At 43.9% G+C, this 70344-nt stretch overlaps 5 protein-coding genes across 7 annotated transcripts in view; 4 read left to right on the top strand and 1 right to left on the bottom strand.

The window, feature by feature from the left end:
• Window positions 1-8988: 8988 nt before the first annotated feature.
• coq7 (coenzyme Q7 homolog, ubiquinone (yeast)) lies at window positions 8989-11248 on the top strand. The gene is made up of 6 exons (XM_061224462.1): window positions 8989-9188; window positions 9435-9616; window positions 9730-9844; window positions 10176-10315; window positions 10415-10483; window positions 10888-11248. Exons 1-6 carry the CDS (start codon window positions 9098-9100, stop codon window positions 10963-10965), a joined length of 675 nt encoding a protein of 224 aa, XP_061080446.1. The 5' UTR covers window positions 8989-9097; the 3' UTR covers window positions 10966-11248.
• A 7202-nt stretch (window positions 11249-18450) lies between these two features.
• LOC133114456 (C-type lectin domain family 19 member A-like) lies at window positions 18451-31169 on the bottom strand. 2 transcript variants are annotated; one of them, XM_061223867.1, is made up of 5 exons: window positions 30916-31169; window positions 20992-21169; window positions 20293-20386; window positions 19037-19169; window positions 18451-18823 (listed from the first exon to the last, which is right to left on the bottom strand). In XM_061223867.1, exons 1-5 carry the CDS (start codon window positions 30929-30931, stop codon window positions 18747-18749), a joined length of 498 nt encoding a protein of 165 aa, XP_061079851.1. In that variant the 5' UTR covers window positions 30932-31169; the 3' UTR covers window positions 18451-18746. The 2 variants fall into 2 exon arrangements, with proteins under 2 accessions (XP_061079851.1, XP_061079850.1); XM_061223866.1 differs by lacking the exon at window positions 30916-31169 and adding an exon at window positions 23131-23361.
• Window positions 29892-40376, top strand: LOC133114455 (ADP-ribosylation factor-like protein 6-interacting protein 1). Its single transcript, XM_061223863.1, has 6 exons — window positions 29892-30060; window positions 32123-32256; window positions 33866-33985; window positions 35564-35681; window positions 36254-36338; window positions 39435-40376. The coding sequence occupies exons 1-6, from the start codon at window positions 30025-30027 to the stop codon at window positions 39551-39553; spliced, it is 612 nt and encodes a 203-aa protein (XP_061079847.1). The 5' UTR covers window positions 29892-30024; the 3' UTR covers window positions 39554-40376.
• Window positions 40377-41713: 1337 nt separating this feature from the next.
• LOC133115459 (small ribosomal subunit protein uS8) lies at window positions 41714-46961 on the top strand. The gene is made up of 5 exons (XM_061225367.1): window positions 41714-41868; window positions 42724-42861; window positions 43822-43901; window positions 43980-44065; window positions 46830-46961. Exons 2-5 carry the CDS (start codon window positions 42729-42731, stop codon window positions 46921-46923), a joined length of 393 nt encoding a protein of 130 aa, XP_061081351.1. The 5' UTR covers window positions 41714-41868; window positions 42724-42728; the 3' UTR covers window positions 46924-46961.
• Window positions 46962-58971: 12010 nt separating this feature from the next.
• Window positions 58972-70344, top strand: part of mrtfbb (myocardin related transcription factor Bb) — a 14143-nt gene continuing 2770 nt past the window's right edge. Inside the window, exons 1-11 of one of the 2 annotated variants that reach the window (XM_061224321.1) lie at window positions 58972-59740; window positions 62897-62962; window positions 64836-64891; window positions 65077-65155; window positions 66750-66869; window positions 67267-67412; window positions 67757-67897; window positions 68008-68258; window positions 69088-69241; window positions 69439-69924; window positions 70309-70344. The exon at window positions 70309-70344 is cut by the window's right edge and continues 108 nt beyond it. In XM_061224321.1, coding sequence (XP_061080305.1) covers window positions 59686-59740; window positions 62897-62962; window positions 64836-64891; window positions 65077-65155; window positions 66750-66869; window positions 67267-67412; window positions 67757-67897; window positions 68008-68258; window positions 69088-69241; window positions 69439-69924; window positions 70309-70344 — 1590 coding nt within the window. In that variant the 5' untranslated portion in view covers window positions 58972-59685. The remainder of the gene's footprint in view (window positions 59741-62896; window positions 62963-64835; window positions 64892-65076; window positions 65156-66749; window positions 66870-67266; window positions 67413-67756; window positions 67898-68007; window positions 68259-69087; window positions 69242-69438; window positions 69925-70308) is intronic. The other variant, XM_061224322.1, reaches the window with a different exon arrangement.

The following is a 70344-nucleotide window of genomic DNA, read 5'->3' as shown; positions in this document are numbered from 1 at the left end:
AAATAATCATCTTCACATACGTAATAACGATTTATGTGAAATTGGCCGTCGCCAATCCAAAGTCACCGCTACTTCTTATAATGCCTTAGTCCAAGATGAGCTGAAGGAAGTTCAAGTGCAGTTCAACAGATTTGGCATCCAATCAAACACCGGGGGTTCCTGATGCATGACATCGCCTCCCACCTCTCAGTGACATCAGAGCCAAGTCTGGATCGACCTATGGGGCTGCGGGCCACAGTGTATTGATTCCATACCCAAGTGTGGGGCCCATCTATGCTCTAGAACCTGGGTTTCCAACAGGGGTCTGTGGACCTTTGAAGGCACTGTAGCCAGACTTCATACGCAATGACTATATTAAGATTTGGGAGAAATAAATATAATATATAAAACTTTAAAAATATATATAATGTCTTTTAACTTAAGATGGGGACCCATGGATGCCTTTGAGCCTGAGTGGGGGTCCTTATATGGGAAAAGGCTGAAAATGTCTGCTCTAGAAAAGTACCTTATGGAATGATCTACCCAGCAGGCCCAAAAATGCAATCCCTAATAACAGAGCCTGTAACCTAATAACAGAAGTGTTTTCCTTCCCCCTTCCTGTACACTGTGTTTTGGGTGGGCAAGTGGTAATTAGTGCAACTCCCAAATAAGATATTACAGACTGTTACAACATTCACCAAAGGGATAGATTCATAGATATTTTTTCCCAACTGCAAATCCAGGGAATTTACCAAAACACATCACAGTAACGCCCCCTTTTTCCCCTCTGTGTCCTTTGGGGAAACTAGCCCAATCCCACAATTCCCTACTCCCACGGGAATGGTCAGAATGTGAACAAAGACCGTGGTCACTGGTCTTGGTGCCATAGCAACACTTATTACTTCACAACACAGATGCTGTCGTGTGGTCTAAATGGCGCACCTGGAACTAACCTGCTCCCCCCAATACTGACAGAGAAATTATCCTGACTGTACCCACACACTGTGCACATTGCATTTCATACATTTAATAAACATACGCAGATTTATCATGATATATATCTACTACTGCAATATAACTGTACTATCAAGACAAAATTATATACACACGTATTTAGGTTTAGGAGCTAGGCTGTAATTTACAGTGCCACAGTATATAATAGTTCTGTTTTCACAAACAGAGAAGCTAGTTCTTTTGCAGGAAATAGGACCCTGTTTAAAGTGAAGGAATGGAGCAAGACATAGGGATACGTCAGGCCCGCCCACACTCATGGGCACGTGGGCGTCATGCGGGCGGATTCTGGAGGAGTCTGTGTTAATTACCAGATCTGTGTATCATTCATGCACAAATGGCAGGTGATATTTTTCCCCTTCCCTACACTCTGAATTTCATTACACTTGCTCAGTAATGATAAAATAAGTAAACACTAAACACAATGTTTACTGTATTGCGGCATACATTTACATAAATAAAGCTGGGGACAATGAGCCATCCTCTGTCTACAGATACAGATCCTTCCCAAGAGCAGCCTGGTGACCCCGCTCTGAGCTAGCATGCCAGGGATGAGTCAAAGCATAATATGGCCTTGGAGTTGCAGCCTAACTGTGGCATGCTGGCCATACAGGTCACCTCCACTTCCTGTGGGTACCCACCACCCGGAAACACAGTCTAGTCAAAATACTAAAATACTGTCTTCAGTATGCCAGATAAACATACACAACCCTGTGTGTGTGTGTGTGTGTGTGTGTGTGAGGGAGACAGAGAGAAACAGAGTGTGTTTATGTGTGCCTACTTGTGTATATGTTTGTGAATGTGTGTCTGTGTGCACTGCGGTAGGTTTTGGGGGCAAGCCTCTCATTCTATGTGTTTCTCAGTTAAAGGCTGTGAGCCTGTTTGTGTAGGCAGTGTGATGGTACAGTACGGTAGCTCTGTGTAAACTGTGGAGGTGTGGACCCTGGGTGGTGTCGCGGCACGGCGGTGATGTCGTTAGCGTTAGCAGTGTGATGGTGATGTAGCTGAGCTGTCGAAGCTCTCTTAGAGCACAAAGTCTCTGCTGCTCGACCCAGATCCTCATTTCCTTCTCCACTCACAACTGCTTGGAACATTGAAAGTATGCTCTGTCTATACAATATATCATGCTAGAATATGGAAATCATTATACAGAGAACATGGGTTCAATGTGGTTTCAAAGCATATAGTTTATGTTGCAATGTAGCCACATTTATACAGTTTAATGCATGCACTTTGTCACATGTATTATAGTCCAGTCTAGTGTTAATGTGCGTGATTACCGTCTTCGTGTTGTATTGTGTGTTCACTTAGCCATCCCAAGCACGACGTTCACATTTCTCAAAATGGCGTCTTGACGTGAGGGCTGCCAAGTCGCCGCTTGCTGTTGAAACCAGCTTTTGCACGAATGAATGTTATCATGGTCGGCCCATGGCAGCAGCAGGCCTGCAGGGCGGCGCTGTGGTCGGTGAGGGAGGGGGTGCCTCTCATCTAGAGACGCTCCGATGCAAAGGCCGCAGGTCCGATTTGAAGCGCGCTCATCTGCGGCTGCCCAGCTCCGGGGTTCCACCGCAGGGTGAGAGAAGCTGCGGCTGGCAGGACGCGCTTCTGGATGGGCCAGGGTACATGAACACCACGTGGCAGTCTCAGGAGAAATGGCCGGGTGTTAAAAACAAAGTGTCTCGGCCCCCGTGTTTCTGCTCCTCTTTCTGAGAACGCTCACAGACATAAACATAAATATTCCTTGATCTTTCCGAGCCTGTGGTTTGTGTGCAAGCTTGAGCCCTCTGAAACCCACCGTGCTGAACGGCCGGCAGGTTCTGCCCGAGATGCTACCGTACCATCGCCGTGCGCATGCAGTGCCATTGTGAAAGCTGTGCATGTTTCACCCAATGTATGCTGGGATAGGCTCCAGACCCCCTGCGACCCTGTTCAGGATAAGCGGGTTAAGATAATGGATGGATGGATGGATATAATATATCTTCATATATATTAGTGTGAAACATCACTAGAGATGTAAGGTTTACAAATGAAGCTAGGTTATTCTTTTATTTTAGTTTTGTAATTTGTCTGATATCTTTACATTTGCTGATCAGCAATCCCCAGGTAAATCTAACTGCTGTATTATTATAGGAAGGTAAACGGTATACAAATGCATAAATAAATAGGGTATACAATTATTAATAGTTATGTGTATACACATATTTCAGAACCATAAAATGATTATTGTATAGTTTTAATTGCTTGGAAATGTCCACTCAATCAATTATTTTCACACAATTCTTGTATGTTTTTGCGACTGTCTTTGTCTCAAATCAAGAAAAGGCTGCTTTAATCTGAGGTTTAAACTATTACACAAGAACAACAGCGCAGATGTAGCGGTGTAAACAGAACAATTATCACTGAAGAAGCACGCCACCTGGCAATGTGTGTTTTAAAGAAACACTAGCTTCCCAAACTTCTACAAATCTCATTCATTTGAGAACTTTCTTCAATAAAAACTGGTTACATGAAGAAAGGGAGAAAACTGGATGCTTATGACATGGTTTTTAATAAAAATCAGACCAGAAGGATCTCTTTGGAATGAGGCATGCATTCTATTACTGTAGATTACTGTGCTAAGAGCCAGTGTCTCATCTGTAAATTCTACCATGGAGTCTGTACATTTGTAAATTCACGCTGTGGCTAAATGCACCAACCAAAATATTTCCGGGTGTGTCCTCTGTAGCCACGCCGCTCTGATGTAACCCAGAGTTAGGCCTGGATCAGGGACACAAAGAGACAGGGTGTTGTCAGGAAATATGAGGTATTTTGACAACTCATTTTGACAGGCCTTTACGCTGCAGTCCCCTCTCGCCTTCCTCTGGGCTGTGAGCTGACCGCAAGATACTTACTGTACTCTCCTAGCCTGTCCCTGTTCCACACAGACTTTTGCTTTCCTGCTTCTCACTGCGCGGATGATTATCTGCCTCGGCCCGAACCTCGCCCACTGGCTACAGTGCTCCTGGAAAGAGTCCTGCCATCTGTACGGGCCTATTCATCCCTTCCAATGACCCCTTTAACTGGAGCTTAGAGCGGCAAAGTGGCCTCTGCTGTGGGTTCCTCATGCCTGTGTTGCCTACTATGACTGCACTATAAGAGAGACATAGACTGTGGTGTGGAAAAAACCCTTCAAGTTCTGTCAACGGATCAGTGCCCTCAGGGTTGATGTTGGACAAATTTAAGATCTTGAAAGGAAGAAAAGCGTAGCGTATTGGACAGGCCTGGGGACCAGGGTTGGGAAATGCACCGTGGTAATGGGGATAATGGCAGGAGGAGCTGGCTTAGAGAGATAGAGGGAGCTGTGTCAAAGCCACAAAAGCCTTCCACACCTGCAGGTGACCTCAACCCAGGTGGAGCTGAACGCTTGAAAGGCGGGTCTGCGTGAGTCTCTTTGTCCTGTGGAATTAGCCGGAACCGTTTCAGACAGACGGCGTGTTTTCCCCACACAGACTGAGGTGAGAGCACGGGCGTTTCTGCAAAGTCTGCTGTTTTGAGTTACTTTATAAACTCTGCAAAGGCCAAGTGAGCCTTTCAACATGAGGCCAAACACATGACGAGCTGGACCTTACAACAACAGTAAAAACATTTTGAATATAAAATATAAAAAATATATTCTGCAGCCATGCTCCATTGAATACAATGCACTTATTCTGGTTCTGCTGTGTATGTAATCATGTTATTAAATTAAATTGTATATTATATCATAAAGAAAAGTTGCATTTTAAGAATATATGTATCTCATATATTTAGATATATACACAGTGGGCCCCAGAATTATTGGTACTGTTGATAGAAATGAAGAAAAATTGAATATACATTTATAACATACTGCATATGATAAACAACATGATAATATATATATATATATATATATATATATATATATATATATATGATATATGTATGTCATGTTCAAACATATGGGAAAACTACGTACAATATATACTTTTATTTCGATACATTTACTCTCATGTTTTGATGGTTTTTTTTATTAAGTAATCTATTTTTTTCTGAAAACTTAGAGTAAAGGAACTATATTATGTCATTCCATCACTTCCTGTTTCACTAGAGTATTAAAATAAAGTAAAAAGCATACAAAATCCCTTTGTCATCTATCAGCATGGGAAAAGCCAAAGAACTGTCAATTCAGAAGAGACAGGTGGTAATTGACTGTCTGGCAGTGGGTACAAAAACACAATAACGGTTAAACATATCACTTTAAAAAATGTAAAACATATGGAATGGTTGCAAACTTTCCAAGAAGAGGACACAAGTGCATGTTGTCCCCATGGAAGGTGAGGAAGATGGTGAGGGAAACCATAAAGAACCAAAGGATCACAATTCAAGAAGTGCATAGATTGGTTCCATCTAGGGGTCACCAAGTCACCATGTCTCTAGGTTAAGAATGGCCACAGAACAGCTCTGCCTCAAACCAGTAAGCTGTACAGTACAAACCTGTGCAGTCCCAAATTTAAAACATATTTCTATGTAAGATCTTGGGAGATACACTAGAATTAAATGCAGAAACATTGCAGACTCATTAGAAACTTTTATTATTCCTACACATATACAATCACCAAGCACTTTATTAGGTAGACCTGTATAGCAGCTTGTTAATGCAACTGTTTAATCAGCCAATCATATGGCAGCAACTAAAGGCATAAAAGCATGCAGACAGGGACAAGAGGTTCAGCTGTTTTCCAGAGCAAATAGGGACGAAATGTGATCTAAGTAACTTTGACTATGGAATGATTGTTGGTACCAGGATGGTTGGAGTATCTCAGAAACTGCTGATCTCCTGGTATTTTCACATCTAACCATCTCAAGAGTTTGCAGAGGCTGATGCAAAAAATGAAAAACATCCAGAGAGCAGCAGAGGAGAAGGGCCAGATTAGTCGCACTGGTTGAAGGTGACAGTAGTTCAAATAACCACACATTACAAGGTATGCAGAAGAGCACTTGAAACCTTGGAAGTGGATGGGCTACAGCAGCAGAAGATGAATAAGTCTAAAAAACAAGTCTAATAAATACCTAGTAAAGTGCTCACTGAGTGTACATTTCAAGTTAATAATACAATATACATTCATTCAACTTTCCAATATATAAAAATATTACCATATATGTAAAATAGCAATTGTGTTCTGATGAGGTTATTGTTTAAATGGCTGATTCAGGTGTTATCCTCGAGAAAAAGTAACAAACTATATTTAGAAAAAAATCCCTTCAGGGCAGGGCAGTCATTCTGGGCAGGTAGGCTGCTCTTATTTTCCTTGGACAGACTGTCATTGTTCAAAATACACAAACCCATAAATCCTGACAGCTGTCTGTGCTGCTGGAGTGGTTCCTTGAGCCGTAACAGTGTTTCACGACTGGAGGCCAACAAGCTAGCACATATTTATCTGTTTTCACAATCAGCAAAAACAAAATATTGCTGCACATTCAAGGTGAGTATCTTTTATTAGTTCCACAAATTTCAATTTTCATTTGAAACACCATTCTAATTTGATGAAACTACACAAAAATCTACCAAAGTCATCTTCGAAAGACAAAAAAATGAACATACCAACACAATCCCATCACCAAGTTTATGCTGCCTAATATTTATATACAAATAAGCTTTTCACTTCAAATATAAACCATCAAATCCAACAGAACATACAGTAGTGTGCAGTGATGATTATACACTTAACACAATGAAGATAAGTCAGAAACCAAGTACTATTCAAGTATTTATTTCATGTAATATTGGTTCATGTCGATGAAAATAAGTCAGCAGATAACAATATATTGTGAAAACAGAAATAATAGTCTCTTTTGGAGAAAAGTCAATATCTAGTGTGGCCACCCATTGCTTTGATTACAGCATTTAATCGTTAACATATTTTTTTATTTCTTCATTCGTTAAAACATTCCATATGGTTTGAAGTTCATTCCAAGGAGAATCTGTTACAACAGATTTATTTATCTTGGTATCCAGCAAATCCCAGATTTGCTCAATCGGATTAAAGTCTTGAGCGGGCCAAGTCATAACTTTTATGTCACCAGATGATTATTTTCATCAAGTGACCAACCGGCATAATGCAAGGCTACAATGCGGCTATGAACAATCTCAGAGAGCTCCTTCCGTCATGCGCTGAAGGTTCACACTGTGACACTGCTCAAAGTTTGTGTTACCTTAAATACTGGAACAATTGACCATCAGAAGTAATTTTGCAGAATAATGTTGCTTCAAAACAGTTTAAACTAATTGTTTAGCGTCAACAATCATGGAATGAGCCTTCAAACATTCATTCATGCTTTGCAAAATTAGAAATTTTCGAAAACAAATAATGTTTTCAGTGTTTCTGTTTATTAGCCATACTTTTACCCAAATGTAATTGTGGGAATGTTTTTTTTTGTTATCATTGCCTACAATAGTATTGTTCAATACATTTTCACCAAAAGATTTTAAAGAAGTAATATATTAGGACCCCTTTTAGACAAATGTGGTGGTGTATAATCATAACTGCACACTACTGTATGCTAAAACAAGAAATATAATGAATTTCAACACCAAAATCAGGAAAGAAGGATAAAGAACTGTTAAAAACATGTTTACAAGAAAGGAAATGAAGCCTGTTTACTGGGCTTCTGGTTGCTGCGTGAATTGCGGGTGTCAAAACTAGTGCTCTCTAAATTATCTTAACCAAGGTGTTGTCTGTGTCTGTGCCAAGAAAATAAATAAACACTCTCTGCATCTCTACTGACTGAGGCTACTGAGAAATGTTGGATGGCCTTCTTTTCTCCCATGAGTCTCCGCTGGGTGATACCCAATCATCTGTGAGTGCCAGCCGTGCGACATCAAATCAAAATCAGTGTCTCTGCAGGGTGACATCCAATAATCATGCTTGTTCTGCCCCTCCCTGGCTTCACCCAGACCCCCTAGTCCCACTGCCTCATATTTTAAATCATCTGCTGTCACACGTTGATGTCTGCCAGTGCCTCTGACTCTCGACATACCAGAGGTGATTCACACTTTGTCAAACAACTGGACTTGTTACGTCTAACATGTTTTACATAGCATTACTTACCTGGGGTCCAGGTAAAACAAACCATAATTATTTTAAAGCACATAGATCTGAGTGGTCTTGAATTCCTGATATCTGAATGCTCTCAGTTCTTTGAAAGCAATCTGAAGTTCCTGAGGTTATTGGACGGTAGTCATGCCCATCAGTAATGCTGGGGTCAGCAGGGGTGAAATTTTCAGAAGCCAAATACAGCTTACGGCCATGTGGATTCAAGCCAGTCTGCGGTGTGGACAGACAAGGTCCATGCCTCACCTCTCTATCTCTCTCTCTCTCTCTCTCTCTCTCTCTCTCTCATATAAAACTATCTCAGCTCATGAAACGCTGGCATAGCGCAGCACTGCCTTGTGTAATTCTGTGTAAGTCTGCCATCTGTTGGCTATGAACTTTAATGCAGACCATTTTATTTTAATTTTCTATAGCTAGAATGACAATATACTGTGAGTTACTGTAGTAGCTCAGAAAAAAAGTGTCTATTATATTTAGCTTATGCAAGCTATCAATGAAGGAACCAGCTAGACCATTATACTGGTATACAATTTGAAAATAGAGAGAGAGCATAGAGAGATACAAACTTCAGATCACTTTATAGTTATGAAAATAGTTTACAATTATGTTGTCTCATAATAATAATGAATATAATTAAATATAATTAAATATAATATAAAAGAATAATAAAAACCCCCAAAAAAACCCTGGACTACAGAAATGCATTACTACTTCAACAGCTAAGCGTATCTGTGACATAAGGACTAGTTATTCAATTTGTAATGCAGCTCTGTGGTCTAGGTTTAAACTTCAGCAAAGCACACGGCAAACGACCCCGCATTTCCATGTGACGTTTTGAACAGTATTTTGAAAAATTGTTTCATCGGGCCACCCGTGACATCATATCTAGGCGCCAGGACCACAGGACAGGCACATTTGTTTTTCAATGACTTTCTGCCACAGTGCATTGAGCCAGTGGAATTAATTGCAACAGTTCGTGTGTCATCTGATTTAATATGATACCGAAGGCTGTTTCTCACGCGTTACGGAACGAATTGGTGCCAGTTTTCATTTCGTTTAATGCATGGAAGTGTTCAAACTGCAGAGGTAGGCTTCAGTAGATGATTGTCTAGCTAGTAAGAGCTACTCGGCTATCTGTCATTGGCATGTTATGGAAGCTACCATGCTATTTTCATGGCTACCAAGATATTCCAATTCCAGAGTTGGTTTGCAAACTACATAACGATAGCTGCGTGTTAGTTATGTTAGCCCGCTGCAATTTGCTTTGCTTATTGGTAACATGGTTATACTTAAGGTTATGAAATGATTGTAATACGCGTGTGCTGTGTATAGCGCCATTGGTGCCGAACGGGGCCCGCAGATACAGTGTGCTACCCCCGACCACTGACAGCGAGGAGAAAGCCATGTTGGACCGGATGCTGCGGGTGGACCATGCAGGCGAGTACGGGGCTAATCGAATTTACGCCGGCCAGATGGCGGTTCTAGGGAGGTCCCAGTCCGGCCCGCTCATCCAGGTATAAACATTGTTCTGTGCGGTAAATTCACATATCAAACAGCCACAGTGTTGTAGCTCCGACTGTTATGTAACCATTAACATAATTTCTGAGAATTTATTCTGCAATTGTAGAGAATGTGGGACCAAGAGAAGTATCACCTACAGAAATTTGACGAGATTCTGGCAGAAAACCGAGTTCGACCAACAGTGTTGCTGCCCTTATGGAACATAGCCGGGTTTGCACTAGGTGAGTAAAATTCCTCAAAGTGAGTTGCTTTTTTTTGTGGGCACTAGTTCAGTGCAGATTCTGCACAGATGTGCATATCATCTGGGTATATGATTGCCTGAGACCGATACAGTACAGTACAATACAGTAACAAGGGCAATATGTGAGTCATTGCAGCACTATAGATCCAATGGTGACACTCTACAGCAAGGTTACATAAATTGACATGAACTAATGTAGTGGTTAACATGAACTAATGATGTATAAATACATTAACAAAGCTGTACACATCGACTTCTCACTAGTTACAACTACATTAGTAGTGTTTCTCCCCCTTCCCCGCCCGGGTCAGGCGCGTCCTCCGCCCTGCTGGGGAAGGCGGGAGCGATGGCCTGCACGGTGGCGGTGGAGGAGAGCATCTCCGAGCACTACAACAGCCAGATCCGGGCCCTGATGGAGGCCGACCCGGACCGTTACGAGGAGCTGCTGCAGGCAAGTCCACACCGGCCCCCTCATAGAGTCATTTCAGCTGTGTGTGTTCACTGCTGCTGAAAGTAATCCAGTTAATGTTTTTGTTTGAATGTTGTTCAGTTGATTAAACAATTCCGTGATGATGAGATTGAGCATCACGACACTGGGCTGGAGCATGACGCTGAATCGGTGAGTCCTCCTGAGTCCCAGGATATCGTGCTCGGATACCGGCGTCTTGTGTGAATCTGAACGGCGTGGTGAAAAAGGTGCATGTGTGCCTTTTGTTGCGCCCTGATGCTGTAGTAGGCAAAACTAGTTTGCGCACAGAGGGGGAGTTCTTGTCAGCAGGAAACTCCTTGCCACATTAGAGTATGCCTGTACCATGTATGAAATTCTCCCACACAATAGGTCAATGGTTTATTCCAGTGAAAATAATCTTCCCTTCAGGAAAATGAAAATGATAACTGAGGAAAACAAAATTATACATATTATACATAATTATACTCTTTCCCCCTAACTTTCAATGCCCAGTGGTGCTAGTGTAGCAGGGTTTGCTTGGCTAGTTGGCAGTCTGTGCTCTCTCTGTGTTCCAGGCCCCGGCGTACGGACTGCTGAAGACCGTGATTCAGATGGGCTGCAGAGCAGCTATATACGCCTCAAAGCGCATTTAGAGGAACAGCGAAAGTTTCTTTTTTTAAAAACTACAGGTGGAGTTCGCTTTTTTTGTCTTTCTGACATATTCTGGTCGTGTTTGAACTGTAAATACCCCTTGGTCGGTGCGGGTGAAGGGGTAATCAGACTGCTGTTCTGGGATCTGAATGATCCTCCCCTAAAAAAACACTTGGGGTCACTGGAAGTACTGCCTTTGCTCGTACTGTCTGGATATTCTATTTTTTATGTGAAAAAATAAAAATATATTATTGTCATGCATCAATAAATATTTTTGACAAAACACTTATTTATAGTGTTCATTTTAGTAGCCATTTTCTTCCTTGCTGCAGAATATTCTCCTTGGCCAAAATAAATGTTTATATTCAGAACTAGTATATTAGCAGCACTGTTTGTGTCTTTTAATAAATTGAGCTTTTCCTGCTAGGAAAACATTGCTTTGAGACAGGCGGATCCATCACTAGTAGTGAGAGCTAGTTCTTGTTATGATTCAGAACTGGTTCCTCTGCTTGTTGGCCTACCCGACTAACCATTGGTAACTAAAATCTGTTTTAAAACTGAGATCAAATCTCTGCCTTGCAGTCAAAACTGTATTATGAAAGCCATTTGACAATATTTGCAGTCTTATATCTTACAACCATTGAGTAATCAAACGGATGGTAATTAGTTCTTGGCCCTCTTGCTTTTTTCATGTTTTTCTTTATTGATTAGGATCTCATTTTTAAGCCTGACATAGATTCTCAATGATAATTTGGCAACAGTCTTAAACGGTTGATATAATATTGTTTAATGATGAATTATATGTGAATGCCTGACTGAATGATATTCCATGTTGCGAAACCATTGCTTGAGTTTGGTGTATCGTAATATTGATTGCCTACATTGGCTAGAGGGAAATAGTACATATTTATTTTAAGTTTGTTCTCCAGTTAAGAAATACATCTTTGTCAAAAGCACTCAGGGAATTGTGATTGTGCCCCCTGGGTTTCCTTGCACTTTTGTGATGTATGTCTTCAAACTGTGACATTTCTGTGTGTTCTTTCAAAACAAATCTGGTATTCATTTATTGCTTCAAATCCACCCATGAACATATATAATTAATTAGCATATTTTTTTTATTAAGAATGTAATAATTAGTTTGGCTTCTCAACAAAGAATCCGAAATGGCTATGTCAACCAATGGCAAACGCAGGTCTGTAATTAACTTGGAGAGCTTTTTCACATAATTGATTTGGAGCCTGTCAACGCACCTCAGCTAAGTGGGATCTATGATGCATCCCCGCAGACCCACAGATCATGTAATAATGTGGAGTAGAGGAGTGCACATTCTGCCCGCTGAGCATGTTGTATGCACTGATCCATATAATATTGCAATCAGCTGATGTGAAGAAAAAAGTGATTGGGAGACTAAAGTTAGTCACTCTCCCTGTGCCCATTTTCTGCTACATAAAGGAGTGTACTTTTGTAAGCTAAACATCTTTAAATGTTGCATGTTACATTTGTAAGGTTCTTTACATAAAGTACTGCAAACATTTTTTGAGTGACGACAGCCATTGGTCTTTATTTCACCATTTTCTGCTATTGTGCGTTATATTAGTTACTGTTGTTAATGACACTGTCTCTCTGGTAGTGGTGTCACCAAACCAAGCAAAATGTTTTTTTTCTTTATAATATGGGCAGTCTGCATTCAGTTTTTTTGTGAAGTGTTACAATTAACCCTATCAGAGTCATAATAATAGATTTCTGATAATGCCCAAAATGAATTCCATTTAGCCAAATGCTGTATGGACTTTTAGCCACCAGGTGTCATTGTGAGACGCTATTTGCTTTTGGGTTCTTCTCCAGCCTCAGAGATTGCCAACAGGGAGAGGACCTGTTGACTGGAAGCAATTTAATTTAAATGTGTTTTGACATTTTCTGCACCAGTTCACAAATTTAGTTATTTTAAACTTGAAGTTGGCAACGGCTCTTGGATTACCGCCACCTGTTTATCATTTCATAGTGAGTGTGCTACCGTGGCCCACGTGCGGTTTTATGGGGAATAACTGACTATGGTCAGCCTCGCAAAGGTGCAGTTCACATAGAAATGATGAACTTCATCAAATTAACTGCAACTCCAAGGTATGTATGTGTGTATGTTTGAGTCCCAGGTGTGGCATTCCTGCAGTCCCTTTGGGCGAGGTATGTAAAGAATGCCAAATGTCGCTCTGGATAAGAGCTTCTTCTCAATGCCCAAAAATATCAAATGTAAACAAGGACATTCACACAAGGTGGCAATGCAGAGGGTGAGAACCTGCCACCAGCTGGTATGATTACAATTCAGTACTATTTGAAAAGATTGCCATGGTTACACGCTTGGTACAGAACACCTCAGTGTGAAAGAGTAGTTCAGCCTAGTACAGCTGTGTGTGGAAGCCTAAGTCAACCCAAATAAACACCACGTGAAAGCTTAGTTTGAAGTGTTAGCAGCACAAAATGGTGGCAATGGGGCTGTTGTTGGTCCAAACTCATGCGTCTCCATCTCCAGCTGCCGATCTTCTCGTTATCAAACTGGCTGTTTTCTCCTTCTGGAATTTTTTTAACGTTACTTTGAAGCTCACTTGGCATGGCCTGCTGAAATGTCACCAAAACAAAAGATCTTTTCTTCAGGCATGCTGTCACATCATTGTCTGTCTGTCCAGGATTTCCGTTTGCATCTGTGACTCATCTCCATATGTCTGTCCCACCCTGTCTGCATCACTGTACCATTTCATAATTGAATGATTTCATTTTATATAGAGCCTCTGGAATATCCTTTGGCCTTACCTTAAAATGTGTAAACATAACAGGAAATGAAAAATCACAAAATGGTGGATAAAATTAAGCAGCTTGAGGAAGGGCCACGATAGTGGAAAGCACACAGAAAGGGAGTGAAATATGGTCTCGTCGGTGCTAGATATGTACGAGTGCAGTGGCTACCGTGCTTACACTTACAATGTATGAGATAAGGAGACCAGTTTGGATGAGGACAGCCCTTTAATTAGATGGTCTTTGGTGAGAGGTCATGGGGAGCAGTGTGCTGTGGTGATGCTCTGTGCCCCTTCTGGGGGAGGGAACAGCAGGACTGAAATTCCAGCCAGCTACACACCTCTGCCCCATACACGGGTTGTATGGTCCAGTTAAAGACCTCTAAATTTGTTTATATACACCAGATTCTCAGCTGGTGATTTCCTCCTATAGAACTCCTATAGCTGAAGCTGAAAAATTCCTGTAACCCTGTCCTGTAAAAGACCAATGACCAAGAAATGAGATTCATGAATCTGAGCAAACACTATTGCGTGAGTGGTAGATTAGTGGGAAATGTTTGCCTTATGCTTTTAAAACCTGGGGGTATGATTTGTTGTTTAATGAGCCTATGTTTACTTTGCTATTGCACACACACACACACACACACACACACACACACACACACACACATCCTCTATAAATGGTGTGGTTCATTGAGGCATTGAGGAATCTTCCTCCCTGCACAGCACCCAAACAGGTTGTGTGTGCGCGTGTGTGTGTGTGTGCATCTCTGCTCTCTGGGCTTGTGTTTACGACTGGCTGGGTGGGGCGTTTTTAATGCTGCCAAACCAGAGAGAGCAGACTGAACCAGAGTGTGTGACTGATATATCCCAGAGCAGTTGCTTTGTGATTTCAGTGACATTACTGGAGTGTAGCAGGCCATTAATAAAGCTCGCCAATGGAGTCATCTGGAAAGAAACACGTTGGTGATGTAATGTCATGGATCAAGTAAAGCCTATGACTGGCTCACTTTTGCTTTCCACCAAATCGTCCTCATTGTCTAAATTTCGGGGCTGTGCGTTGGGGTTCAGGGTTTCCAGGCTCACGTCAGCACCCTGAATTGTGAATGAGCTCACTCTTCCAGGAGGGTACTGGTCCTTCTGGCTGGACTGATGAGTTTTCGTAAGAGTGGGACTCCCTGCTGAGTGTGTTGCCATTTCATTTGCTTTTCTCATTTTGTCAATTGTATTCATTTCTGCCCAGTAATCTCTAGATATCCAGACACATTCAGTTTATAGAGCTTATAAATCAAATTTAATTTTGGAAAAAGTAATGCGACAATATAATATTGTATGATATAATACCAGTGGATGAAAACCGTCTCAAAATGTAATATGTTTACATAATGAAATACCAATTTCATAACCTACCTTTCAATAAAGTGTTCTTGAAGAAGAAAGAAACTAAAAGGAGTGAAATAAAGAAAGGGTAAAACATTCCCCCAACAGGATTCTGTTCTATGTGTTTTTGAATATCTTGAAATTCATGTTCATGTGAATGAAACGAAACATAAAGAAAGTGATTTTACATTAAAGTTATCATTGAATTATCACGCAATTGAAAAAGTTGTTACCCACCAAAAACATAGTGACTACCGGATAATAGTGTGCCTTATTACATTGTCCAGCAACAAGTTAGAAGTTACTGCGTTATACATCAACAACGTGCATTGTCTGATTTTATTACATTATAAGTGCAAAAGGTGTTCCATTATAATGTGATTGCATTAGTTGAGGTTACTACATTATCTTTGTTGACAGATAAAAATAATCGCACAGGGTTATTAGACCACTGTCATTGTATAAAAAACAGCTTAGGTACTGTCTTAGAGAACAAAACGCAGGGACCGCGATCTTCGTAAACTTGGCACCTTTTGCTCTGGCTTCACTTATAAATGCTTCGTGACCTTGATAGTATTGGTGGTGAGATCAGCTCTTGCTGATTCATCAGAGACCCCACTAACGTGGCCTACTGGAGAAGGGGAGAGAACATTCCGTCCCTCTCACTGTTTCTTTCGCACTGGGTCTCACACTGCCGAGGCTGACGCTCCTACTCCCCTCCATGTGCTTTTCATTGGGCTGTCCCCTGACGGCCGTCTCCCTGGAAGCCGCTAATCTTCACGCAAGGGGTCCGTGATTTTCCGAGAATCGCGTCCTCCTTAGATAATTCCTCCGATAGTTGATAAAAGCGGCCGGAGCCGGTCTATGCTGAGACGCTTCATATTCACGTTTTATCGATAGTTTATCGGAAAAGGCGGTCATAGGGTGTTGTTAAAAGAGCAGATCTGATTGAAGAGTGTTTTGTTTCGGAGTGTGTGCGAGCCCACCGGCAGAGCTCAAAGCAGGCCTGCTCCGTGCTCAAATGCTTATTGAGTGAAAAATGATTCAACATTTGCTGAGATTGATGAAATCACACTGAGATGTGGGTGTGAAGTCATGGGGTGCTTCCTTTTTCTGAGTGATTAGTATTGCATGCATTGCAGTAAACGTGATTTAAGGCGTCGGCGCGTTAAAATAAACGTTATCTATTTTAACCGCAAGGAACCAATATTTCTATAGTAAGCGCTCTGACATCCTGTGCACGTTATTCATTTGGCTTTGCTCTCACCCATGTCCAGGGCGACCTACATAAGCTTGCGTCTTGCATGTGAGATATTTTTACAGCTGGGTACTGTAGCTTTGATACCGTGGAGTTTCATGTGAAGCGTTCATGTGAACTTTTAGAGAACAGTTATGTTCTGCATTCCTATCCGTGTACCCCTTCATCCACCAGAGTGTGAATGCCCAAACATTTATTCATAGACCTCTTTCTCAAGGGCTTCAGCTTCTGGGTTGAACTGAAGATAGCCTGGGTTCTCGCTCTTCAGCGGGAAAAGGGCCCAGTCTTAGAGTTAGAATCAAACCTGATTTGCCGAGCTTGCTGCCACAGCCTCCACCTTTAGCTGCTTGGTCCCCTGCTGCAGGCCCCCATGTTGAATAGTTTTGTATTTCCACAACAACTTAAGCCCTATCAGGAGTGAGCTTGGCTAAGCGGTGTGCTGTCACCGTGGCGATGGTGTTAATCTCCCCCAGGCCCTCATTATGCTGGGTTAGCGTCAGAGGGGGTTTGACTGTAGCTAAAACACTCCAGGGGCACTTTCCACCATTTTACAATGTCCTGGCACAAGCGGGTGCCGCACATTTTCCATTGGGAAGACACTAGAGTTACATGGTTTGGCATCATTATGCTGGAACCAGCAAAGGGTGGAGATTGATTAAGGCAATGTGGCTTTGCAATGAATTCCCAAATGAAAAGGTTTCCAAGGGTTCTACAGAGAGACCCGACAGTTGGCCGTTGATTCTCTGCTTGTGTCCAAATAAGCACTTTGCCAGGGGTTGCATTTATCGCGTTGCCCCTGGATTTCGGCTCGGTCCTGCTTGTCCAAATAAAGATTTTCCATTGAGTACAGGAAAAGAAAGCACTATTTTTACATTAACAGCAGTTTATCGCACTCCTGTGAGACCTACATCTTTCACGGTCGTTAACGTTATGGTTGAGAAAGCTCAGGTTGATCAGCACATACATAACCATACACAGATTTATCTTGTTATGTACGTATATTTATCACCCCACTGACCTGTGGGATATACTCCCTCCCTGGGTAACCTCCAATCACAAACTGTTCCTACATTTGGGTCTGAGATAAGTCATGTGATTTTTTTAGGGAGGCACAGGCCATTCCTAAGTACACTGCCTATACGCTACACATTATTTCTGACTGTTTCAGTGGGAATGGTTTGCCCTGAACACAGTTGCCGTATCAAATCTGGACTTGGACAGTGCCTACACCAACAGGGTAACGCACAGTCAGTGCTAAAGTTGCCCGGTGATGGGTGGGTTTCTGTCAGCTGGGATGACCGTATCTCATCGCGCACACGCAACCTTTGCTGGAGGATCAGGAGCCTGTGGTGCAGCTGTCCGTGGATTGTCCTTCTTTGACTCCCGTCTGTGCAATCGCAACTTAATCGCAAGTAGAAAGTGATGTGATAAGAAGTGGCAGCTGACATCATGCGCTTTGGAGAAGATGGTGCACTTATGCTCTTAAAAATCAATAGCGCATGTCATGGCAATGAGCACTGGTGGATACAATTAGGCATTCCAGAGAAAAAAGGGAAAAGGCGTGGAAAAAAATAAATAAATGTACACCCCCATACCATCACACCCTGGGTCTTTAAACTGTTGCTGGACATCCCAAGCCAAATTAATTTCTCCCCCAAAGACCTTTAAATTGACTTCGGCTCCAGCCACCAGAAGTGACAAATGATAGTCATGAGGTAAAGCTCAGAACGGTGCTGTGTGACTTCTAACCCCTTGGTATCTGCGGGTCGACGTCTACGAGGGATCAAGACAAGGCTACATAATTAGTCTCGACACTGCTCACTTCAGGAAATGAGCTCAGAGCCCTTCTGTCTGGCTGTGGTTAAACCCATGGGCTTTTGAAAACTAATTGTAAAATCCTGCCAAATCCTCTTTGGTCCAGGTACCTCCTCCTACTTGCCGGCCACTGATGAGCAGAGATGGTGCTACACCTGGGCTCCTTTCCCAAAAAGCATGTGAGAAAAAGCACAAAAATAAACCATGACATGTATTACACTATATATTATGCATAGATATAAAATGTCATCATTACATCATTAAATTTAATTTTGGCATACAGACGCCATTTCTGCAAATGATCAGAAGGAATTAATAGCTAGATGAACATTTCCAAGATATTACAAAATGTCATCAGCAGTCACACACACACACACACACACACACACACGAGAATAGGCCTGGTGATACATAGTGTCACAGTGTGATACACAAGTCAGAGTCCAGGGATGGTGGGGACAAATGGCAGTGAATGAGGTCCAGATGGAGGAGAGAAGTTTAATGTCCTTGTGTCCGGGGCGTGTGGGATGGGGGACCCAGGGGGCTAATGCTCCAAAGTGGGGATTTTGCAGACGAAGGGAAAGGCTTTTCCACAGCTGTTATCATTCCAGGACCGCAGAGCTGCAACAGAAACCATGCAACCTGTCACTCTGAGTGTATGTGTGTATGTGAAAGGGTGTCTGTGTTTGGTGTGCACTCGTCAGGGTGTGTGGTAGTGTGTGTGTGTGTGTGTGTATGTGTGTGTGAGTGCGCGTGTCGGGGTATCTGTGTTTGGTGTGCACTTGTCAGGGTGTGTGGTAGTGTGTGTGCATGTGTGTGTGTGTGTATACTCACCACTGTTTTGTCTGTACCACATCTCCACGCAGTCCTCTTCCTCAGGGATACGGTGTATTCCATCATCTGGCTGGTTCCCGTCCCAGTAGTTGTACTCATAGGGAGACCCATCTGTCCACTCCATAGTGCCCTCCTGAGGACGCAGGGGGGAATAGCATCACGACTGACCTCATAATGTGTAGGTAAGGGGGTAGGGTAGGGGTCGGAAACCCTGGTCCGGGAGAGCCGCAGTGTATACTGGCTTTCGTTGTTACTCAGCACTTAATTTATCAATGAAAGCAGTTGATTACACAGTTAACTCACCTCACCTTGTTTCTTGGGTCTGAATCAGTTGCTAGTTAAAGTGCAAATGAAAACAAGCACACCCTTCAGAACCAGGGTTTCCAACCCCTGGGGTAGGGTGTTGGGGAAATGGGGAAGGGGAGTTTTGGGAATAGGGACTCAGGGCGGTTTTGGGGGTTAGGGCCTGTGTGCTCCTTTGTAAGTCTGACTGGTGAAGGCTAAGAACCTGGTGCATTCATAACAGTAGTCTGGCCCTCTGGGGTGCGCTTGGATGGGACAGGTCAGTGATCTGTTGGTGCCCCTGACCTCATAAATCCTCTACAAAGGCTGGTACCCTACAGCGCCAACAGTGTGACCTGGGTCCAGTTCATTTCACTGATATGTCCCAGTTTACCAAGGTTTCCAGCTACTAACCCTAATTCAAGCCCCAACTCTATATACCTGCCCCATTCAATTACTTACTCTAGCACTAACCCCAAATACCTGCCCTTTTCAGTGCTAACACCACCCCTAGCCCTGGATAGCTGGAGGCAGAGGTCGATGGCTGGTTGTTTTGTGTCTGTGCACTCAGAGCATGTGTTTCACATATTTCCATCTGCAGCCATCTCCACACGCACAGCACCGCACACTCGCTAAGCTAGCATGAAGACCAAAGTCCCCGGCCAAATGAACTCATCACAGATTCAGCCTTTATTTCAGACTGCAGGGTGCGGCCGTGCCTCCTGTACTGAATAATCTCGCGCTCACTCGCCCCCCTCAGCCCTTTGGACAGCTGTAGCACCAACTCCTAAACTGAGCCACACCAAAACTGGCCTCCGATACTTAACCTGAGGCACCACCTCTGCTGTCGTGGTGATAAGAAACATGGTAGCGTGGAAACGTTGTAGCACGGAAACGTGGTAGCGTGGAAACGTGGTAGCGTGGAAACGTGGTAGCGTGGAAACGCTTGCGAAGCGCAGGTGAGATGAACCTACCTGCCGCCGGTCATGGAGGCCGATCCATATGTCAGTGGGGATGCCGGGGATGCGGCTGTTCACCAGGTCATACACAAACACATTCTCCTCCCAGCTGTAGGGCAGACACATGCATGTGTATACGCATAGGACCGTATCCACACACGTACGCTATTTGGTTAATATCGCATTCAGCTGGAACTCAAACCCCTTTAGCAAATAGTTACATGTTGTTGTCATAAAATCTATTAAAATATCAAAGGAATATTACATAATTGGGCTTTATGTTGCTTTGACATGAGTAGATGTGTGATCTTTGCCCAGCCCTGCTGTAAAATCAAGCTATACCAGCTTGACCAGCTTGAAAGTTGAGCTGGTCAAGCTGGTTGTAAGCTGGCCTAGCTTGGTCTGAGCTGGTCAACCAGCATGACCATGCTGGTCATAAAGCTGGTGGAGCTGGGTATGAGCTGGTCAACCAGCATGACCATGCTGGTCATAAGGCTGGTCGACCTGGGTATGAGTTTGTCAACCAGCTAGTGCTAGTAGTTTCTTGTGCTTGTCTGTTTCAAAACATAGCTTGAACTTGTCAAACCATATCAAGCTGGGAGCTGGACTGAACTGGTCAACCAGGTAAACCATGTCGAGCTGGGAGCTGGTCTGTACTGGTCAGCAGCTACCAGCTGTTTCAAAAGCTAGTTTTCAGCAGGGAGGTGCTCTAACCTGTGTATGGAGGTGAGCTTGGCAGACCGCAGCCCGTTGGAGAACTCTGCACAGTAGAGGTCCGCCTCGGCCCAGGTGCGGTTCAGGGGGAAGAAACGGTAACAGTGCCCCTCAAACTCCGTCCAGAAGAGCGGGCAGTTGGCAGGTGGGACAGCGTCTGACAGCTGCAGGGGCAAGGCTGAGGGGCAGGGCGGGGCATGGAGATAACATTTAGTGACACTGGCTGTGTTGCCGCTAGTGACAGAGCTAGTGAGACTACATGAAGCCAACAAGACTAGGCAAGCCTAGATGAGCTGGTCCCAGGATGCTACTATAGGGGAAAGTCTCTCCCAGAAAATGAAGTGTATGACTTTCTGGCCATAAATGGTACTGCACTCCTGTTTTCATGCCGGTTCCAGAATACACTTCCTCCCCATAGAGATTCAATGTGACCTAGACCTACTTCATATTGGGAGATTGATTCTGACAAATATAATTTACGAAAGTCATGTAACTGTTATTTTGCCAAATGCCTGTTCTTGGCGTTTTTTTAACCGAGCCCATCACATTTTCAATGACAAGACAGCTAGTCTAGTTTTCAACGAGCCTATAATCACATGACTGAAAGAGAGTATCTACTTGTTGACCTCTGGGAAGAAAAACCCAAATATGTCCATGATTTTCCAGTAGGAACAGTCAAATGAATACCATACAAGAGATAGTGGAAAAACTTGAGGACTACTAGTGTGTCAAGCCAGTTCTGCCACTTGTAACCATCTTTTGGTTTGTTATTGCAGTATTATTTCCAATAATACAACAAAACAATACTTTAAAAGCTGTGAAGAAGGATCTTAGCTTCACAGCTAAAAGATTTTGTAGCAAATTTACTTTTTTCCTCTTTTTACTGCAATCAAATCGCTGCCTATTTAACTTCAGTCTTAGCATGATATCGCAGAAGTAGAAGTATATTGCCTATGGCTGAATTATAGTTTTTCTCTTTGTTTTCCTGTGCCTTTGAACATACTGACATGCTCGCAATAACAGTAGGCTTCATATGTTTAATGCCAGTTTGAAAAGAAGTGGACTGTGCTAGCCGTGCATGCCGAAGTATGTCAGTCGGACAGTCACTCAATGACTGTTCTAGGCTGGCCCCAGGGTCTGTCTAAAATAGCTGTAGCTGCCAAATTTTAATCAGTGGCTCACTGGCTTGATCCAGTCATGGTGTCCGGCTGTCATGACAAATTATTTTAATTTGTCCAACAAGTCCAACTGACAGCAATAATAATGGACATGAGCCTTATTTTCATCCTCAAATGTTAAACCTTTGATACTACTGCTCACTTGGGAAGAAATCACTCAGTGAAGTACTGTGTGAATATCATTCGTATGACAAATAAAACTCTAAGCCAAACAGCAATACAAACCAATGCTTGTGCAATGCATTTACAGGTAAAACACAAAGCCAGCACAACATTTTAAGTCAAACAAAGTGGAATACATCTTTTGTGAAATAAATATTACAATATATAACAATATTTAACACGTATAAAAGCTAGGTTTTGAATTGCATAAATTATTGGCATGTTCATGTTTTGTACAGTATTGCCCATAACATATCATTATGTACAACAATATGGCAATATGTCCAAACATGTTTCCAGTAACACGCAGTGTAAATTGATGCAGCAGTTAAAGATGTTATCGGGTTACTCCCTGTCCCACCTTCCCAGTGCCTCTAGCGTGGTCAACGCTTGATTTTAATGTGTAAATATGCAGCATGTTTCTATGTGAGCTCACACATGATCTAGCCGGGCACACCAACACCCCTCACAAGTGACCCCCGTTTCCCTAACTCAAGACTTCCACCGCTCCAGGCTCTGAAACCCCATCCGGCAGCTTTCAACTTCAGCCCACACAACTTTGAGCCCAAAAATCTTTCAAAGAAACGGCAAACTGATACGCAGTACATCAAAAACACACTTGAAAAAAAAAACCCATCAAGCTCCTTTCCAAATTACATACTACCAATACTTTCCTGATAAACGATATGTACACAGTACACACGATCAAAGATAACCGCTGCTCTGAAAGTAGAGATGATCCGCCGCAGTGTCTGTGAGTAAAGGCTCCTGATACAGTGAAACAGATAGGTGTACTCACCCTGGGTGATCCTGATGTTAGTGGACGGTATAGACCTCACTGGGAGGGCCGTGAGGAGCAGGGCCAAGCACAGGTCCCAACAGAGCATCGTGGAGTCAAAGTAAGACTGACCGAACATGTGTGTGCGCTGTGTGTGTGTGTGTGTGTGTGTGTGTGCACGCGTGCGTGATTTGTGTGTATGAGTAGGAGAGAGAGAGACAGAAAATGAGGAGAGCTTGGCTGCGCAGAGGTCCAGAGGGTGTGCTTCTCTCTCTCTGTGCGTATGTGTGTGTGTGTGTGTGTGTGTGTGTATGTTAGTCTTTTCCTCTTAGTTCTTCCCACAGCTGAGAGATGGGGAGAAGGAATTGTTCTCTTGCAGACAGCAGGGTCAATTGTAGTACAGGTTCAGTGATCACAGCCTAACCAGGGGGAAGTAAACCTCACCAGAAGAAAATAAAATGGCTACTAAGAGATGACTGGTCACTATCAGATGTTCTGAACATTGATATAGTTCCATATTTTTTATATGAAATCTTTTTTCTCTACTACTCTCTGTATAGTGTCCATTTTTGATAACTGATAGGCTCACATGATTATGCTGATGAAACCACATCGTGCAAATCTGGGATGTATCAGCCCTGGGTCAAATACATAATTGTTTTGGATTTAAATACTTTTATGTGCTCAATTGATCTTCCCTGGTACAATTGAGCCAACCAAGAGGACCAGAAGGTGGGGTTTGTACTTTTTGAGATTTCAATTCACCAGACAAGCTCAGTAAAGCATAGAAAAGCATTTGAATCTAAAACAATTAGGTATTTGACCCAGGTCAGGGTTGTTTATAGAACATCCGTGACGGAGCATTATGGGCAGCCTGCCTTTCGTATGTGAATGAATTTAGGAAAATGGCCCAACAGAGTACAATATCCTGGAACTGTCTGAAACCCACTGAGTATGTCAGGTACTCCTTGCCAGTGGAAGTGATGAGGGGAACTGTGAGTCTGCCATGTTATGGATCTGATTCAGACCAGCTTTAGATAAATGCAGGGGCACAGAATCTCACCGCCAACCGTTCCCCCAGATCCAGCACTCTCTCGCCCTCTGTGTTTGATAGTGGTACTGCAGCACACAGGCACTGCTCTGGTCTTTGGACATAGGATGTTTTTCACCAGTAAGCCAAACCCACATTCACCAGCTGGAGACACAGCTGTCTGTCTGTCTGTATATATCTCTCTCCACCCTTTCACACTTTCTACCTCCACTGACACACCCATCAGCTCTGGGACATCATCACTGGCTGACCTCTCACCGACCATTGACATTTTTCTCTTTGCATCACTATCTCTCCACCTGCCCCCCCAAATCCCCTAACACCCCCCCACACACACACACTCCTCAAGGCCAGAGAGAGACATTCCATTACATTCCCATCTCAACAGGGGTCACAAACTGAGATAATATTCCGTTAATCCATCTGGACCCAAAAGGGAATTTCTACTATGATATCCACAGATCAAAATTTTCTCTATCCACATGCCTATTTATAAGAATTGAAGGGGATAGTTCTCAGTGAGGAAAGATTGTTCGCTAAAATTAGTAACTTTACCCAACCTTATCTTTCAGCAGTGTTGTTGATGTACAGGACAGGATTTCTGAATAAAAGCATGTGCCAAACAAATGTAATGTAATATAATGTAATGACTGGCAAATTACATTTTAAAGCTTGCACTTTCAGTGTCTAATATCTCCTGGAGTCATACTATGTGTGTGCGTGTATGCGTGTATGTGCATGAGTGGATGTACACGTGCTGGAATGCCTGAGCATATGTGTGTAATTGCATGTGCATGTGTGACATCACATGTACTGGACTTGATTAAATCTCTAGTTTCCTTAGCTAGTTCCTGGGTCACGCGACTGGGCTCTGGCTCAAGTGGGGCTGACAGAGCTGAAATGGACTTCCTCTGACCTAGCTGCATCAACAACAATAAGCAAGTGTGTGGTTGGCTGAACGTGTGCTGTGTGAGTGTGCTGCAGATTGAGCATGTGTTGTATGAGTGTGTTGCTGGTTGACTGTGTGCTGCATGAGTGTTTTGCTCTGTGATTGTGTTGAGGGTCAAGCATGTACTGTATTAGCGTGTTGCTGGTTGAGTGTGTGCTGTGTGAGTGTGTTGCTGGTTGTGTGTGTGCTGTATGAGTGTGTTGCTGGTTAGGTGTGTGCTGTGTGAGTGGTTGAGGGTCTGTATGAGTGTGCTGTATGAGTGTGTTGCTATGAGTGTGTTGCAGGTTGGGTGTGTGCTGTATGTGTGTGTTGCTGGTTGGGTGTGTGCTGTATGAGTGCATTGCTGGTTGGGTGTGTGCTGTATGAGTGTGTTGCTGGTTGTGTGTGTGTTATGAGAGTGTGTTGCAGGCTTTCACAGGAGCAGTATAGCACAAGTCGCTCAATGCTAACACCCCACCCCTTCTCTCATACACACACCTCCACCAGCAGTCCCAGTCCTGTCCACGGGAGCATGGAAACCCCAAAACTTGATTACACCCCTGTGATTTAGAGCTGCCCCAGTTTTCCATGATCCCACAAGCTCCCCTCAACCCCAGTCCCATACTGTATAGAGTACAGCCCACAGCCAGTCTACATCTCGTCATACAACCTACACCCAGTCATTTATTATGTCATTCCAATGTATCACTGGGTGTGTATAGCATTGAAACAGTGCCACAGCCTGGATGTGTGTGGCACTATAACACTGCATGGGCATGTGTACTGTGTGTGGTATTATAACACTTCCAGATTCTGTGTGTGAGTAGCATTATAACATTGCCAGGTCATGTGTACTGTGCGTAGCATTATAACACTGCCAGGTCATGTGTATGGTGTGTAGCATTACAACACTGCAAGGTCATGTGTACTGTGTGTTAACATTATAACACTGCAAAGTCATGTATACTGTGTGTTAGCATTATAACACTGCAAGGTCATGTGTACTGTGCATAGCATTATAACACTGCAAGGTCATGTGTACTGTGTGTTAGCATTATAATACTGCCAGGTCAATACTGTGTGTAGCATTATAACACAGCCAGGTCATGTGTATTGTGTGCGTAGCATTATAACACTGCAAGGTCATGTATATTGTGTATAGCATTATAGCACTGCCAGAGCCTGAGTGTGTGTAGCATTATGACACTGCAAGGTCATGTGTACTGTGAGTAGCATTATAACACTGCCAGGTCATGTGTACTGTGAGTAGCATTATAACACTGCCAGGTCATGTGTACTGTGAGTAGCATTATAGCACTGCCAGGGCATGTGTGTTTCACACTGTAGCAATGGAAGATGTGAGTGTGTTAAGTAAATGTGTGTGTGACGCAGTGACTGTGCCAGTATGACACACTCCTGGGGTGGGACACCCTCTGCAGCCCCTGTCTGTGGGAAAGCTGTGTTTATGTTCAGCTCTGAATGTATACCCCACCCCCCTGAGGGCGGCTGCACTCACTCCCAATTTAGCAGTAATTTACCCTGCTCACAGCTGTCTCCACACACACTGTTTTATTTCACATTTTACAAACTTGCTGGCCCAACACAGCTGCTATTTCTATTTGCTCTCTGACCCCTGAAATTTTCTAAATTCCTCTGGTGAGCACTGTTCAGGTTCACATTCATTATTCTATTATTATTATATGAATTATTAGGAATAATATCTTGGCGCACCAACAAAGCTGATATTTTTCAATTATGAATTTATGAAGTTTGATATTTACTGCACAGAGTTCATTTTAAAGACAGAACTGAAAAGTACACAGTTAATGGGCATTTAGGGAATTGAACATTCAAGCCTTTAGGCTGTTCACTATCATGTGGCACTGCCACTCTGTTTTCATCCGTCCATTCTTTCATGAATGACCCACAAAGCGTCTGATGTTGCATCATTACGCTGACAATTCTGCTTGGACATGTTCTCCCCCTGGTGGTGAATTGTGAAAGTGCATTTGGTGTAGGGTTGTAAAGGGGAATAGCAGAAATGTAGTGTCCCCTTGAAAAGCAAATGTCTCTCTTATTCATTCATACGTTTATTTATTTTTTGAAGATTTGCCCAGGGGTGTCAAACCTCAGTCATGTAGGGCCGCAGTGTCTGCAGGGATATCTTACTTTCCACCAGCAAGCAATTAAAGCATTGAGAGCAAGGCTTGTGGACTCTTCAGCCATTGAATGACTGATGCTGAAACCATGCTGAAACTTACCAAATCACTCAGGCTTAAACATACCAAAAACCAGCAGACACTGCGGCTCTTCAGGACTGGAGTTTGACACCCCTGGTTGAATGACTTAATTGCCCAAGCTAGGGAGGTAACTATATTACTCATCCACAAATCATGAGGAGTCAGAAGATTCAGGGATATTTATTGTCTGCATCCATTGCATTTGTCCTTGTAGCAGCATGGAATATATTGTCAAATATTTAGAGTAACTGTTGCCTGAAAAATAAGCTTACACCAACACACCTTTAGCTCAGCAAGAATATGGTGCACCAGTTAAATAAACCTAGTAAGGGACTCCAGAACACTGATGGTATCCCTTAATAAACACCTAGGTGCAAACTCATTAGACTGCTCAAAACCAGGACTTTCTAATGGTCCAGGGTAATGCTTTAATCAATATGACCCACTAGTTTATTCAGTTATTATGAGGTACAGTATGCACAATGCTAAAAAAAACTGATAAGAAAGTAATAAAATGCCTTATACCAGAATTAGCTGAAGAGTCGTTTCCATTTGTGGTCTACTATACTGCAGTATGTCATGCCAATTAACTATTTGTTTATTGAATCACACTGCCGTCCCATGGTACAAAGTGGAATACACATTTATAGACTAAAGTCAAACTTGCATTGTAGTGAGAGGCAAATAAGGATAAACAATGATTTGATCTGCCAACAACTGAAACTACTCAGTTTTTTATTATTATTATTATTAGATTGTTTATTTTAGAAACTAGTAAGTAGGTTAATGAAGACCATGTAAAGTGATAACATTAGTCACTAGCCACAATTCCCTGTCCATGGCCCAGTAACACCTTTCCCCTCATAACACAACATTTACCTACATTTACAAAACACAAATTCCTTCCACAAAATACCTGCAAATAGATAGCACTCCCAACAAACCTGTCTGTTACCATAACTAATTTATTTTTTATAATGTTCTTTAAGCAAATAAATGTCTTAACATTTATAGTGGAGCTAGAGGACATGCAAGGGCAATAGATTAAAGGCTAAAGCTTGATAGGTGCATTAAATGATGAGTGCTTACACACTGGAAGAGATGCACAGATGCAAACCCATGATCTGATGGTATCCAAGAGCACCAAATTCTTGAGATCAAAATCTACTTGATTTTAAAAATCCTTGATATCAAATCTTATATTCTCGAACAAATAATTAAAATACAACTGAAATAACTTTTACATGCACATGTAAGTGTGTAGTGGGAACCTGTGGTCTGATTCCCCTTAACAGTTTAAGTTTAAAAGAGGAGAAAGCACAAAAATGACCCGAATTTAAAAGCTTGTTGTTTGTAGTTTTTATTGTTCCTAATGCATCTGTCCAAGAGCACTGCAACTGCACTCTGCATAATCTGCAGTCAGATTAGTAATATTTCCCACAGAAATTATATAAATTAGCAGGAAATGAAAATGTAAATGTATTAGTAAAATAAATTGTGTGTGTAAATGTAGTATTAGTTTCATTATGTCATAGTAAATAGATTTTATGGCCATAAACATAGCTGCAAAAAAAATGTTATGGTAGTGAGTGTTATTGTAATGACCATGCTGATGGCATGACTTACATTATGTGAGACTATAGCAGAAAGTGAATGCCAAGCTGGTGGGCAGGAATTGGACTCAAACGTGATGAATATAACAGAACAGGGCCACGTTCAGCCCCGACAAAACGTAGCAAAACAGAAACGGTGGCGTGTTGAACATCCTGTTGCAAATCATGGGTGGACTGACTGACATTGTACGGTTTGATCCTATGGCATCTCAGAAGGCATTCTCCGGTCTTTAAAGCATAGGCCTATGTCATTACTGATTCGGACTACACCCCTGACACACCCACCAAACAGGAGCAAGCATACCTCAAAGCCTGTTACCAAACGTAGCACACAGTTGGAGGAAAACATATCGTTCAGAAACCGTAGCAAAAGTAGCAAAACGTTTTCAGATGTCCCAGATGAATCTGGCCCCACTCCTGCCTAAGGTCCCCAGTGAGTTCCCAGCACTGATGCGATGACCACCAGCCTTATCAGGGTTGAGGTCATCTCAGCGCTCTTGCGCACCAATCCTGAACACAGCAAGCTACCTGATATGATAAACTGACTTCTGTTCAGCTTTACAATTGTACGTCAATCAAGAACAATAATTAAGACACCAGGCCTATCATGCTATGGAGCTAGCTCCTACAATACTGCCCCTTATAAAGGTTAAGTGGACTGGACCTCTTACCGGGCAATCAAATGATGTGCTTTGTCTTGATCTTTTTTTTGGGATAAAATAAATCTTATGTATCAATAATGGGTAATCATTTAGTGGATATTTGGTTAACAATAGGCAACTGACGTCTCTATGGAACTACTACTTCCATAACGCATTGCGTTTGATTCGCAGGGAGTGCCATTTCCCTTCTTCATTATGATTGGTCACAGGTAGAGAGGTGTCCAATCAAAGTGCAGTACGAGATATGAGCGAAGAGAAATGCAACTAGCCAGACTTCAGCTTTTGTAAACAACGAACTTGGTGGTCAGTGTGCGAATTGCGGGCAACGAGATAAGAGGCGAAGAGGGGTATTTGCTGCTCTCTTGGGCCGTTGTAAATATTGGAAAGGAAAAACAGAATAAGACAACATAGCTAAGCAGCTATGGCAGAAGGCGATAACAAAAGCACAAATTTGTATGTAAGTACTTCTAATCAAAATTGTAAAGGGCTAAAGGTGTGGTTAGTTTGTTAGCTAGCTGGCTCTGATAAAACAACGCTAGGCTAACGACCACTGCAGCTTTTAGATTAGGCCTGGTAGCTAATATTTGTAACGCCAACTAGCTTGTAGGTTATTCATAATGTCATTCTTCGTTACCATTCTTTCTCGGACAAATTACTCGTTATTTCTGCAGCTAACGATTTCCAAGAAAGTCGGAGTTTTATGTTCGCTAACGTTGGATTGTTCACGTTAACGTTAGATATTTGGCTATTTTCGCTAACCACGGTTAATACAGTAATGGTATAGCTATCGTTAGCTATTTGTGAACAATGACCTAGCTAGTTAACTAGGTACCTAGCGTTTGAGGAGTTTCTTCCAATGGAAACGTATTGATCAGTTGCTTTGGTTAGCGTTAACGTAGTCTGTCCAGCTAGTTAGCTAACTCGCATAATTGACACGTTTAGCTCAAGACTGGTTTGTCCCATAGCTAGTAATATTGCTCAAGCGAGCTAGCTTGTTAAATCGTAATGACGCAGTACAATGCTGCAGGTGTTCTTTAGACGCCCTGCGTAACGTTAGTTTTTGATTGATTAGCTGTATAATTGAGCTAGCTATACGTTAGTTAAGTAGTGGTTAACGTTATCTACGTGAGAAATACTAAAGGCATGGTTTTATGCAATGAGTTACGGCTGCTGTGTCAGCTACTGCCCTTACGCATGCCGCATGAATGTCTGGAAGCATGGGTGGTTAGCTACTGTTTGCTTGCAGATGCCATTTTTGTCCGTTATTTTACATGTACAATAAAGTATTTATTCACGAGCTTGTCTGAGTTACCTGTCTCGCCAAACATCTAGGCTGACGTTGACTGCAGTTTGCGTTGTCTGGCTCCACCAACACGCATTTTCTGAAACTGTTGCAAAGCAGGTAGTGGCGTTTGCACCTAAAGTTTCTAGTTTGTTCGCTGAGAAACCGGTTTATCGCTAGAATAAAAGTAATGTCATTCACGGCAAGCGGCTTAAGAAAGGAGAAGTTGTTCTCACTTATTACTTCAGGGCTGAGTCATCACGTACACGCAAAGAGGGGAAATGTATTCAATACTCTTCTCCATGGACGGAGCCAGCAATTACATGTAGAGTACCGATAATATCTAAATATCTAAATATCTGCATTTCGCACGGAAAGCCTCCTTTCAGTTCATAAATAGCCGTTACCGCTATTAAAAAATAAAATAAAATAAAAACGTTACGGTGACTTTAAATAATTAAAATGTTGTAATTTTTAGCATCTACTTTGAATGAGTGCAAAGGTATTCTATTGACCACAAGGAACCACTATGCACAACAAACTCAGTAAACACTTAATGATTAGCTATGTGACTTGTATCTCATTTCGACCACATGGTTTTGCATGCCATTTTTGGAAGCTGATTAATGGCGGTGGACATTTTTTAATCCAAGTTGTGGTGACGTCATGGTTTGATGGATAACTGACCCTTTGCCACTAAGCCTGATGAAAGAAGGCCACGCGCTTTCTAGATGAAGACCCTTGAGATTAACCATGAAAGACGTCAGGACTGGCTCCACAGTTAATCGGTGTGTTCTCATTTTGAACAGACGCTTAACAGTCGAGGTTCATGGTGTAAAATTATAGCGATTAGACCATTTTCAAGAAACCTTGGCATTTCTGGCATTTATTTTTAGATGTCGCAAGCGCTGTCGTAGACATTGTTGGGTAATGGCCAAAGGAGTTCTTTTTTTGAATATTATTTACGTATGTAAAGCTGGTATATTTTTCTTTCCCAACAAAAGTTAGTCTAAATTGGCCCATAGATTGTTTAACTTTATATAAAAATTCTGAATTAATTACATTTTTCCTCCTCCAGTCACCTGGAAAGACACCTGCTTTATTATTGCAGCGTAATTATGTTCTGAACCTCATGCAGTAGTTATGGAGTTGGTTGGTTGGGTGGTTGGTTAGTTGGTTGGTTAGTTGGTTGGTTAGCTGGGTAAAGGGCTTGACTGGATTAACTGTCGTCTTGCAGGCCCAGGAGACGGCCCAGCTGGAGGAGCAGCTGCAGGGCTGGGGCGAGGTGATCCTGGCCGGAGATCAGGTCCTGCGCTGGGAGAAACCCTGGTTCCCTGCGGCCGTGATTGGAGCCACAACCCTGCTGTTCATGTGAGTGTACCTGCTCTTTCACCTGCTTGTTCACCTGCACATGCATTACCCGCCACCTGCTCACTCATAGCAGTATTACTTGCCCAAATCACCTTATGTAAAAGCACTACCGTCTTTTCACCTGTTCACCTTTCCCACACCTGCCACCTCTTCACCTGCTCACCACATAGCATAGCAGCTCAATACCTGCTCCATAACCTTATGTACTCAATCACCTTATGTAAACACTGCCATCCTTTCACCTGCTCACCTTCTCCACAACACCTGCCACCTCTTCACCAGCTTGTTTGCCTCACCCAATGCACTTTCCACCTCTTCACCAGCTTGTTTACCTCACCCAATGCACTTGCCACCTCTTCACCAGTTTGTTTGCCTCACCCAATGCACTTGCCACCTCTTCACCAGTCTGTTTGCCTGGCCTACAGCAGCTGCCACTTTTACAGCTCCTGGTTCACCTGAACGCTTAGTTCCTGAACCCACAGCCCCCTTTTCAGTTGTCATACCTACTGCAGCTGCCATGTGTTCACCTCCTCTCCCTGCTGTCAGGCGTTCAGGATGTGGCTGCGTTAATAATTCAGGCGACCACAGGAGTTCATGCCTGCTGTCCTGCTCGGGTTACATTGTGCTCTGTAGTGCCAGTTTGTGTACGTTAAATGTGAAGGTGATTTGCCAGTGTCTATAGGCGCTAATTAGATTGCTTAAAGGTGGAGATGGGTGTTGCCTATAATAACACTTCTAAAAGATTATGATGTGGAAAAACTGGAGTTTGCACTTGTGGTCTTTTGTGCGTTGAAGCCACAGCCTTCCTCTTCACTGCAAAAAAGAATAAAAATAAAAATAATGTCTGGTTTAACTTTTTTGTCTTATATTTTCACTTAAAATCTTATTTCTATTGCCTTTTTTGCTAAATACAACAAAAGATTGATAATGAGGTGAGCACTTAACTAATTGAAAAAATTAGCCAGTCACGTAAGATAATTTCACTTATCAGGAAGAATGGAACTTAAAACAAGTTAATATTTTCTACTTAAGACAGAAATGAGACTGTCTGAAACCCTTGCTAACCCAACCGTGTCCAGAAACTTCGCTGTTAGTCATTGTGCCCCGTGTCTGTTTATCTCCGTTTGTTTGTTGGTGCCATATCCTCTTGATTGTATTTCTTCTGAAAGTCCTGAGGCTGACCCCAGAAGCTGTGGGGACACTCAATGCCCTGTGCTGTATCAGTCTCACGCTGGGACCCCAGACGTGTCCTCAGGCCTGCTGGCCGGATGGCGGGGAATGCTGACCTATGCAGGCTCGTGGAGTAGCATGGTCTTCATACCTCTGGTCTGATGATCTCCGCGTTTCCCTAACCCCCATATGCTCACTGCCGTTACACAGCGTTTCTCAGGCACGGGTGTTCTGTTCAGTCAATTCCTTGCAGTCAGATTAATTCTGTTATAAATTCTCATATGAGATTAGTTTTTCAAATGTAGAATTTAAGTTTATTTCCTGAATTGACTGGGCTAAAATGGAATTGACCACACTTCTGGTTGATATTAATGCCCCTGGTCTGACGCTCTCCCTATCTCTCTCACTCACTCTCACTCTTTCCCTCTCTCACTCTCAGGTTGATCTATTACCTGGACCCGTCAGTGCTGACCGGGGTCTCCTGTGCTGTGATGATTCTCTGCCTGGCGGATTACCTGGTGCCCACCCTCGCCCCCAGAGTGTTTGGTTCCAACAAGTGGTGAGTCCCTCAAAGGGGAAAGCGCCCAGCCGCACCACTGCCCTGTGGCGTGTACTGATTCGAGGGAGTCAACTACACGATCCGAGACGTTCCGGGTCCTGCAGGATGGCCTGCAGGCTCTGGGATGGAATGCCAGTTGGCCCGGGTTCAAGCCATGAGCAAATATTTACCCAGAGGTATTTGTGCTGATACTGTACAGGAGTGCCCGTGGCTCGCATTGCATGAAAGGCCTTTGGTTGGACAGGGTGGTTTGGTTTATGTTGGATTTCTGATAGCTCCTTGGCCCAATCTACCTTTTCAGGCATTTCAATGTTCTGGTGAGGGTCTCCTTCATTCCGGTTTTGGTAGTTCTGGGGGCATCTGTAGACCCATAACTGTTTCACATATAATTGTTTTTGATTGGCCAGTTTACCTTCCCCTTCCCCCCCCCTTCCCTTTTATAGTGATAGTTCACTTTTTCAGTATTTAAATTTCTTTGGACATTACTTCAAGCTTAGAGGTTTTTTGTGCAGTGGAGGAAAGGTACTTATAAAGGTTTCTGATGCTGGCTTTACTATGACTGGTATCAGGGCATTCAGGCTTTCTTGTATGAAGCAGAAGAAATGCGTCTCCCTCTTCTGCAGTCTTTACTTGCTGGCTTTAGGGAGATGTCGCATGCGGATGAAGGGATTCAGTGCTCTCGCCGTGTTTCTGTGTCCTTGATTGTTGGCCAAAGTTCAGACAGCGATGTGTTTGACATTTAGGGGATAGGACATTTAGTCTACCCCCATAGACCACAAGCCTATCAGGTGACGGGACATAGTGTCTCCTTTCCAACTCTGATCAGGACTGACTCAGCTGTCTCCCCACCCGCCCACACACACACTCCTACAGACACGCCCAGAGTGGTTATTTTTAATGGGCACGTTTTTGGCCCCTGGGTGAATGTGGCAGAGAGCTGTAAGCTCTGGATCAGCAAAACGAGCAGCACACCTCCACCCACATCCACAGCTCTGTCCCCAGGTTTTGTGACTAAATGGGCTTTGCTGCTGTTTTTGTCGCCAGATATGGAGATTTAAATGAGCTGTGGTTGTGTTTTTGTCACCAGATATGGAGATTTAAATGAGCTGTGGTGCTGTTTTTGTCACCAGATAAGGAGATTTAAATGAGCTGTGGTTGTGTTTTTGTCACCGGATATGGAGATTTAAATGAGCTGTGGTTGTGTTTGTCACCAGATATGGTGATTTAAATGAGCTGTGGTTGTGGGGCGACATGGCTCAGGCAGTAAGCGCAGTCGGAGGGTTGCCGGTTCGATGCCCCGCCCGGGCTGTGTCGAAGTGTCCCTGAGCAAAACACCTAACCCCCAAATGCTCCTGACGAGCTGGTCGGCGCCTTGCATGGCAGCCAATCGCCGTCGGTGTGAGTGTGTGTATGAATGGGTGAATGAGAAGCATCAATCGTACAGCGCTTTGGATAAAGGCGCTATATCACCATTTTGTGTTTTTGTCACCAGATATGGAGATTTAAATGAGCTGTGGTTGTGTTTTTGTCACCAGATATGGAGATTTATATGAGCTCTGGTTGTGTTTTTGTCTGCAGGACCACAGAGCAGCAGCAACGTTTCCATGAGATCTGTGGCAACCTGGTGAAGTCCCAGCACAGCGTGGGCGGCTGGTGGAAACGCCTCTTCACTCTCAAGGAGGAGAAACCCAAAATGGTGACCTGGCCTTTTCACACACGACTGCCCACACCTACACAGGGGGACTGGGAGAGGGGGAACTTTGCGCTTCACTCCTGAGTGACACGCCTGCTTCCTCTGACTGAATGAAGCAAAGGTCTCGTCTGGCCGTACAGCTTCATTGACTCGCTGCAGTTTCCTTCATTAAAAGATGGCGTCAAAGACGATACCATCATAATTCTCACCTTATAGCACCCCGCCTGCCTCTGGAGCCTTTGTATTTATGACTCATGCACAACATCGTTTCCCATTACACCATTTATTTCCACACTGCGACAAATCGGATTGTGCAACTGGTATGCAAGGTGAATGTAGGGAGCTCTTCAGAGGCTCCAAATCATATAATTTTGACAAGCACTGCTTACTGTGTAACCAAGGTTACTGAACGAAACTGGACTCCAGAAACCTATCCCTTCCCCTGTTACAAATGACTGCCTCGAATCCTGGCTTCCTGTTTGACTGCGGCCAAGCATTTCCACTTCTGTTTCACACAGGAACTTGGTGCTCTCGCTGCGGTTGCGTGTGTAACTTCCTGTGTTCTCGTTCCTCAGTACTTCCTGTCAGTGATCAGCAGTCTGCTCGTGGTGGCCTGGATTGGGCAACAAGTGCACAACTTGTTCCTGACCTACCTGATCGGTACGTAGTGCGGACACTTTCCCCTTTTCTCTGCTGTGGTTTGACCCTGTGTCCCTGTAACGTTACTGCACTGAATAAATTACATTACATTACATATACATATAAATATACATCCAAACCGACTTAAGGTTGATTAGACTAAGCAGGAGACAGCTGTTCAGATCTTATTGTGGTTACACCGGGGATTGAACTAACAACCTTCCCACTCAGTCATGTAACTTAGCCACTAGGACAATGGACAGCAATTTACCTAGGGCAGCTTTCTCCCCTGCAGTTCAGTCATCCCTACACAAGAGGTCAATAGGGCCTCCTTGTCAGTCAGTTTCCCCTCCCATTTATGTGCATAAGTACTAACGATGATTGACAGCAGTTTTCCCATGCTATCATGTACTGCTTTCGGTGCATTGAACTGTGTTCAAAAGTAATAATGTTGAGCAGTACAGTCATTTTATTTCTATTATTTTCTGCTAAGCAATGAGAAGTTGGCCTACACAAGAACTGCAATTGTTAATGAATAAAAATCAAGCAACTAATCAAACAGCAAACCGTTAAAACCATCTCCTCTGTCATTCTCTGGTGGTTCTTAGTGTAAACTTCTCCGTAGGAAAAGATGCATCTCTCTGTATCAGTAGAGTTGGTTTGAATTGACAAGTATCGTTTTTCCTTCTGCACAATATTTGGAATTATTTTTGTCCTATGTGTGAGCTCGCTGGGTGTTGATGTAGAGTAATGCAAGTCATTTAGTTATTTTTCAAAGGCAAGTTGGTGGTCTTAAATGTTTTGGCACAATGGGTATTTACTGTGGACTGTGTTCTGAACCAGGGTTTGAACCGTTTTTTTAGTGATTTGAACATCTGTCATCTGTGCATGTGTCTGACCAGACATACTGTCAACTGACTTGACCAGCTCCAGGTCAGAGAGATGTATTGTGGTTTATTGCAGTATAGTTGTTTATTCCACATATAGTGGTTTATTCCAATGATCATCTGGGAACTACACCTTTGACCGGACAGGTTCATCAAATGCTGATGCATACATTAGTCATGTTCATATTCCTCCTAAGGAGATGGTTCTTAGTAGTGGAAAATTCCAGAATACAGACCTTCTGAAGAGGAAACAAGGCAAGCTTTCTTTATCGTGTTAATTGCTATGCAAGGAGAGGAATGTCCTTATCAGACATGGTCTTCTCCTTTTACAAACACTCTGAGCAGATGAAAGCCTGTGTCTGCTGGTTGGGTACTGGTTTTGCTGATAGCCAGAGCACCCTGATCTAATTAGATTATGGTTCGTGCAGGAGAATTTCGCCATTTGTGCATGCCGTAATAGCCCATTACAAAACAGTCTTATAACTCAATTTCGTCTTACACAATGGTTTTGTATGTGCCCATTTAATCATGGATTTTAGTCAGTGTGAAATTTTTAGAGTGAAATGTTTTTTGTATTATTTTTGTTTCCCCACTATCTCATTGCCACTGACACTTTTATGAGGGTCACAATCAATCACTAAATGCAGAATTAGTCCTGTGATTGGGACGTTCCAACAGCTACACAGGGATTTAGATAGTAATGCAAGATTAAATTGGGTCACATGCCCTAGATAAGTTAGTCCCAAGATAGGACAAACTCCAGCTTTAAGATGAAATGAATGTGCATCTCTCCACACATGCAGTGCATTTCCCATGTTGAATTTAATTTGATGTGGATTTACGATGGTGTCTTACTTTTCATCCAGTATCATCTTTGTGACTGCTTACATTTCGATGACTTGCTTTTTCAAAGCAGAACTGAATTTCACATATGCATTTTAAAAAGGCATTTCTCACCATGACCGTGTGGAAATGCAACGCCCAGCCTTTGAACCGCAGGCTTCCTCTCCTGGTAGATGCTATCTCCTCATATCTCCCTCCACCATCTCTATTTAAGCCACAGTTACTGTCTAAATGTGTTCTTTCTTTGTAGCATTGCTCAAAGTTGTCTTACGTTAAAGCCCTTGCAGTGTCCTGCAGAAGTATTTGGACCTCTCGAAAGTTTTTATAGATTACAAATGATGCATATATTTTAAATAAAGTTGGAAAAGCTGAAATATGCTGCTTGCATAATAATCCAACTTGACAAATGAATAACTGCTAAGTCCTTCTGGGCAAGTATCCACCAGCTCTGGGGATGATTCTTGCCAAATGGTCATGATATATTTGCTCCAGGTTGTTCTGGCTACTTGGATGCGTCTCAGTAATCATAAAAATCTATGTTTCTGTTTTGAAATAAAATATCACATTTGTTCGCACTGTATGTACTTCAGAAGAAAGATGAGTTTGCCGAGGGTGGCGGCATCGGTCTACCCGGGGAATGAGACTCAGGCCAGAGAGCCTTCTCTTGGCTGATTCTGTGTTTGCAGTTTGAGGGCTCTGCAGGTTGTGATCTGCACAGGAACCGGTGGCAGCAGTGGGATGTGTGCTCTGGCCGTGCCCGAGTCTTTCTCCCCATGCTGACACCCCAAAGCTGTGGGGACTGCCAACCATGTCTGCAGCTCCCATCCAAATATAACTGCCACTCCGATTACTTTATCACCTTACCATGAGACATGGAGAAAACCTGCAGCTTAAGGGCGAACCACTGATCAGATTTTATAGGATTACCTTCACCCCTCCTCCATACATTTTTCACAGTAAATTATTAAGGACTTAATAAGAGTCTAGCGTAATTTGGGAAGTTCTTTAACCTTAGCGTGTGCATAATTGCAGTGGAGTGTTTCTGGGGTGATTTGCTGGAGGGTATTATAACTGTTAGGACCAGTTTCTCCTCCGCCCTGGAACGTGTTGCCACATACTGGGTTCCCACTGCCAAGGTGAATCGACAAGTGCAGATCTGCAGCATGAATCACTTCTCTATTAGAAATCCATCCGTTAGTTTAACCAGTCTGACCGGTACTCGCTCACTTGCTCTGCATACTGTGTGAAAGAGAGTTTTCCAGCAGTAACCGCAATGTTGTCTGACCTTGGTACTTCTTCTCCTTCCCCCCCACCCTGCTCTCTACCCCTTTCCCTGTCACCTCTCCCCTTTTCCTCTCCTCCTTTCCCTGTTTCTCTCTCCCAACAGTGAGCTTCCTCCTCTTGTTGCCCGGACTGAATCAGCACGGCATCATTACCAAGTACATGGGCATGGCCAAGAGGGAGATCAACAAGCTTCTCAAACAGAAGGAGAAGAAGAACGAGTGAAGAGGAACGGAGAACGAGAGTCCCCTCACACGACCCACCACGGATGGAACCACTTGCCACAGCTCCCTCTCACCTGTCAAAAACCCCAGCCCTTCCATCCGTCACAACCCCCCCCCTATCAATTGTCGCCCTACCTCTTTAATCACAAATCCCTGAATACCTCCCCTGCTCCTGTTACAGATCCCTGCCCCAGATCCCTGCCCCATCCTCGCCAAGGGTGCAAGCTCCGCATGCTCACGTAGTTTCCCTTCATCAAAAAATACCATTAGCAATCTCAGAACAATCACCCACATGCACACACACACGCCTTCAGTCCCTAAAGCTTCACTGCTGTCTGTTACTCGATTTACTTTGGTGGCAGTTATCTAGAGTGATGCTGAATGCAGCAGCAGGGGCATCTACTGTCCTGTATGTTTGATTTGGCTGGGACTGAAAAGCGACTTGGAGCTTTCTGTCCCGTCGGCAGTTTCTCCCCCCCCCCATTGCACTGAGACTCAAAACTGGACGCAAGAACGAAACCCGTCTCCAGAGGCACCAGGCGTGCCCGGGCGAGAGAGCCTACTACTGTACAGCCAGGACGGCCAGGTCATCGGACCCGGCGCTGGAACCCCGTCAAAGCCCTACTGATCCCCCACACCCCAGAACCCCTCTCCTGCTGTCTGGGCCATGTTTGTACATACGGCTGTCCCTTTTCCGCTCTTTACTCCTCTCTGCGCGTTAACATGGGCTATGTTACACGCAGCCTCTCCTCTGTCCTCTCATTTCACCTTTCATTTACTATCTTCTGTATCTAAGTAATAAAGTCTGTCTTTAAAAACAGAAAGTACTGTGGTGGCTGGTTTGTTCATAGATGCAGAAGTGGTCCTCGGACAGAACATGAAGGCACCTGTACGCACACAGGGAAGTAAGTTCAGATTGGGGAGGGCTTGTTTGGACTTGGCAGGGCCCACTCTGGTGCAGGCAGCCTGTGAGGTATGTACTGCTACTAGAACTTTGAGTTGCAGGAAAAGGATGAAAGGGGACATTCAACGTCCCTCTGCGTATCATAGCAGGTAGTGGTTTTTACCAATATGATTAGCTGCAGACCACATCCTCACTTTCATACCATACAAGATGGTGGCCAGTTCGATGGTTAGTAGTGTGTTTACAAAGGATCAAAAAAATCGTTAGAATTGGTATAGTGTCCTGTGATTAAAATAACCAGGCTACAGTTCGCTGCAGTTGCACACCGGGAACCGTGGTTCGATTCTCGGTCCTGCCAAAAACCAAGTTTGGCCGGCTCACGTGGAGCAGCATAATTCGCTCGCTGCTCCAGGGGGAGGGACTTGGCAGGCTTAGTAGATCGCTGCACAAAAATCACCTCGGGCGCCTCGGAATCACGGTTACCAGCATGTGGCGAGACGGCTTGAAGAAGGCGTGTCGCTCTCGTAGGGCCGCCGAGGGACGGGGTGTGGGCGGTGTATCTAATACTAGCTCTAATTGAATTAGACGGGATACAATTGGCTACCAAATTGTGAAATCCGAAATAAATAAATAACCAGGCTATACAAATAGCCAATACCCAATGAGAAATCCTATGCAGAAGTGAAGAAACCACAGCATTGGCACCTCGAAATGTATAGACTTTTTAAATAAAAAATAAAAGTTGTTTTACAAATGCTAGAATCATATCGTACTGGCCTGGGGCATACCTGACTCAATCATGCTGGACTGGTAGTAACACAAACCCCAGAGGACCTAAACATAACAGAAACATGAAGATTAAACGTTTTATTTTGCCATGTCTCTGAAACCATTTGCACAATACATTGCATTGGGAAATGTACATGTATATTTGAATATATTGCATGCCTGAGCAGGAGGGATGAGCTTAAGATGACTCAGTTGTAGCTGGGTCATTGTGGATTGGGGAGTAGTATAGCATTAATCAAAAACACAATGACGGGAAGTGTGAGGTATGTAGAGAGGTAGAGACAGTGCCACATGTATTGCTGCACTGTAAGATGTGTGAAGAGGAGAGGAGGAGCTTATTTAGGAACTGGCTGATGTTGGCGTAAATTCAGTTTAAGCGCCATACTGGGAGTTCCAGTTCCTGACTACAACGGGTTTATATACCAGGGTATGGCGTGAAGGAAGAGCAGGGTTCTTCCACACCGGGTGGAGGCAGCAATGCGCTGACCGTCCCAGTCCACCCAGCTAGAAGAAGAGGAAGAAGAAGAACTATCGCGTGGCTTCGCAGACCGCGCGAGAGTATAGTTTCCCAAAGTGCACCGCGGCCAGCTCTTCCTTCCTCTCTCCGCCATATTGCAGAACTGGTAAGGGTGACTGAAATTGTTATCACTTTTAAATCCTTTCGATATCCAAGTCATCCCAGCCTTTACCAAGCTGCGTGTCCATGAAGTCGAAAGCCACGAAACACAGAATACTGGTGGTTTAGTCTTGAAATTGGCCGAACGCCTATTTTTGCGATATTGGTTCCCAAATGAGGAGGTGCCAGAGCCGGTCCCATTCCCGCTGTATTACACTCGTGTGATAAAGAATTTTTCATACCGCTGTATAACAGTCACAAAATAAGAAACCGTTTAGAATACAATGCTCTCTGACATTACTAATTGTCCGGTTTCATTGCGGGTCGCTTGGCGTGTTGGGAAATGGAACGTACCATGATCCAACTCACTTAGCATTATGCTAAATGTCCATACCGTGTAGCCAATGCAACGAGATTCGTCTACACGTATTCACGTTAATGTCCTGTTAACTTAATTGTCTTCTGTAGAACCAATGTCTCAACTTGGAGGTTCTTTCCTGCGTTTATTCTCTAGCAGACTGGCTGCTAGTTAATAGAATGCAAAGACTTGTGTGTATGGTTTTCATCTGCCTTACTAAGTAGGTTTGTGAGTAGCTACAGTGGTTGCGTTTGGGTAATGGCAACTTTACTGTAAAGAGAGTCCAAAGACATGCAGGTTAGGGACTACAGATTGAAATGAGCTCATTAGCTAACTCTTGCGCATTTACATTGATGTGGAAACTGAAGATGTTGATTCCTGTGCACTGTCTCTGATAAATAAAATAAAATAAATTAAAGACCAGAGGTATGCACTCATTTGCGATCTTCTGGAACCTTGGCTGTTTGAGTGGGGCATAGCTGACCATTGCTGTTCTCTCCACAGGCATAATGGTGCGCATGAATGTTCTCGCCGATGCGCTGAAAAGCATCAACAATGCCGAGAAACGTGGGAAACGGCAGGTTCTGATCCGGCCTTGCTCCAAAGTAATAGTGCGGTTCCTGACGGTCATGATGAAGCACGGTAAGTGGCAACATTCCCATCTGGATCAAGAGTCCGTTCAATTTGGTTCTTACACAGCCGAGATCCAGAAGCTGGCATTCCCTGAATTTAGAGACACAAGTCATTGATCGTACTGGCATCGGTATATGCCTTATTTTAAACTATTTAATGAAATTAGATTTGGCATGGGGGTGGGGTTGGTTGCATGTAACCAAGCACAATGAAAGTACATAGCCTTCGCCTTTTTTTTTTAGTAGTGGCAGTTGGACAGTATACGCAAGGTGTGTGATAGACCTTGACTTAGAAGAGAAACAATTCTATAGTTAATTGTTTTGGATACCCTTTTTGCAGCTGTGATTTTATCTAATCCTGAGCTGTCTGCTGATGGTTGGGGAGTGTTGCCTGTGAGGGCAGTAGTGCAGTTTCTTTGAACTGTCGAGTAGCTGCCTTTCAATACAACTTATAAAACTACTACACCAAGCTTGGCGAAAAACACCATTTTTACACTGAATTAAAACAATTCAAATTGAACCAACGTTCGATTTAATTATTTAAACACTCAAACGTCAGTTAAGTGCGCAGCGCAAGTACTGTGATACTCAGGAGTGAGGTCTGAAAGAAGCTGCTGCTTAATGTTATGTGATCTGCTGGTGTCTTGCTGTAGGATGATTTTGTATGTCTTGGGGTGTTTCTGCAGGTGGTTGTGCGTATGTTGCTGTAGGATGGTTGTGTGTGCATTGGGGTGTTGCTGTTGTTGGGTGTGTGTGTTTCTGTAGGTGGTTGTGTATGCCTTGGGGTGTTTCTGTAGGTGGTTGTGTATGCCTTGGGGTGTTTCTGTAGGTGGTTGTGTATGCCTTGGGGTGTTTCTGTAGGTGGTTGTGTATGCCTTGGGGTGTTTCTGTAGGTGGTTGTGCATATGTTGCGGTTGGTTGTCTGTGTTGCTGTATGCTGAATGCTGTTGTCTCATCCCTGTCCTTCCAGGATACATTGGGGAATTCGAAATCATCGACGACCACAGAGCTGGGAAAATAGTGGTCAACCTCACGGGCAGGCTGAACAAGGTACGTAACTAAACGGATGAATGAGAGGTTTTGTCTTTTGATGGTGTTCCTGATGTTTGTGTTCTCTCTTCCCGGCAGTGCGGAGTTATCAGCCCCCGCTTTGACCTCCAGCTGAAGGATCTGGAGAAGTGGCAGAACAACCTGCTGCCCTCCCGGCAGTTTGGGTGAGTGCCCCGCCCGAACTGGGCATGGAACATGGCTCCCGTTTCCTCATACAGTGTATGAATTGCCCCTCTGTCAGTAAATCATTTTTTGTATTTATCTGTCTTCCACACTCGTTAAATTTAAACTAGGCACTGATTAATAATGTCAGAAAGCGATTCTGCACTCAGTGCTGGAGTCAAAGGCGGCTTTGCATTGAAGTGTGGACAGCACCATGTCAGCTATTTTATGGCCTTTAGGCAGTTGAAGACAGTTTTTCATTAACAGCCAGTGCGAGGCGTTGTTTTGAGCTGAATGGTGTCTTTGTGTAAGGTTTTTGGCCTTGGGTTGCCTTTCAGCAGTCTCCAGGTGAACTGTGTGGAATTAAAGGGGTAGCAGTACATATGTGTTACTTCTTCCTACTCCTTTTCGCTCATGTAAATAGGTTTAAGTGCTGGTGGAGGGAATTTGTGTCTTTATATTGTCGTTCATCTGTTTAACTCTTTCTGTTTTGTTACTATTTTACATGTTCGAAATAAAGGTCAACTCAAATAGTGTGTCTGGCCCTTTTATGGGTTTAATGGGAGTTTAGTGAGTGCATTTGACTGCATTATTTTCTTTGGATGATCCCATGGATGATCCCATTGTTGTATTTAGCTGGGTATTGCAGTTCTTGGACAGTTGATCACTATGGAGACTGGCAGTGAGTCATTGTGCAGTGAGAATGGGGAAAGTTTTCAGGAGGCAGGGTTTTGGGTCACATTCCTGCTTATTGTCCAGTTTCTTGTTTTTAGGCCCTGCTGCGAGCCTCAGTCGGTCTACAGTGCATTTTAGGCACACGTGCTCCTGAAAATGGATGTGTGCTGACAGGAGCACATCTACTGACTGGCATGCGTTAATGTGCTCCTAAATATTTCAACTTGGTTGTACGTGTGCTCCTTGGAAATGTTGTTCAGAGCCCTATTGAGCAGCTAAAGGGGACATGTTTGTTACAGGGCAGCCTGTAGTGTAGTGGTTAAGGTAAATGACTGGGACATGCAAGGTCGGCGGTTCGATTCCCGGTGTAGCCACAATAAGATCCGCACAGCCGTTGGGCTCTTGAGCAAGGCCCTTAACCCTGGGGAGGATTGTCTCCTGCTTGGTCTAATCAACTGTATGTCACTCTGGATAAGAGCGTCTGCCAAATGCCAACAGTGTTATGGCTTCAGGACATTATCAGGCCTGACTGGGGCTTTTTTGGGCCTTTGCTCCCATTTGATTCCAACACTGGCTGTAAGTCAGACTGGGTGTGTGTCTCCTCTGTCAGGAAGAGAGGGATGATGAACAGAACAGTCGATTGTTTCCGAGGAAGACCCACTGGGTGATGCAACACCAAAGTGCACAGCCGGCAAATTGACTTGCATTGTCCTGTTTCACCGTGGCAGCTTGTCAAAGGAATGCACACCACAAAATCATGTTTAAATGAAAATATTTGCAGATTTGTATATAAAATGAGCTAGCTCAGAGTTTATATTTGTTTTGCTTTTAGAAAAAAAAAAGAGAGAATCTGGAATGCCCAGTTGTAAATAAGTCATTATAGATCACATTCATGATGCAGAAATGACTGGTGTTTAAGTAAGGGATAATACCCTATCAACGAGTCAGTCATGAGGAAATAATTGCCCGACGGGGTTCGACTATGACCTGAACTACAACTAACTAGCCAAAGTAATGTACATATGGACAATTTCTTTAGTTTAGAAACAAATGTAAGGGAATGGGAGAAATGGTCCCTGTTGCTGAGAGAATCTTCACGCAGCCTAAAATTGCCTGCTGCAACTAAAAGCCTACTGCATCACAGCCAAAGAAAAGTTCACTAGCTCACAATTGGCAAAAGGAAATAAAACATTAGGCTATTAACTAATGTTAGCTCGCAAAATAATTGGAAGCAATTTATATATATTTGATGCTGTATTCCAGACTTCAGGGCCATCCACCTGAACGGAGCTCTTCCCATTTTGAACTGAATCATAGGAAGATCATATTTTGTCATTGTACAGCAGCACAGCTGTCAAAATCAGCTGGCAGGTCTTGTTTTTGCTGCCTAAAATGACATTAAATTATGGACTTCACACTTAGAGAATATCAGTGCACTGAATATGTTAGCATCTTGGGGTGTTTTGTGTATAGGTATATTCCCCTACGCTTGCAGCAACTTTCTTTGGTTTTTCTTTGGTTTTTTGGAGTGAATTACAGGCAGTAAATGTTTGATCATTCTCTCCTCACTCACTCTTGTGCTGTAGGTTATTACTCCCTTAGTGAAACCGCTCTGTTAGTGTTTGAAACGTATCCCAAGGTTATCTTTCGGACAACGCAAAGTAACATAACTCGATGCAATGTAGGCTACAGCAACATATTAGTCACCCGGTCGGCTATAGCTGGACTACTTTCGTGAATTCAAAATGCATTGCGTAGTAGTGCTTGTTGTGCACATTGATATTTGTTGGATATTTCAGCTGTGAAATTCTGCACACCTGTTCAGTTTGTTCTTGTTAGCAAGGTTATACGAAAATGATGCACATCCTTGTGACACGTCTCGGCCAATCAGAATGCCGTATTTGCCCTAGGTGGTGAGTGAGTGAGTGAGTGAGTGAGTGAGTGAGTGAGTGAGTGAGTGAGTGAGTGAGTGAGTGAGTGAGTGAGTGAGTGAGTGAGTGAGTGAGTGAGTGAGTGAGTGAGTGAGTGAGTGAGTGAGTGATACACTGTGTGTAGGTAGTATTGACGTGCTGTGTATTCCTCTCTCTGCAGGTACATTGTGTTGACCACCTCCGCTGGCATCATGGACCACGAGGAGGCCAGGAGGAAACACACCGGGGGAAAGATTCTGGGGTTCTTTTTCTGAACATGTAGGCGCCTGCAAATAAACACATTTCCACAGGACTCTGCCTCCGGGATGCTCATTTCCATACTGACGCTGGCTCCGCTCATGTATATACAGAACCACCTCCCTGTGTGCATATAATGCCAAAAGGCTCCATCTTGGCTCTAGTTGTTTGCTTGCAGACCCTGCCTTCAACATTTGCTGCTTAGGTCCATAGATTCTCACTGTTCATTTACAAATGCCCTTCCTCTTGTGGGCAAAAAAAAAACAAAATGTGTGTATATATATATAATTTTGTGTAAAACGCAAGGGGAGGCGGATGAGCACTAGTGCAGTGGATCCCAAACCTCTCCGCATACCTCCAGCCAGGCATTTGATGTGTCCAACCTCAAGGGCACCTGATGCAGTTAATCAAACTTTTGGTTAGTTGTATGCATCAGGTGCCCTTGAGGTGGAACGCATCAGCTACCTGGACCGGCTGGGGCTATTCTGAGAGGTTTTGGATCCACTAGAACATGCTGTTCAGGTACTGTTCCTACAGTCCAAAATATGTACCGTCTAATTAATATACTACCTACCTATTTTAGGATGCAATGTGCTACTGAATGCAGGCAGACTACACTGGATGTGAAAGCTATGTGAAATTTTCTCTAAATGTAGTCTACTTAAAACCCTTGGATGATGGACATATTTCCAGGCTTGCTGAGTGTTTTGGGGAGCATAGTTTTTGGGAAGCAAAACATACTTTTTAGGAGGTCCCTCCAAGAGGAAGAGGCCGGGCCATTTGAGTCCACTTTCCTCCTTGGTCCTTTCACTGTGGAAGGACGTTCAGCCCCATTATCTTTTACTCCGCTCCCCCACTACTAGTCCTCTCCAGTGGAAGTATGCGGAGTGGAGTTAGCGTGTAGGAAAGGAGTGAACAGGGGGGCTTGAAGGAAATTGGGACATGCTTTTCGACTTTGTCGTCATCAGTCGACGTCCTGTGTTGAAATGGCCCTATCATAATCGTTATTTTTTGCCGAGCCCACACACATTCCCAATTGTCAATTACAGATCTTATACATGGTCTGCCCATCTAAAGTTACAAAATGTCTTGTGAGTTTCAAGCGCAGGTTGCATAGTAGGATACAGAAGCCTGTAATAACAAGAACCTGAGATTGTCGTTTGCCACAAGACATGTCAGCAGCAACATTGGATCAAAGTAAAAATCTATACAAACATGAGTATTTACTGTAATCCCAGAAACCTATTGTGTCTGATGTGAACACTTGTACTGTAACATGCATATGCTTACTGAAGCAGGTGATGTCATTTCTCACCACTAGGGGGCACCATTTTGTCTCCCATCGCCTGGCCTGCACGGAACTGATCTTGTATTTCAGTTATCTCCCAGGGTTTCTTGCTAGCACTCTGAACAGGACAGTTGTGACTAATTATTCAGTTGAGCGGCTAATTGGAAAATAATATAGATCAGAAATCATCAAATCTGTATATCCAAAGCCGGCCCTGGTTTTCTTTTCTGCTGGGTAATTAGCTGAGCAATTAGTGTTAGTGTTTGGCCAGTCTCTACACACCTGACTCCCCGGTAAAGGGAGGGTGGAAGTTCTCAGACCTTGATGATCCCTGATATAGATCAAATGCATGCTCTACCAAAAAAGGGAGAAAATCCATCAGAGTTCCCAAAAATGATTCAACCTCTCTGGGTGTGAGGATAACATTCCTATAAATCCTGCAGTGGCCTGGCACTCCTATATCTTTGCTTTCTCTTGACCTCATCAAGGCCATCTCTGATGCAACAGGCCTCAGCACAACAATATGTTCCTGTTACACGGCTCACAAATTATGCACAACTTGCAGCAACGTTCATATCATTCAAGATTTTAATCATGTTGTCCTCACTCTAGACCTCACCTGGTCCTGGAGAACTGCAGATTGTGCTGGCTTTTGTTTTTACTCAGCACTTAACTTTGTGACTGCTTTAATTGATCAATTTACTCACCTCACCTGGTATGAGTTGGTTTCAGGAGCCTGGAGTGAGTTCAATCTTTGTTTCATCAGACCAGAGAATTTTGTTTCTCATGGTCTGAGAGTCCTTCAGGTGCCTTTTGGCAAACTCCAGGCGGGCTGCCATGTGCCTTTTACTAAGGAGTGGCTTCCGTCTGGCCACTCTACCATACAGGCCTGATTGGTGGATTGCTGCAGAGATGGTTGTCCTTCTGGAAGGTTCTCCTCTCTCCACAGAGGAACGCTGGAGCTCTGACAGAGTGACCATCGGGTTCTTGGTCACCTCCCTGACTAAGGCCCTTCTACCCCGATTGCTCAGTTTAGACGGCGGCCAGCTCTAGGAAGAGTCCTGGTGGTTCCGAACTTCTTCCATTTACAGATGATGGAGGCCACTGTGTTCATTGGGACCTTCAAAGCAGCAGAAATGTTTCCCAGATTTGTGCCTCGAGACAATTCCTTTGACTTCATGCTTGGTTTGTGCTCTGACATGCACTGTCAACTGTGGGACCTTATATAGACAGGTGTGTGCCTTTCCAACTCATGTCCAATCAACTGAATTTACCACAGGTGGACTCCAATTAAGCTGTAGAAACATCTCAAGGTTGATCAGTGGAAACAGGTTGCACCTGAGCTCAATTTTGAGCTTCATAGCAAAGGCTGTGAATACTTATCCATCCATCCATCCATCCATTATCTGAAACCACTTATCCTGATCAGGGTCGCAGGGGGGCTGGAGCCTATCCCAGCATACATTGGGCGAAAGGCAGGAATACACCCTGGACAGGTCGCCAGTCCATCGCAGGGCACACACACCATTCGCTCACACACTCATACCTACGGGCAATTTAGACTCCAATCAGCCTAACGTGCATGTCTTTGGACTGTGGGAGGAAACCGGAGTACCCGGAGGAAACCCACACAGACACGGGGAGAACATGCAAACTCCGCACAGAGAGGCCCCGGCCGACGGAGATTCGAACCCAGGACCTCCTTGCTGCGGCAGTGCTACCCACTGCACCATCCGTGCCGCCTGTGAATACTTATGTAATGTGATATGTTCCTTTTAGCTAATGTGTAATGTGATTTCTAAGTTTTTTATTTTTAATAAATTAGCAAAAATCTCCAAAAAACTTTTTTCACGTTGTCATTATGGGGTATTGTGTGTAGAATTTGGAGGAAAAAAATGAATTTAATCAATTTTGGAATAAGGCTGTAACATAACAAAATGTGGAAAAAGTGAAGCGCTGTGATTACTTTCCGGATGCACTGTAAGTTCATAGAAATATGTTCAAGAAAAATATCTTCAAAATGCATTTTCATTAGTTATCGTCTTACCAGTGGAAACTGAAAATGTGTCATCTTAAATATTTTATTTTATATTGATGTGTTTCACAAACCATTGAAATTTGAAAGCTAAAGATTTTTGATGAAAGATCTATCCAAGCTTGACAGTGCTGGTTTTATGCTAGCCAAGCTGGTAGACCAACTTGGTCAAGCTGATAATGAAAAATAGTGTTGCTGGCAGCTAGTTAAACTAGTAATGTGATGGTAATGCTAGTAGGTCTTTTAGAATGATGGCATAACCATCTTCAGTATTCTATGCTTTTTTTCAGCCAGAAGTTAAATGTGTCAGAAAGACAGAGCTGAAGAAAATGTTCCAAGGGCTTTAAACTGAAATGTGTTGCCAGCTGTCATGGGTGAAATAGTGGTTTCCACACAAGCCTGTCAGCTGGTTTCCATCCCACTGGTTTCCTGTACCCGTGTCCTTACGCACATTGAAAAGACAAACACTGTGTTCTCTCTTGTGCAGATGAACGAAGCCAACTTACAGCCCATGATTTGTAAGTGAATACGAAGAATGCTATTAGATACACATGGTATCCTACCACGTCAGATTTGACCCACTGACGTAAGGCCAATTTTTTTACCCTGAGTAGACGGAGTAGAATTCTGTTTCGGCTGCTTTGAGGGATAAAGGATTGGATTCCATTCCATCATCAATCAAACAGATTGCAGCATCTGTCTTTTTCTTTTTTCCAAGATTAATAAAGTTCATTTCCAGCTAAGGAAAATTGACAGAAATGAGCTATGCAGGATTCCCTGGTCAGGTGAAATATAGTTTTCACAAACTAATCGTTGAGGCCAGACAGATGGACATGCTGGTTAAATAAAATATTAATGGGTAAAAATGAACTCAAAATGAATCATGGTGCTCTTGCTGTTGGAGACCCTCAATCCTATCCTTATTATCCTATCCACTATATGTTAGGTGAAAAATATAGTGAAAATATTTGGTTGTCCAAATCAAGAATTGACTGTTCTACTAACCCTTTCCCTCAACAGAATCCTAAAACAGGATGTGGTGGATTACCTGTTAATATCCAAACCATGAATGTTGAAGCTGCTATGTGCATAAAGTAAATTACAAACAGTAGCTTACTGTTGTTAGTTGTTATATTGAAAATACAAAAAGTAGCATTCCGCCAAGTCCCTTCACCAGCACTCGAGTGTCGTTAGTCCACCTACCTGAAAATATATTCTGTGGATGTTCCTGCTGATCTGGGGGATTATGTTTGGAAAGACGTCATGTTACTGTAATTTCTTCACATTTTCTATTTCCTGGTAAAATAAAGATTAAATAAAAAAATTAATAAAAAGAATATTTTGAGAATGCAAAACATTTTGGCGGAAATATCTGGTTGGGCAGTTACTACTCCGGACATGGACAGAACATCCACTGTGTGAAACCTCCAGCAATGCAGGTACCAGATCTTGGTCAAATACTTAACTTTAGCCAGTAATTTCCTGCAGATTACTGAAGAAATATTCTGGACAATTTAATGTAACTGTAGCCTATATTTTGCTTAATGACACATTCAGCTGAAAACCCATGTCTGGTTGGCATGGGGCAGTTTCACAAAGTTGCCAAACTTTACTGTGGTAACAAAGCATTATTTGCTGTTGTAGCTTGTGAGACAAATCAAACCCAGGTAAAGTGCTTTGCAGGTGGCAGTTGATATGTTCAATTCAGGCATATTCAATCTTTCCCAGAAAGGGTCAGTGTGAGTGCAGGCTTTTGTTCCAACCAAGCAGTTACACACCTGATTCTACTAATCAAGGTCCTTGGCAAAGACTCAACTAGTCCCTGAACTAGTTAATCATACAACTTATTCACCATTTTCTCTAGTTTTGTCATTCCCAGACCTGCGTAGCTTTAGACCTGGTCAACAGCTGCTTCTTGCATCAACACAGGTAGAACAGCCATTAATGGACATAGATTTTAAAAGTCTCATACTCGTGGAGTGGAACATGTAACTGTCTCTTTAGGCCTGCCATTCTTGGCTCTGAAGCTGCTTCTGAGCTGAACTGGGCACATAGTACAGCTCTGCCTACTGGAGAGAAGGGGGGGAGTTCAGTGGTCAAGTTCCAGAACTGAAACACCCAAATTATTACTTTCCAGTGCAAATTCTGATGTATTTTTTATTGTTTTTATTTACAATGCATAATAACAAAAGTTATTATGTATTGTAAAATGGACCCCAGGACAGCACAATGGTTCAGTTTGTCAAAGCTAGATATAGAAACAACACCAGACCTCGGATGCAAACTTCCAGTGTTTAAATCATTGTGACGCGCTGTTTCATAAAGGAGACTGCTTTATGGTTCACTGGTGGAAAGTTCAGGTGATGCTTTGGGGAGGCGGGGGGGGGGGGGGGGGGGGGGGGGGTGGCAGGTTAATTGAAGTATTAAACACATTAAGAAGGACTCATGTACTGAACTGCAGGAGATGTTTCGCACTGGGTTATGTGAACAGATCCAGAGGGCAGAGATGGGATTCACTAGAAAATTAATTTCTCTTTGACATGAGATATGGATTTAAAAATGACTTGATTCACAATGAACATTTCACATTTTAATGAAAGTTTATTAAGTAAAAATTTCACAGTAATAAAAGAGGAAAGAGATAATAGGACAGAAAGCACTTCTGTGCTTGCACTGGGGAAAAATCAATTGTATGAAATTAAGAGTCTGAAGTTGATGGAATATATCAGAATCTCGGCTGCAGGTCCTGTGATCATTGAAACCTGAAGTGAAAGCATGAGCGATTCATTAAATGCAGACAATCTGCTGAGATGGGCAAAGAAGCCTGTTCTGGTACCTCATGCTTCTAATGTTTATCCATTTTTTATTTCGGTAAAAATAACAGAAGTGTCTTCTATAGAAGGACAATGTTGGAATGGTTTCCTTGTGAATCACCAGTCGTCCAGGAAAGTGGAGAGACTTCCAGTAAGAATGCAGACGTATTTCTTCCTTGACGCAATCAGGCCACTATCACATCTGTGTGTGACCTCTGAAGGACCGAGAACCCAGGACCCTGTGGCACAATGCAGCCTTCAGTGAACCGGGGGGTTGCAGGTTTGTAACTGCCATTTGCTTGTGTAAAATATACAGCTGCATTACAACACACATACCTTAATGCCGCAGACCAAGGTACGACCTGCGAGAATAAACCTACATTGCTCTCCAAAAAATAAGGCATGGGGCGGGGGGATCCATGATTCAGTCATGGCTTTGTTATTTAAAGAATGAAAATATTTAAAAAATAAGAAAATAAGCAAACCCTCAAAACCGAACCAGCCAGGTTCTAACCACAGAGGACTCTATAACAGACATGGCAGGTTTAGTTGGACAGCACTAGAGACACAAACAGACAGACAGACAGAAAGACAGGCAGATAGTGAGATGGACTGATAGTGCTCTGTTCAGATTTTCCTCCTCTCTGAAAAAAAATTATCCCCTGCATTGTGTGAAATTAATACAATTATTACATTACAGAAAAAAAACACCCTTCAGAGGGCTTCACAGTTTAAATTCTTCATTAACATGCCAAATTACTCTGGAAACGGGTGTTTGGTGGCATAGTTTGGCCTTTGACCCCAAATGACTGTGGTACTTACAAAGACTGGCTGAAATCAGACCCAGGAGCTAACTGCAAAATGTAGGCAAATAATGGAGAATATTTCTGCCTGTGGGTAAGCCCACCGCCTGAATGTGTGCATTGGTCAGAAAAACACCAGGGTAAGAGGGATAGGGCCAAGAGAAAGCCAAGATATAGGGGTGCCAGGCCACTGCAGAACAAACAGGATTTATAGGAATGTTGTCCTCACACCCAGAGAGGTTGAATCATTTTTGGGAACTCTGATGGATTTTCTCCCCCAATACCCCCCCCCCCCCCCTTGGTTATGACACATTGTTTTCTGTTCTATATGTATCTCCGAGGGGAAGTAGGTGGGTGCTGGTCTAGGGGGAGATTTGTGGGTGTATAAGTGTAGTCTTTCCCCAAGAGCTATTTTCAGCAGTAAAAAAACACTTATTATTCATTTTGTACATTTTTTGTCTCACAGCTGACCTCCTGGAGGACCTGTGGTTGGGAGGGCAAAACCAGTCAAGCATACCCCCCCCCAAACCCACCCCCCACCCCACATACTTGCACACACTGTCATATGCTCACATACTCTCACACACACAACCATGAACAAGGCTTAGCACTAGTGTATGTACCACTCCCAGGTGGTTGGCATGGAAATTGTGAATGGTTGGAGACTAGAGCAGGACAGGTATTTATAGACCTGAGTACTAAGCAGCCTTCAAGTGGTGAAGCCAGACGATTGGAGGCCCACTATTTTCAACAGGCCCACTCTGATCCTACAGCGTGATGGCTATGGTGACCATCATCATTATCACCATCACAATAACCATTACATAAAATGTTTTTCAGGGAAATTGAATATTAATCAGGCAGCAACTTTGTGTCATAGGATGTCTTGATTAAATTAAATTGTCTGAAATCTATAAACATAGCGAACTTGATTTTTGTTTTTCCTTGTCCAGAGAATAAAGCTTTTTGGAGGATTTCTGGAGCATTTCTGGAGCCAAAAACTATAAATAATAGCGGTGAAACTAACTGAAGCACTGCCAACTGTTGGCAGAATGGAGGATCACTTTTTATCCAGCACCTCAAAATGTTGATATGTTACAAAATGTCTCCAATATTGAATCAAATGCTCCTGAAAATTAAGTCTGAAACTACCCATCTCTCTGTGGCCTGTTACCTGTACTGAAGATATGTCAAATCTGGTGGTTTGGAGGTACCTTTTAACGCAGCCTTGACTACTTTGAGATATCGTTTCCACTACTGCGGCAGAGCATGGACACCACTTCAGTGTCCTGTGTGAATGTTTTACAACATGTTAGTACTACATTATGGCCTCCCCAGGGCTCTGAATTGTAGGGGAGAAACTTCCCCATGTCCTGGTTCCCACTCACTTGTGACCTCATCTGGCAGCCCATTGGCTCACGGCAACTCAGACTTCAGAAGGGCCCTGATTGGCCTGCTGGGAGTGGCATCTGGTTTTCCCACCATCTGGACAGTGTCGTGCACAGCAGGGGGGCGAACAATCGAAAGGTCAAAGCAGGGCGGTTTGTTTGTGAGAAAAAATAAATCCCTAGAAAAGTGCTTGGTTGGATGGATGTTCAATTTATGGGTGACGTTTTTGAAGGGGGCGTGACTAGCCACGCTTCACATAGGGTGCATTGCTAGGGTTCATTCATTCAAATTGCAATATAGTTCCTGATTTTATTGAACGCTTTTCAAGCTCCTTTTTCAACACACAAGCAGAGCTAATGGTGACTGTAAGGTCGACCTGGATTGTGGCACATCTTTAGACTTTTTTTTCCCGGTTTAGACGGTTTTTCAGTAGATTAGTTGTCTCAGACTGGACACTATACTTGGTGGGCAAAACATTTTCACTTGGCTTGAACTATTTTATTTTGCTGCTTTTGTTTTCTATTCTGGCATGTTGAATGTGAAGAGTAATACCTTTCTGGCTAAGTGTGCACACTCCCACATGCTCCTGATCAGAACTTTTCTTCCATCTGCTCAGGCAAATACTGCAGGCTATCCAACAAATGCCTGCAGTACAATACCTTGGAACGTCACCTTGACCTATGAGCAGTATGCCTGTACTCACCCAGGGGCCAAATCACCCCAGCCAGATCCTTTAAGAGAGAGTGGTATAAGATCCGTACAGCCGTTGGGCCCTTGAGCAAGGCCCTTAACCCTGCAATGCTCCAGGGAAGGATTGTCTCCTGCTTAGTCTAATCAACTGTACATCGCTCTGGATAAGAGCGTCTGCCAAATGCCAATAATGAGTGAGATTGAAAATGAAGGGAAGCTTATGGCAGGATATTCTTGGTGGGTAGGAGATAACAATAAGACTAATAAAAATTGTCACTATTGACTATAGGTGATGATCTTCTCTACAGCTCTGATAAAAAGTTATTTGATGGATTGCAGCTTATGGCCGGGTGAACCTGTTGTTTTCTGATGCCAAGGGAATATACACATTTTTTAATACTATGAGCTCCATAATGTTTGGGACATTGTTTTTCTTAATTTGACTCAGTTCTCAACCGATTGGAACATGATTAAGAAGAAAGTAATCACAAAAGGCTTGGTAGGCTAAGGAAGATGACCCAAGAATTCTTACCAAAATGAAGACAAGCTCCCGAACCCCTGCCTGACAGATGGGTAGCTTCTGTAAGATGCAAATAGCCGCAAGAACAGGATGGCCAAAGGTATTGTGGGCAGATGAAACCAAGATTCACTTGTATAAAAATGTTGGCCTGAACAAAATGTGAAGGCAAAAAGCTGTGAAACATGGTGGTGGGGATTTCATGGGGTATGGCTGCCACCAGTCCTGGTTCACTTCTTCACAATGTAACTGCTGATAGCAGCAGCAGAATGAATTCTGCAGAGTACAGAAGCATCTTATCTGCTCAAGAGAACTTGAGGCAACTAGTCCCTGAAACAAGCGGGAGCTGAAGATGTCTGCAGTGTAGGCCTGGCAGAGCGTCACCAGAGAACATGGTGATGTCTATGGACTTCAAGCAGTCATTGCATGACTACATTCATTTACTGAACATTAATACAGTATGTCCCAAACATTATGGTGCCCTGAAATGGGAGCGGAGGGGGGATGTATAAGAAATGCTGTATTTTGAACTTGGTGAGACCAAAAAAAAGATGATACACTTGGTGTGCTTGGCAGTTGGGCCAGGATTACACAGGGCCCGATAACTCATAATGTCCCCTTCGTGCAAGACCAGGAATTTGTTTTGGTAGAAAACTAAGCAGCATGTTTTTAAAATCTTGAAGTCATTACCCTGTTACATAATCTTAGCCACAGCCCTGCTTAATGTTCTGCTTGCCATAATGTTTCTAAAGCCACTGTGATTACGGCACCAACATTTCCCAACATCCAATAGATTAATGAGCTGTGTTTGTATGACAAATATCCTTATTTGCTTTAGTGCAATTGCATAGATCTCAAATAAACATCTTTTTGTGGCTCAACAACATTGAATGTGTTTCAGGACTGATTAAGAAGGTTATGGTGAGTCATGAAGATGGAATGCTGGAATGCAGGAAAAAGCAGGAAAAGGATTTGGTGATTTGGAGCGTGAGTCTCGTTCATGGTCTGTAAGCCCCTTCCCACCATTTTTAACAAGGGAAAGGAGTCTGCCTAAATGCTGATGGTCTTTATGATGAGGCATGTCATCATAGTGAGTAGTTTGGTTTGTGATTCCACAAAGGAAGGATCCTAAGCATTGCATCCCTCCCTCTGGCAGAATCAGTGCACCAGAAGTTGCTAGGTGATGGTGGCGAGGATGCTTGACAGTTAAGGTGTCACTCTGTCGGTAGGTGTGAGTGTCTGACTCATGAAAGCCCAAGAAGGCCTCATAACTGTGCAAATGTGCGGTCTTGTTTCCCATGGTCCAGGCCAGGACCCTGTCTGGAAATATTTATTTGGCTCAATGAGCCCGGAGGGGGCTGGTCGTGACCCACACTGAGTGGCACCATGACATTTTATTGAGTCCCAGAGGCCCATGAAGTGAGGCACTGCTAGGAAAACTGTGCGGTCTCCCCTCCCCCAGGAACATTTGCAGACCTCTCAGCGGTGGAGCTAATTTTGTCCTTTCTGCTCTCCAATATTAGATCCCCTTATGACCCAATCTTTCACTGTTCATATTTTAGTCATTGGCCTGCCTTTTCTCAAATTGGACAAATAATTGGTTGCATCATATTCTGAATTCATTCACACAATGCTTGTCTGGGCAGAGGGATATTTTACTGAAGCAATTCAGGCTGAAAACTTTGCTCAAGGGATTTGTACTCACAAGTTTCCAACAGTTCCTGAACTGCTGCACCACACTTCCACATATCACCTTCAGTGACAAAACTGTGAATCACAATCTTGTTTTTGCCAGCTGAAAGCCCTGCCCAATCTCACATGCAGGAAGCCACCTTAGCTGTTGAAATTCCAGCTGAGAAACACAAACGTTTATAGCCTTTTATCCTAAAGTCAGCAGTGTACTGAAATGGTGTGTACGGAAAATGGCTGAAGTGCGATGATATGATATACTGTGCGTGTTTCCTTAAGCACTCACCTGGCCCGTTTATTCCTGAACGGTGATGCAGAAATGGGGTGATGACGTGATCAATCATTCAGCTTTAATCTAGGCAGTTAGTGAAGCCGTGTTTGTGTTAGTGGAGTTTGGGTTCTGTAGGGCAGGGCGACCTGTACATAGCACCCTGTTATCAGTCAAACCAGATTTACAGGGCAGATGGGAATGTGAGAACAAACCACATCTGTACTACGTCTCAAGAGCCCCCTTCCTGCACACACACACAGTCAGACATGCGCACACATATAGGCTATAGTGGGATATAGGGTTTAGCATTGTAATTTGCTCCTGCTCTTGGCCATTGGGGTAGTGAACTCAACAAGTGGAATGAGGACATAATCTGCCTTCACCTCTCCCTTCCCTGACTCTCATACCACTGTGAGAAACAAAAATGCACACTCTTCCCTGAGGGAAGGAGAGCGGGGGCAGGAAAGGGAGGGAGTGAGAGACAGGGAGGGAGAGGGAGGGACCACAGTGAGCTGTGAGAAGTGTCCCAGGCAGTGAGTAGTTCCTCCCAGCACTGCTTCCCCCAGAGTGGCCAGAGAATCCTGGGGACAGCAGCCCACAGCCACAGTGCTGCCTCTCCTACCCACGACTCTCACACCAACTGCCTCTAACGGACTCTGAACTGAATCCGCTTCAAACTCACTCTAACAGCTGCTTGCTCTGAAGGACCCTAAGGGACACTCCTTAACGGACTCTAAAGGGCGCCCCTCTAACGGACTCTAAGGGGCACCCCCTCTGACGGACTCTAGGGGGCACCCCCTGTTACAGACTCTAAAGGGCACCCCCTCTAACGGACTCTAAACGCACCCCCTATAACGGACTCTAAGGGGCACCCCCTCTAACGGACTCTAAGGGGCACCCCCTCTAACGGATACTAAAGGGCACCCCCTCTAACGGACTCTAAGGGGCACCTCCTCTAACGGACTCTAAGGGGCACCCCCTCTAACGGACTCTAAGGGGCACCCCCTCTAACGGACTCTAAGGGGCACCCCCTCTAACGGACTCTAAGAGGCACCCCCTCTAACGGACTCTAAGGGGAACTCCCTCTAACGGACTCTAAAGGGCATCCCCTCTACCGGACTCTAAGGGGCACCCCCTCAAACAGACTCTAAAGGCACTCGCTCTAACGGACTCTAAGGGGCACCCCCTCTGACGGATACTAAAGGGCACCCCCTCTAACGGACTCTAAGGGGCACCTCCTCTAAAGGACTCTAAACCCCCTCTGACTGTCTCAGCTGTCCTGCCATGGCCTGTGTGGATGTGGAGACCCCTGGCATCTGCAGGACTCCGTTTAGATCAGGTGCTTGTCTCTCATTCCTCATTCTCCATATTTCTCTCTCTCTTCTCCTCATACTCTCTTTCTGTGTTTTGTCCTTTTGTTATCACTTTCTCCTGTCTCTCCATCCCTCCCCAATTTCCTCTTATTTCAAGGTTTGTCGTCTCTTTCCTTCTCTGCCTTTGTCCCTCCTCCAATCTCTCCGTCTCTACTCTTTCTCCCTCTCTCAATCTATGCATATCTATCTTCTTTCAATCTCTCTGTATGTCTCTATTCTCTCTCCCTCTCTCAATATCTTGGTAACTATTATTTTTTCGCTTCCTCTCAGTCTCTGCATGTCTATCCCCTCTCTCTGGCTGTGGTGTCTGGGCTGTGACGTCAGGCCCTTGGCTGCTAGTGGAATGGCAGTGGGGAATGTGGACAGGCTGTTCCATTCCTCTTGATTGTTGAAGCTCTTGCACCTATTTACAAAACGAGGCTGCCAGCTGGAATCCCCATGGTTTTATATGTGTGTGTGTGCCTGTGCATGTGTGTGCATGTGTGTGTTGGGGGATGTGGAGGGGGGGGCGCTATGTAGTGAGCCACATCCAGACTAAGTAGCTGTAGATGCATGCTAGTTTCCTTAACCGAAGATAAATGCTGCAGCACTGACACCTTAATCTCTGAGCTCCTACTGAGCCCTCCTTAAAGAATCTGCTCCTCTGTACGCATTCCCCACAATGCCCTGCAGGCGCATCTGTATCTGCCTTTGACACTTCATGATCATTTCTGTTGGTTCATAGGTCTCTTAACGGATGACAGAATGTGTTTATAAATGTGTAGTTATGATTCTGCTGCGCTAGTAAATATCCCTCTGCGCCCATGAGTGATGTGTATGAGATATGTGTGTGACACAGGATGAGGAGTCCGCTGAGGATATGAGCACGATGAGGGTCACTGGGGTCACAGAGAATACTGCTGTGGAGAGAGTTCACATCCATCTTTTACGCTCTGCGCCACTCACAGTTAAATGTGTCGGTGCCAGGTCTCTGCTGTTTTGGCTGATGGTGTGTGTGTGTGTGTGTGTGTGTGTGAGGGTACATGTACCAGGTCATAGCAGGAAACTGGGCTGGGCAGAACAGGACATGGTGTTCTGAACCTGCCAACTGAACATACTGACACTCCAATACCACATACACACACTCTCTCTCTCTCTCTCTCTCTCTCTCTCTCTCTCTCTCTCTCTCTCTCTCTCTCTCTCTCTCTCTCTCTGTCTTTCTATACAAAAGCACACACACAAGTATGCTACACACATGAACATGAACACGCACACATACACATCTCAGCCCCTGTTCACACAGCTGTAGTTTATGTGAGTCAGTATCCTGATGGAGTGGGCGATGCAAGGCGCAGAGATCCTCTGGAGGTTGAGATAAACCTTTGTAATGTGGCTGCAGGGCTCTCCTTAATCCAGGGATCAGAGTATCTGTGTGCTGGCCTCATCAATCACGCAGCCTGCGTCATCACCAACAGCTCCCCCGTCACTTTCTAACACTTTGCTCTCACTCTGTCACCTTCTAATACCTCTACCCCTACCCCCACTCTGCCACCTTCTAATACCTCCATCACTACCCTCACTCTGTCACCTTCTAATACCTCTACCCCTACCCCCACTCTGTCACCTTCTAATACCTCCACCCCTACCCTGACTCTGTCACCTTCTAATACCTCCACCCCTACCCTCACTCTGTCACCTTCTAGTACTTCTACCCCAACCCCTCACTCTATCACCCCTACCCCCCACTCTGCCACCTTCTAATACCTCCACCTCTACCCTCACTCTGTCACCTTCTAATACCTCCATCACTACCCTCACTCTGTCACCCCAACCTCTCACTCTATCACCTTCTAATACCTCCACCCCTACCCTCACTCTATCACCCCTACCCCCCCACTCTGCCACCTTCTAATACCTCCACCCCAACCCCTCACTCCATCACCCCTACCCCCCACTCTGCCACCTTCTAATACCTCCACCCCAACCCCTCACTCCATCACCCCTACCCCCCACTCTGTCACCTTCTAATACCTCCACCCCTACCCTCACTCTGTCACCTTCTAATATTTTCTTAATAGCCAATGAGCTCTGCAAGCTGGCACAGTGACACATGCTTAGGGCCAGAGCTTTGCTAAATGCTTAAACTGCAGGTTTATTATGACACAGAGCCCAGTCAGAGCCGCTGGGTGTGTCTACCAGTGCAAAGTTATTGTATTTAACTCTTCACTGGGACATATTACATTATTGCCATTTGGTAGAAGCTCTTATCCAGAGTGACGTACAGTTGATTAGACTAAGCAGGAGACACATGGGAGCTCGACACTCAGTTATTAAAACACAGTGAAGCTGCTGAAATAACTATACATTTTAGAAATAGGCACATCACTTAATTTTTGTTGAACAGAACCAGTCCAGTCTCACACTGTAACGTAATGAGCTTGATTCTTACAAAGATTTTTTTATGTGGTCTGTTCAGTGAGAAAATGTGTTTTTCAGTCAGAGCTTTTTGTGATGAGTGGTAGTCATGTGGTAGTCATGAACACATCAGACGACATGAAATAATTGATTGACAGGTGTGTGGTGAAGGCAGAAAACAGTGATCATCAGCAAATAGTAGTTATTGTTATTCACATTTATCAACATTATGGCATTATATTTTAGGTTATCTGTGTAATGGTGCTTTTTTTAATTCAAAGGGTGGACAAAAGTGTACAATATTGGCCACTGTCTTTGCATTACAATATTAATGCAAAGACAGGCTTAAGCTCAGTTGCCTGGTCTTAAGGTAACATCCAAAGTGACATCACAACTAACTGATTTGAAAGGAGCTAAGACTGTATGGAAATCTCCAACTACTTGACCTCTAAGGGAAGTTGTTAGTGTAACTGAGGGTTTGGGCACTCATTCTGCCTGAGACCTTGTATTGCCACATTCTGCTACACATCAGACAGGAAGTGGGTCGGTGGAGGGGGGGTGGAGCTTTACTTGTAGGCGGGGCCTGTCTGGCTCAGTTTCTCAAGATTTGTTGGTTACATCTGACTCAGAGTTTGAGAGAGTCGACTGGGAGACAGATCGAGCCAGCGGTCATCCCTCTGCTTCTCTTCAGATCTCTGGTCTTTCCTCCCCCCCCCCCCCCCCCCCAGGTCTCCAGGTGTGTCTTCAGCAAAGGTGTACCCGTGAGCAGCTGAACCAACAGGGCGTCATGCCATGTAAGTAGGATCACCTCCACAGTTCCTACCCTGTCTGTCACTGTCTCAACACTCACTCGCATGCTGCCATGAACAGTTCACCCGGAGCATCCCCAACCCTGGTCCATGAGAGCAACAGGGTCTGCTGAGGTTTTCTGAATTTGGTCCCAGAGAGCCACAGGGTCTGGTGGAATCTCATACCCTGGTCCTGGAGAGCCATTGGGCCTGCACTTTTATTTTTTAAATCAATGACAAATTCAACCCCGAGAAACCAGATAAGGTGAGGTAACTGTGAAATCTTTGATCAACTAAGTGCTGAGTAACTACAGAAAAAACTGCAGATACCATGGCTCTTCAGGACCAGGGTTGAAGAGCACTGATTTAGAATTATGGAGGAGCATAGCTGATTAATCCGTTTCTGCAGAAATTACTTGGACGAACTTGCACATACTTGAACGGAGAAACATAGCATGAATCAGCACTTTCTTTATCTGTATTTGAGGGTATTCAAAAACAAGTTCTAATGAGTAAAAAGTAGCAAAAAATAATTTTTGAAGTATGTTTTAATATGTTAGCAGAAATAACAAACTAAATTAATGTTTTTAGTATGTTATTAGAAATGTGATGTCCTTATATTGTTTTCTCAAATACTTTGCATGTTATACTTTCTGGATGAGGGTTGACTCCACTCTATTGTAATATATTCAAAGTGGGAAAAATAGAAAATATCTTCATTGTCTGGTAGCATCTGCAGTTTACAGTCAGTTTCATAGGTCTTATTTCCATTAGAGTCCTTAAATTGCCTTTGTATGCCAGAAATTACAACATCGCTGTTCCCGACTTAAATGTATTTAACATTACAGCGTCTTTATGTATGATGTATAAAAAATGATGGGCAATTATTAACATGTTTAGTAACACTCACATGCTTTGCTAGCATAGCCACTTACAAGGTTACAATACAATGTAAGTTAAGTGGAAGCCAAACTATTACAAAAGGTCTCATTGACCAAACATGAACCTTTTTACTTAACTGAACACAATCAAATGAGACAGTACAGACATTACTTCCTTTACGACAATTAACTTTCTTTAGCAGTTTCTTTAAACCAAAATAAGTATTAAAGCATTGCATTCAGGAAGGTCAGTACTTGGTTATCCCTGGTTGTTCATCGATGGCCCTGCATTGGTAGTTTCCGTTGTCCACTGACTAATCTGTCTTGGTATTAGAGCCTGCTAAACAATGGCTGCATTCCCCCTTTTGTCTCGCATCATGAACGAATGCGATAACAACCACGTTCTGCTGAACCAATGCTCTGTGTGGGGTCTCACTTAGTCAGATTATTTCTGAGTCACGGTGGGGGTAGTTTTTTTCCATATTTATGTTTTCAGTTTGTGTCTGTCAAGTGAGAAATGAAGCCAGTCGAGTAAAGTTCCACCAGTCATTGTGACAGCCAAACGTGACTCAATCCTGCACAGGCCTAAAGTAACCATTACCGCATAAAGGTCTGGCTCTCAACTTTGAAAATATAGATTCACACAGTTTCTTCAGCTAACCTGATCACTGCTTGCGCAAGCGTTCCTCAATGTTGTGAAAGAGAATGAGCATTCATTTCTGAATTTAGAATTTAGGATTGTATTGAATTTTGCCCCTTGGCTTTAGTTAGTTTGCAGCGTACCGGGATCGAACCGGCAACTCTCTGACTGCCAGACAACTCCTTTTACCTACATAGGCATACATTGTATACATTGTCTCAGCTTCAAGTGTAGTCATCACCAGGTGGTTCATCAGTCCGGACTCATTGATTGATAAGTGGCGCTTCAGTGGGGGAAGTAAATTTTAATCTGGTGTTGCACTGATTGTTGCTGTACCTGACCCCCATTCCCCTTACAGCCCTGAAGTCTCCAGCCACCTTCCACAAACAGATCCACAGCCTAGAGAGAGCAAGGGTAAGATCACGTGCAAACACACACACACACACGTTATGACCCGGTCGAGGTCAGACCGTAACAGGGGAAAGGATAAGGAAATGTGTGGGTAATGGCCTAATGGGTAATGGAAATGGTTACTGTAAATTCAATGAGCTAGTCTCTTGTTGGACTTATTTTCTGTTTTTTTTTTTTCTTCTTCTCAGCACACAGAAAACGTCGTAAAGCACAAGATCAAGAGGCGGCCAGAGTGCTCTGATCTGCTCCATATGCACGTCCTGCAAGGTACCGCACTTAGGGGCGGCCTGTAGTGTAGTGGTTAAGGTAAAATGACTGGGACACGCAAGGTCGGTGGTTCTAATCCCAGAGTAGCCACAATAAGATCTGCATAGCTGTTGGGCCCTTGAGCAAGGCCCTTAACCTTGCATTGCTCCAGGGGAGGATTGTCTCCTGCTTAGTCTAATCAACTGTATGTCACTCTGGATAAGAGCGTCTGCCAAATGCCAATAATGTAATGTCATGTAATGTTATCACCAGAATAATTATTGACACCCCTGACAAACCTTGCAGGAAAAGACTTCATGCTGTTATCCTTTCCAGAGGTGAATGCTAAACCATATGGATGCCAATAATTATGACACCTTGAAATTTATTTTTTAAATTAATGTTTGATTTTGGTTGGTTCCATTGAAACATTTTTCAGTATTTTTCACATTTCATAATATGTTGCCATTTTGAGTTTATCTCAATAATTATATTGTTTTTTTTAAATGTAAGGATTACATATATTTTGTGCATTGCCAGTCAGGGGTGCCAATAATTCTGGAGCACAGTGTATATAATATACAGACAGTATATACATACCAGCCATAGTCTGCAACAAATTATGTACTTACTAAAAGATTTATTGTCCAGATTGTAATTAATTAGTTATAAAGGTTTAAATGGGAAATACACTTAAATCCAACAAATCAGTAAACCAGCTGTAAATAGCTCCTGTATAGGTTCTTCACCAGTGACCAAAAGTAATACATTTCTGCAGCTGCTGAGTAGTAGCAAGAGTCTGAGGTTTCATAAACCCCATAATGGTATAACAAGCAGTCAATCATTGACTAGTTTGAACCGAAAGGAATGTGCTCTCCACAGCTGTCTGTGAATCACTGGCAGCATAACGTTAGGGTAATTTGACTTTGTTGTGTGTTTTACACCCTGCCACTGCTGGCAAGGGCTCTGTACCTCTGTGTGTGGAGACCTGAAGCCCTCCTGGCTGTGTGGAACGGTGCTGCATGCTCTGTACCTCTGTGTGTGGAGACCTGAATCCCTCCTGGCTGTGTGGAGCGGTGCTGCATGCTCTGTACCTCTGTGTGTGGAGACCTGAAGCCCTCCTGGCTGTGTGGAGCTGTGCTGCATGCTCTGTACCTCTGTGTGTGGAGACCTGAAGCCCTCCTGGCTGTGTGGAGCTGTGCTGCATGCTCTGTACCTCTGTGTGTGGAGACCTGAAGCCCTCCTGGCTGTGTGGAGCTGTGCTGCATGCTCTGTACCTCTGTGTGTGGAGACCTGAAGCCCTCCTGGCTGTGTTGCATGCTCTGTACCTCTGTGTGTGGAGACCTGAAGCCCTCCTGGCTGTGTGGAGCTGTGCTGCATGCTCTGTACCTCTGTGTGTGGAGACCTGAAGCCCTCCTGGCTGTGTGGAGCTGTGCTGCATGCTCTGTACCTCTGTGTGTGGAGACCTGAAGCCCTCCTGGCTGTGTGGAGCTGTGCTGCATGCTCTGTACCTCTGTGTGTGGAGACCTGAAGCCCTCCTGGCTGTGTGGAGCGGTGCTGCATGCTTTGAACCCCCTGTGGGTGGAAACCTGACCTCTTCCTGGCTGCATGACAGAAACCCAGGCGGAGGGCCCTCAGCTGAAGAGAGCACGGCTGGCACAGCGCTCTGGGCCCCTGGAGCTCCTGGAGAAGAACGTCCTGCCCATAAACTCCACTGTCAAGGAGGCCCTCAGTGGTAAGACAGCCCTGCCGGTCAGTCAACTGCCAAGTCCCTAATTTGTACCAGTGTTTCTCAATCCTGGGATCTACCGTCCTGTGGGTTTTCATTTCAACCCTAATTTAGCACTCCTGATTCTACGAATTACAGGCTGGTAGATCTCCTGTATCAGGGTTGGGATGCACTGATTTATTCAGATCTTTTTTAACTCCAAGTTCTGGCCTCTCACCTTCTAGCATTATTATAATGTGAATTTATCTCACTTCACAATGGGTGCTTGCTTTGAATGGTCATTGGTTAATAACCTACATTCTCAGTGATGGTTGGTGAATGAGTGTTATTATGATGTATGACTGTTAATAAAAATGCATGCTGAATGGTCATTGGTTAATAATCTGTCATGTTGGCCCTACAGTTGGGGAGGAAGGCAGCACTCAGACACGTGATGTGTACACCTTTGATGAGGACAGTGGTGATGCCCTGTCCTACAAGCAACTGGCCAATCAAAGGCCACCTCCAGAGGAACTCAAACCGACTGATGTCCTCAACCCTGTCCTGCAGGTGTGGCTCACACCCTGTTTTGATTAATAATAATAATAATAATAATAATAATAATAATAATAATAATAATAATAATAATAATAATATGCATATTCATATTCATATTCATTAATTATATTTACTCTTTTATATATTTACTATATTTACTATTACTATTAATATTAATAGTAATGGCAAATATAGTGATAGTAATAATAATCATCAAAATCATCATAATAGTAATAATAATAACACATTCTTGGTCTCTGAGGGTCAGGACTGATCTCCACTGTTGTGTATTTAGCAGCCCTGCCTCACTCCCTGCCAGAGTCATGAGGTTTATCTCTCTCTCCGGTTTATAACAGTCCTACCCACCAACCACGCAGTCCCCTGCAGACTTCCTCAAGCCAGTCCCCACCAATGAGCAGCCAGTCCATCGCCCATTGGCCGCCTCACAGCTAATCACCATGGTCAGTCCTGACAAGACAGACACCGCCCTGGTGAAGGTAAACTACGCGTAGCTCAGGTAGCACAGTGCGGCTAATTTAGCGCAGCTAGAACAATTCATTTGTGTGGGAATGCCATTCATTTGCCCCACTCTCCCCCGCGCCTCCAGCACAGCCTGCCCGAGCCAGCGGCAGACCGGAGCCGTGGGAGGAAGGTGCCGGACGGCCGGCCGAAGGTGAGGAAGCTGAAGTACCATCAGTATGTGCCGCCGGACCAGAAGCCCGGGCCCGGCAGGCTGAGCGCGGACTCGCCCTGCGGCCACCTCCTGCAGCAGCACGTCTTCCTGCAGCTCCAGATCCTCGGCAAGCAGCAGCAAGCGCAGCACTGCAGCTACCAGGCCATCCCGCCGGCCACGCTAACGTACGCGCCCTGCAAATCCAGTACATACAGTCATAATCATACGAATGATAATGATAATAAGCGTTATTCATATCGCACCTTCCATACATACATTGTAGCTCAAAGTGCTTTACATTCAGCCAATTATGAAGAATGCATAAAGAAAATACATTGTAGATAAAATAATACAGAAATAAAATGTGCTCTGTGATTGTGCCTGGTGCATTGGCCAGTCAGGGTGTGACGATGCCCTGTCTTTTGAGCTTAAGAGGCTGTAACCTGCACACCTGGTTGATTTTCTGATTATACTTTTTTTTGCAGTGAGACCTCATAGCAGAAAAGCTATTAGAGCTAGAATGTCTGATGCTTCTGGGCCACATTTGAGGCATTGGTTAATTATTGGATAATCATACTGCATCAAGTCCTTCCTGCTTCCCTGTATTTTATGCAGTTGGGAACTGGTTCTCAGGCTTCAGAAATGGCTATAATGTTCTTTAATTAATTTAATTATTGATTTCCTCAATTGAAGTGAGATGGAATTGACCCAGCTGTGCCACCTCCACACAGCAGATAAACACCAGGCTAAGAGTCCTTTAACATACATTTACATTTACATTTCTGTCATTTAGCAGACGAAACCGAAACAGTGTATTTCTTCACTTGGAATTTGTATACTCTCTTATCTTACACAATTCACATTATTTAAATATACTTTTATATAATTTCAGTTTTAATTGAAACAATTCAGTTGAGGGTTTGAAACTGCAAGCCCCTTGAGTCCAGTTCCTTTGTGCCTAAAAGGTTGTAAAGTATTTAAAACAGTTTGTGCTCTCTCTGTCTCCCCCTGCAGGTCAGTGGCAGAAGAGCAGAACATCAGTGAGGCAGTGAGTAGTAATAAAAGCCAGCCCACTGTGGTGCCCTATGCCAGTTCTGCCCCCACACGGACACACTATGATCCCATCAGCAGCAATCCTGCCCTACCTGTCAATCTCAACGAAATGAAGGTGATGCCCTCAACACACACTGTACACGTGCTGAACATATACTGAACACACACTGAACATGTGCTGAACATACTGAACACATACTGAACTGAGTAATTTTTCCAGCTCAGTCAGTGGGCCTTCCAAAGGTTAATACATACACACTTCGGTATGGCCAACCAAAACCTTTCATGGGTTTCCCCGCTCTCCCCCTCCAGGTTGCCAGACTGAGGCAGGAGCTGAGGCTGAGGAGACTTCCTATATCAGGTACCAAGGCCGAGTTGATCGAGAGACTGCGGCCGTTCCAGGACAGCCTGGTGGCGGGGTCTCCACAGGGGGCGCCACAGAGCACGAGCCCCACGCCCCCGCCCTCCGTGTCCCCCACCCCCTCTGAGCCGCCGGGGCCCGGGGCCGAGGACGAGCAGCTCCGGGAGAAGGAGCGGCAGATCCAGGAGCTGAAGAGGAGGCTGCAGCAGGAGCGCCGCAGGGTGGAGGAGCTGAGGAGGGAGCTGGAGGGAGTGGAGAGGAGAGGCCAGGAGGAGGAAGAGCGCAGAGCGGCCCCCGCCCTGCCCCTGGAGGTGAAGCAGGAGGAGCCTCTCCCCAACCCTCACCCAGGTCCGCCGGAGGCCCCGACTGGCAGCCGGATCCTGCTGCCTGTGTCTGCCACTGCCCTGCTGCTGCTTAGCAACAACACCAGCCAGCAGGTACCATAGAGATCTACGTATGTGCCGAGGCAAGACAGGGCAGGTGTAGAACAGAATAGCATGGAGTACAAACGTCACAACAAATTCATAAACAATCCAGACCACGTGGTCGCTCCTGCACCTTTTTCATTCTCTGCATTGTAATTTACTTTATATTCTAAAAAAAGACAGCATTCTTTATTAAGTCAATTATCCTCCTGATGAAACTTCAAACTCCTTCGAAATTTTCTTTCAAAATGACTTTTTCCTGAACTTCAAATCAGTGTTCCTTTTTGAATTATATTGTCAATATTTCAATATTCTGACTGCAAGAAACAAGAGTGTATCCCTCCGTCCCACCACAGCTCTAACTGTACCCCCTGACCTACTCCCACTCTTTCTCAGGTCTTCCCAGCATGCACCACCTCCGGTTCTGGGCTG

The sequence above is a fragment of the Conger conger genome, chromosome 16, assembly GCF_963514075.1.
Source record: "Conger conger chromosome 16, fConCon1.1, whole genome shotgun sequence".
Classification (NCBI taxonomy): Eukaryota; Metazoa; Chordata; class Actinopteri; order Anguilliformes; family Congridae; genus Conger; species Conger conger.
Note: the sequence above shows the minus strand (reverse complement) of the source record. Positions and strands in the feature narration are given on the sequence as shown.

What these genes read in the sequence shown, in the direction of transcription:
- coq7 (XM_061224462.1), top strand. Translation starts at nt 9,098, where the DNA reads ATGATACCGAAGGCTGTTTCTCACGCGTTACGGAACGAATTGGTGCCA. An exon ending in GTTACGAGGAGCTGCTGCAG is followed by an intron (nt 10,316 to 10,414) that starts GCAAGTCCACAC and finishes AATGTTGTTCAG; the next exon opens with TTGATTAAACAATTCCGTGA. An exon ending in TGGAGCATGACGCTGAATCG is followed by an intron (nt 10,484 to 10,887) that starts GTGAGTCCTCCT and finishes TCTGTGTTCCAG; the next exon opens with GCCCCGGCGTACGGACTGCT.
- LOC133114456 (XM_061223866.1), bottom strand. Translation starts at nt 23,248, where the DNA reads ATGTTCGGTCAGTCTTACTTTGACTCCACGATGCTCTGTTGGGACCTG. An exon ending in GCCTCCATGACCGGCGGCAG is followed by an intron (nt 19,170 to 20,292) that starts GTAGGTTCATCT and finishes CTGCGTCCTCAG; the next exon opens with GAGGGCACTATGGAGTGGAC. An exon ending in GTGGTACAGACAAAACAGTG is followed by an intron (nt 18,824 to 19,036) that starts GTGAGTATACAC and finishes TTTCTGTTGCAG; the next exon opens with CTCTGCGGTCCTGGAATGAT.
- LOC133114455 (XM_061223863.1), top strand. Translation starts at nt 30,025, where the DNA reads ATGGCAGAAGGCGATAACAAAAGCACAAATTTGTAT. An exon ending in GTGTTTGGTTCCAACAAGTG is followed by an intron (nt 33,986 to 35,563) that starts GTGAGTCCCTCA and finishes TTTTGTCTGCAG; the next exon opens with GACCACAGAGCAGCAGCAAC. An exon ending in GTTCCTGACCTACCTGATCG is followed by an intron (nt 36,339 to 39,434) that starts GTACGTAGTGCG and finishes CTCTCCCAACAG; the next exon opens with TGAGCTTCCTCCTCTTGTTG.
- LOC133115459 (XM_061225367.1), top strand. Translation starts at nt 42,729, where the DNA reads ATGGTGCGCATGAATGTTCTCGCCGATGCGCTGAAAAGCATCAACAAT. An exon ending in GACGGTCATGATGAAGCACG is followed by an intron (nt 42,862 to 43,821) that starts GTAAGTGGCAAC and finishes CTGTCCTTCCAG; the next exon opens with GATACATTGGGGAATTCGAA. An exon ending in CTGCCCTCCCGGCAGTTTGG is followed by an intron (nt 44,066 to 46,829) that starts GTGAGTGCCCCG and finishes CTCTCTCTGCAG; the next exon opens with GTACATTGTGTTGACCACCT.